Source organism: Arachis hypogaea, chromosome 18, assembly GCF_003086295.3.
Source record: "Arachis hypogaea cultivar Tifrunner chromosome 18, arahy.Tifrunner.gnm2.J5K5, whole genome shotgun sequence".
NCBI classification, from domain to species: Eukaryota; Viridiplantae; Streptophyta; class Magnoliopsida; order Fabales; family Fabaceae; genus Arachis; species Arachis hypogaea.
The window spans coordinates 27,597,653-27,669,741 of NC_092053.1; the positions used below are offsets into that span (position 1 = coordinate 27,597,653).

Consider the following 72,089-nt stretch of genomic DNA (forward strand, 5'->3'; position numbering starts at 1 on the left):
AATAAATTTAATATATTTCATCAATATATATTATATATTTAAATATATTGATTTAAACATATTTCAATTTTTAAAAAATCTATACGTATATTAAAATTTTAAATATTTAAAAATATTTTAAAAAATATTTATACATATTTAATATTTTTACAATAATATATTATATAAAATATATTTTACATATTTAAGCAATATATATTTAGTACTATTTTTTTTACAAACTCAAAATATATATCTGAATAATACCCTAATCTAACTAATACTAAGTAACTAACTAATACTTAGTTCAACACTTTTATCATTAATAATTAAATAATTAACACAAATTAATTTAAAAATAATAACCTAAATTATTTTTTTGAGTACCAATATTAAAAAAATTAATTAAGTAAAAAGTTATCATTAAAAAATATATTTACTTGTTAAATGAAAATGTTGATGTTGATAAAGATGAAAATGAAAATAATAATACTGATGAAGATGGAGACCGCTTGATGGAGATGTTTGATTTTCAAATTTCAAAACAAAGTAAAGGCAGTTGAGAATGTTATGAAAAAAAGAAAATATGAATTGAAAGTGGAACACGAATTCGATACGCGGGATATATTTGTATACCAAAACGCCAAAAAGTGATTTGGCGGACCGATAACCCAAATTGGTTAAAATAAAATATTTTAGTTTAATGAATTTTTTTGTTATAATTTTTTAAGAAACGGATGTTTTTACAATTTTTTTTATCTTTTTTTTATTTTATTCACTTTAATTGCGGTTTCTAATTCCATCATTAACTCAGAATCTTCTCGGTCTCCATGTCTTCTGACTCCTCCCACCCTCGCTTTTCATATTGAACTTCCAAAAACTAATACCAAATCTCTCTCACCACCACCACTACCATATTATCCTTCTTCCTCTTATAACTATCACGGCCACCTCTCTCCTCTTTCTCGTTTTCTTCTTTATTCTCTTCCTTCACCGTCGCAAGCACACCACATCTTCCATTATCTCCACCGCCGGCGACGACAACAAACCTCTCCACCATCTCTCCTACTCACTCTTTCGTTGCGCCACCAACTCCTTCTCCTTTCCACTTGGCCATGGCGACTTTGGCACTCTGGCACTCTCCCTCCTCCTCCGACTCTAGCAAGAACTCCTATTGCAATGACCCTGCAATGACGCGTGTATACTCGATGGTGGAGATTATGAAATTGATCTCTGCCATGAGACCTCTGACATGACGACAATGGTTTTGACTCATCAATGATGCTAACAAAATAAAAAATTTTAAAGTGCACAAATTAAATTAAAATTTAATTTTTTTAAGTTTAAAACACATTACCATTCATACAAATACAATTATAGTTTTTCATAAATGAATTATTGAGTAACTTAATGGGATTAATTTTGGGTATCACTTTTGACTTCTATAGTAACTGAAATGATTTAAAATTAAAAATTAAAGAAAAAAATTCTAAACGACCTATGATAATTACTTCGAAAGATAACGAGACCCTTAATAAAAAAAATACCCAATCCGACTCCTGAACTTTACTTTTATGGGACTGATTAGCCCATGTGTCAATGTTCTTTTTTTTTTCTGGCACAGGGGCTAATCAGTCCCATAAAAGTTAAGCTCAGGGGCCGAGTTGGATTTTTTTTTTGTTAAGGGGTAATTGTTAGGGGTCGGGTTGGGTATTCACTCAAAATTAAAAATTAAAATTAAAATTTGTATTGCATACTATCTTTAAAATGATACCGGTATCATATTAAAATATATGTGGGCACAAATATCAGAATATTGTAAACACATCTGAATATTCTAAAATTAGTCTCTTATTTTATATTAGTTTATGTACAAAGATATGTTTTATATATCCAAATATTATTCTTATCTTATATATACAAATATCACTTTTTTTGTCTTTTTTTTATTAGATTTTGTAAAAAAACAAAACAATTTTTAGAAAATATTAAAAAATTTTAATTGATAAAATTAAAAAATTATATGGATATTTATGAAAATTTTTAAATATTAGTTTGACTATAACAAAATATATTTATTTTATTTTAAAAAAATAAATACTAATTATGAGAATTTAGGGTTTAAGATTTGGAGTTTGAGAGATAGAAATTGGAGGTTTAGGATTTGAGGATTAGGGGTTTGGAGTTTGGGAGCTTGTAATTTGGGATTTGGGATTTAGGATTTTGAGTTTAGAGTTTGGGTTTGGAGTTTAGGGTTTTAGAATTGGACATTTTAGGGTTTAGGGTTAAATTTTTTTTATCATATTAACAAAATAGAAATTTTAAAGTGCATAAATTAAATTAAAATTTAATTTTTTAATTTTAAAACACATTATCATTTACACAAACATAATATCTTTTTATAAATGAATTGCTCTTAATTTTATAATCAAATTTACTATAATTTACCCTATAAAATTACTTTGAAAAATTACTAATTTCATATAACGTCTTACTATAATTAATAAAATTATTCTCTATATCATTTAACTATAGTTAATAAAATTAATGTAACAAAATTACTAATTTTCAATATATATATATATATATATATAATCAAATTACTCTAAAAATTACTAACTTAGAATTTAGAGTTTAGGGTTTATGAGGTTTTTGTTTGTGTAATATGAGACTTCTTTTTCTTTATGTTATCTTCTTGCATTTTTTTTTTTTTTTGTGTATTCTCTATACTTTTTATGTACTATCTATCTATACTCATTTTTATAGTATCTTACTATAATTAATATTTTTTCATGACATATTACTATAATTAATAAAATTAATTTAAGATAACTATTAATTTCTCATATCATATTAATATAATTAATAAAATTAATTTAAGATAACTATTAATTTCTCATATCATATTAATATAATTAATTAAATTACTAATTTCTCAGATTATATTACTATACTTAATAAAATTACTAAAACATACCTAATTTTTTAAATTATATTACTATAATCTATAAAATTACTCTAAAAAACTACTAATTTTACCTGATATCTTAATATAATTAATAAAATTATTCTCGATATCATTTAATTATAATTAATAAAATTAATGTAACAAAATTACTAATTTTCAATATATATTATTATAATTAATTAAGTTACTCAAAATATTACTAATTTTTTAGAACATCTTACTTAAAAGAAGATATGTTTTAATAAAATTAATAAAATTATTGAAAAAAACTAAATTTTTAAATCATATTACTGAAATCTATAAAATTATTCTAAAAAATTATTAATTTCACATAGCATCTTACTATAATTAATAAAATTATTCTTCATATCATTTAAGTATAGTTAATAAAATTAAATATAAAAAAATTATTAATTTTAATATATATATATATATATATATATATATATATATAATTAATCAAATTATTCTAAAAATTACTAATTTAGAATTTAGGATTTGGAATTTATGAGGTCTTTTTTTATATAATATGAGACTTCTTCTTCTTTAATGTTATCTTCTTGATTTTTTTTTTTTTTTTTGTATTCTCTATCATCTCTATGTACTCTCTATCTTTACTAATTTTTATAGTATATTACTATAATTAATATTCTATATAATTAATACTTTTCCATGGCATATTACTATAGTTAATAAAATTAATTTAACATAATTATTAATTTCATATCATATTACTATAATTTATAAAATTACTAAAAAATAACTAATTTCCTAAATTATATTACTATAATCTATAAAATTCTTCTAAAAAATTACTAATTTCACATGATATCTTACTATAATTAATAAATTTATTCTCGATATCATTTAACTATAATTAATAAAATTAATGTAACAAAATCACTAATTTTTAATATATATTACTATAATTAATTAAGTTACTCAAAATATTACTAACTTTTTAGAACATCTTCCTTTAAAAAAAGATTGAACTGAATTATTTAACTCATAGTAATTAGTTTAAAATATAGAATTAATTTAAAATGTAAAATTTATTTATTGTTTATTTTTCTTTTCATAAAATGTTCCATTCTTCTCAAAACTCTAAAAATTAATGACTAGTAAATAAATCTAACCAACCTTATTTTTCACTTTTTGTTTAACAAAAAATTTTAAATGGTAATAATCCAACACAACTATTCATTAGAATTCCAAGCGATTAATTGATTTCAATTTTGCAAATGAATTAAAAGGAAAATCTTGTTGTGAAACTCGCGCTCTCCTTGCTGCAAGGTTGTTGTGGAATCCAAAGCTTCACTGTCACAAAGTTTTCACAGGAGGAGGGAGGATGCCGGAGAAGACGGTGCCAAAGCCGTCATGGCCGAGTGGAGAGGAGAAAGAGTTGGTGGCGCGGCAAAAGAGTGAATAGCAGAGGAAGATTTGGAGTCATCGCCGGCGATGGAGATAGTAGAAGGCACGGTGCGCTTGCGGAGAGGAAGAGGAGGAAGCTAAGAGAACGACGAAGAGGAGGAAGGCATATGCTCTATCGTACACGGGACAAAATCTTCCTCTTAATCTCATCCCTACCACACCTAATCCTCTTCGTCAGGGTATCTGCTCCATGATTGCTGTTAAAGTGTTGCTGCACACCTGAAGTATTGTCATCTGCCAACGCCGGTTGCGGGTTGGGGATGCCGTCATCGGAGATGAAGGACTGTGCTGATGAGGAGGGGTCGTGCACATTGGCAGCGAGGATATTAGCCAAGAAGCCTGCCCACACGCTAGGCCGGTGAAGTATCATACTCTCCCACTCTGGGTTGATACACTGATTCCGGCGTTCAACAATTCTCTTCCTGCATCTATGTTGTTTATGCAAAATAATACAACAAAAAATATCTTACCCAACAAAATTTTATCAATTTTGAATCAATTTAAATATATGATTTTTTTAATTTTTTGATATAATACTACAAAATATTTTAAATTTAACAATAATAACCATCATAAAACTAATATTTATAAAGTTACCCCACTGACACAAAAGCAAAATAAAGTATTAACTAGCCAATTATATGAAATTAAATTTAGAAAAATTTCTACGTTAGATTAAAGAGTATATATAATCCAATGACTCCTCATTAATAGGCGCACCGATCAGCTAAAGTTAAGCATTATGCACATTGATAAGCCAAACACACACGGCACCTAGAATCCGTACCCTTAAAGGTGAGAGAAAAAGAGAGAAGTGATTCAATACATCCGGCATTAAATCACGGACCCTGCCATGGGATGTGTGTCGTGCAAGCACGTAATAAGCAGGGGGTGTATTGTCAATGTAATACACAAGGGGACGGGTTGCATGTCTATCAGAACAGTGTTCCTAATTTTTTGTTAAATTTTGTTTGGAGCCATTTTAATGGAAAACTCATACTTCTCTCTAATTATTAAATTAAAAAATGACATGTTATTTACTATGCTAAAAAGTTTGGTTATGGGGTTTAGGGTGATGTATTGGCTGGGAATGGGTGAACCTAGTATATTTACGCATGGATGGGTAGAAGGGCAACATGCAGGGGGCGTGGAGCATGCAACACGCGAGGGGCGTGGAGCCCACGTGGCAGTGCCAATACACAACACGCCGGGAGCGTGCTGACACGTGGCAGTTCACGATTGGATGAGGCAGCTGCACGTGGTGGGCGTGCTGACACGTGGCATCACGTGATTGGATGAGGCTGCAGCACGTGGGGGCATGTTGAATGCTGCCCTCTATATAAGGCAGATCTCGGTACCATTTTCATTCAAAATAAGTGTGTGCCTTGAGTGTTCTTTGAGTGTGTTAGGGTATAATAGAGGGTACCGCAAACTTGGTGGTGTATCGCAACAGTGAGATAGTACGGAATACTCATGAAGGAGTGAGGTTTGTGTGCCAGAATCCATTTTCCTTTGTGGTTCCGTGCACTATGACGTTAATAAAGTTTCAGAACGGTCTCTGTCAAAGCATGGAGAACGGTATGTCGATGCGAGTGAGCAGAATTCTGTACTGGAATTCAGTTGTAGTTTTTGGTGGCCTAATACAGTTTGATACCATGCCGATCACTGATGAAGCGAGTATGCAGAATATGTTTCAAATTCACTGACAGACTCAGATGCGACAGCCACAGATTGAGCTGTACGTTGAGTTTAAATTCGTAGAGGCAGCAGGGATTCAAAATGATTTAGATATAGAAGATGATAGAGCTGCAGTGTTCGAATGAATGAATAGTGACAGCGAAGAGGACTTCGAAGCAACTTATGAAGCCGGCGACGAAGACGAGGATGGTGATATGGGAGTTGAGGCAGCAGCGGACAATGTAGTGGTTCATCCCTTGAGCAGTCAACCGATGTGTGTTCCACCTTTTATGCGTGAGTTGGATCTTGACACCATGCATGCCTCGGAATTTCCGGAATATGCAAACATAGGTACGTGTTGACTAAATAATAAGTTTTTGCTAATTTATGCTTTGGATTGATAAATGAACGCTGATTTAGGCTTTCTGTAGGTGTTGCTGATCCTGAGGACAGAGAGTTCTGGATTGGAATGGAATACAGTTCTAGAAAAGTCGGTCATCGCAGCAATTAGAAGTTACACTATCTCTAGAGGAGTTGACTATGATGTGTATGAGTCTGAGCCACAGACGTTCTATGCAAAATACAAGATGTATGAGCGTGGGTGCGACTGGCTTATCCGAGCCAGCTTGATACGGAAAAAAGGTTGCTGGGAGATACGCAGATACAACGGTAGGCACACGTGCACAATAGGAACGATTTCACAAGATCATTCCAAGTTGGACTCAGATACAGTTGCTGAGGCGATAAGACCACTGGTCGAGACTGACCCGTCCATCAAGGTGAAATCTATAATAGCGGAAGTCCAGTCGAGGTTTAACTATACCATCAGTTACCGAAAGGCTTGGTTGGCAAAGCAGAAGTCCATAGCCAAGGTTTTCAGTGGTTGGGAGGATTCTTACCAAGCCTTGCCATGGTGGCTCTCGATCATGGTTCAGAAGAAGCCTGGTTCAGTTGTCCAAATAGAAACACGACCACTGTACAACGGGAATGAGGAGGCGCACGGTATAAAAATACTTCATCGTGTTTTTGGAGTTTCAATCCATGCATTAGGGCATTCAGACATTGCAAGCCCCTAGTTCAGGTTGACGGCATATACATGTACGAAAAATATAAAGGTACACCTGCCTCTGCCGGAGCGGCCGACCCACCTGCATCTGCTGGAGCGAATGGACCAGGGTTGTACTCGTCAACAACTGTGTATGCTCGCTGGATAAAACCACTATCACACGACGCACTCCCTAACGTGTGGTCGCTCATAGGACTGCGCATACCATGGCCCATATCTACTGATGCCCTATGTGGATCAGCCGACTATGTCGGTGAAGACATAACACTAAAATCTGACCAACCACCCAAACCAGTGTTGGTCCAATGATGTAGTTGCTGATCCCCCTGATCGCCAGCGGAAAAGTCAAACCAATCATGACCAGCGGGAATGGTAAGTATGGACTGATGGAGCTGGCCGGACTGACCCTGGTGACCGTGCTGCGAGTGCTGCGAGTGGTGGCTGTGCTAAGAGTGCCTGAAGTGGTGGCTGCTCTGAGAGTGGTGACTACCCTGAGAGTGCTGAGAATGGTGACTATCCTAAGTGTGATGGCTACCATGACTATGGTCCGGTGGCTGTGGTATATAATAAGGAAACGGCTCAAACACTGCATGCTGAGGTGGACCCTGAGGTGCAGGTGGCTATGGATGCTGAGGAACGTACTCAGACAATCTCAGTATATGTTCGTACGAGGCCACGTACCAATCCCGGTACTCCACCGTGGGTAAAAAGTCCCAGGACAAAAGGGGGTGCTGATCCCGCAACCGACTGTTTTGCCTGTTGGCCCACTTCCCTATCCATGCCCTATGCAAAACTGTCCAGTCATGAAGCTACACTCCGCGAAGAACGACGCAATGCTGGTCGAGCGGGATGTCCCTTGCTTCTCGCGGGTGAGGTTGTGCATACCCAAACTAACGCATCACTCGGTCTACAGGATGCCATTCGATACATTCAAATGACAACAAAGGAGCAACAAAGTCACACACCTCAAGATGTCTATGCAACTCGTCAGGAATGATCAATCCGTCGTACGGTCGCCACTCAAACTGCCACGTATTATTGGTATATTAGAACCCTAACATTAATTGTTGGAAATACGAATCACAAGAACCATAACTATTTACCTCCTACATGTAGTCTATATCATGCCTGAATATCTCTACAGTCTTCGATAACCACACTGTGGTCCGTTCCAAATGACTCCACCTGAAACATGATTAATTGAAAAAATTTAAATAAGTCATCATAAATCAAACATGCACGTGAATATAACACATGACTAAAATATGACTTATTACCTCATGGCAACTGGTATCTCAGCCGGTGAAAGGATCTGTCTCGGTACAGGAGCAATAAACGGCATTCGCTCCCATGTCCAAACAAAAAACAGATTCAGAGGGCCATCCATCTCCTTTGTATCATATCGTGATGCACGGCATCGTGCTCTGTAAAGATGTGCGAGACATGCTGAACCCCAACTATATGTATGGATCCGCTCAAAATCGCGAAGCAACGGTAGATACTTCGCATGGGCGTATGCAGTCGACTTATCCATGAATAGTGTCGACCCTAATAAACAGAAGATCTGACATCTGACGTATCTCCTAATGGACTCCTCAGTGTCCAACGGCTCTGCGTCTCTGATACGTCGAACCCAACCCAGCTTTATATAGGATTTTCGAGGAACGACTGACTACTGGTTCACGACTGAATATTGTGATGCTCTGACTCTGCAAGAAGTCGCCACTACTATCATTCCATCCACTCACAGGCTCTCCATCGATGGATAGGTCAAATATATGAGCGACATCTTCCAATGTCACTGTAACCTCACTGGCCAGCAATACAAAGGTATGAGTTTTCGGCCTCCACTTCTCAACCAGAGCAGCTAATAAGGGGTGAAATTCTCTTATCACTCCAATCCTAAAGGCGTGGTAGAATCCCGTAGTGCGTAAATAGTTCTCGACCATCGGGTTTCACATCTGGGGCGGATCCAATTTACGCACCAACAAATTCCTGTTTGGCTGCATAAACAAAGATAAATCTGTTAGATTAATTAAATAATAATTCTTACAAATAATAAATATTCACATATTTATTTTAATATCTTATTTATTAAAATATTTAACAAATATTGGCATATTTATTTATGTTCAACGAAATATATATTATTACTCATTTAACATTTATTTATTTTCAACGAAAATAGATTTATTTATCTAATATTTATTCATTTCTTTAAATATTTATTTATTATTCTTAATATTTTAAATATACGTGTGTTCGCATAGTTATTTTTAAAAAACCAAAATACTTATTTATTTATTTATTCATTAGTATACTCATCACAAAAAATATAAAATATAGATTATACTATTTTATATCATAAAATTAATCCTATTATAAGAAAAAAAAAGTTATATACTTACGTTTATATTTAAAATAATAACATATAATATTATTTAAAATTTTATTCCAAAATAATTCATAAAATACAAAAAAATAATAATCCTATTATATATGTATATCATACTAACAATGACAAAATTTAAAAAATTTAAATACATAAAAAAATAAAATTTATCAACTTACATAAATTAAGTGATTCAAATAATTGATAATATATTCTTTTAATACTGTATAAATTACGTACCATTTTTAACTCACTACAAATTAATAATATTTTTTTTTCAATAATTTTTTTTGTCAATATTTTTTTTCCTAAATATGAACCCTCACTAGTAACTACTGCTACAAATACACTCTTCTTCTTTTAATGTATTATCAACACACTCTTTCTTTTGTAACACACTCTCTATACTCGTTTTCTTCCTCTCTCAGTCCTTCAGCACACTCATTGTGCTTCAATAGAAGGGAAGAGATGAAATTTATAGTGGGGTAGAGGTCTCTTGCTGGTTATCGGGGTGGGGAGCTGCTTCCTGCATGCAGACAGCTCTGCACCCTTTTCCCCCTCCCCCCTTCCCGTGATACTGCAGCAGCATTGAAATCCAGCGACCGCTTTACGAGTTTCACAGTACCACACCTCTCGTGTGATGGCAGGAGTCTGTCACCATTGTCTGGTCGCCACTTCACCACGCTCCCGGCGTGTTGAGGCAGAGCTGCTGACTGCCTCTGACATCACGTCTCCGGCGTGTTGATCCCGTCCACATCTCAACAAAACACCTCATGCACTAATATTCACCCAATACACCATCATGACTTCCATAAAAAAAATAATTTCTGTTTTTATTACCAAATTCTGTTAAATTAAATCTTTTTTCTATCATTTTTATTGGTTGGATTTTTTTAAATAAATAAAAAAAATTATATTTACCACTTTATAGTAAAATACAAATATTTACTATGTTATATAGTATTTTTTCATTTTGCAGGTACTTAATTTCTCCGTCAATACATGCAAAATAGAAAAAAAAGTGCTAGTAAAATGTTAATAATTTATTTTTTGTTGGTCTAATTTCATTAGACAAAAATAATAAATTTGGTTAATTTTAAAGTATTTTTTGGGATAAAATATACAGAAAAAACATTTACATATAAATTAAAATAGTATATAAAATACAATGAACAATCATTAAAAAAACAAGAAAAAAAAAGAAAGAAAAAAGCAAAAGGAGGAATTCACATATTGGTTTCTCTCTATATTTCTACACGCTTGTAATATGTATAGAAACAAATACCATTAAACTAATGTAACAATTACATAAATTATTATGTGATGGTCCTTTTTCTTTGACTATCTAATAAGAAGGAACATTAATTTTTAGTAATTATTCTATTGAAGATGTTAAAAATATTTTTTTTATGATAATTTTTATTTAAAAAATGTAACATTTTTATTTGATTATATTTTAAATAAAAGTAACACTTTTATAACATATAAAAATTAAATTCTATAATTTATTATCTAATAATTAAAATAAAATATCTTCACATAATAATTATAAATTTTTTGTTAAAATAAGACTTTAATTTTTTGGCTAATTCTTTTTTATAGATGCAGGAATAAATTTATACATTTAAATTTGTATTGAAGGAATATTTAATTGATAAGTGTCTGTTTAAAGGAACAATTTTTGTAGACTATTGAATGGCAGTCATACAAATATCAGTAGGAGTCGGAAAATGATGATGTGATTTTTGAAATTAAAAGAGATTGATTAAATTAATTAGAAGTGGTGCCATTAGCTATCAATTAAATACATTCATATTATATTGAACTGGATATTCTGTGGGCCAAAAAAATTAAAACAATATATGTAAAACCATTTTATAAATGAGGCCAGAGATTTTTTTGTAAAAAAATTCTCTTAAATGAAACGCGTACTAACATTACTAATTATTATTCTCAGCAATAATAATACTTAGTTACACTTATTACTAATAGTTATAATATTAATATTAATTATAAATATTAATAATAGTACAGATACCAAAATTCGTAACAACGGTGGTAATAATAATAATAATAATAATAATAATAATAATAATAATAATAATAATAATAATAATAATAATAATAATAATGTTATTTATATTATTAACGTTATAATTTAATACTTTTTTTATCCTAATAATTAACTCTAAAAAAATAAGTCATGGCAAATTTAGTGATTCAAATTTATAGACTAATTTAGAATTAAAATTTGTTTAACATTAAGTTCTTCTATTAGTTGTTTTTTAGAAAATGAATTGAGATTAAAAAAATATAAAACAGAAAAATTATGTCTAAATATTATATAAAAAAATTCTTATTATTCTATTAAGTTGTATTATCAATATTAATGTTGATAATAATTTTATAATTTTTGTTACTATTAATATTGTTTGTTCTAACGATGTCGGATGATATGTACGCCTCAAACGAATTTGAGCTTTCTCCTGATGTAATGACATATTTTATTATTACAAAAAAAAAAGATATATTTAACAATATCTTGTAACCATGATTCTCTTTTTTTTTGAACTAAAAACTCTATTAACCATTGAGAATAATTCACTATTGAATGGTGGTAGTAGGGGTGTTTATGGTCCGGTCCAGTTTTGGGTAAGAATCTTAAAAATAGATCTGGTCATTATTTCGGGTCGGGTCTGGATCATAATTTGAGTCACCCAAATTTGATCCGGTAGCCCAGTCATCATACACAATTAATATTTTGTGTTATTAGTAACGGATAATGACTATTCTTATGTGTAATTTAAGTATTGTAAACCTTAATATTTTGTGTTATTAGTCATTATAAGACTATAAGTTAATATTTTATATTTAAAATGCATAAGACTTTAGACTAATGCATAATAGTGTTATTTGTATCGATTTAAATATTTGGTGTTATTAGACAATATTAGTATTGATTGTGGTTATGCTTTAATTTTAGAGAATGGTTGGTTCTTGTTATATTTTTCTAAGTGAATTTTACCATGTCAAATAATGGTTGGAGTCTTGAAAATTTGGATATTTTCATATACTAGCTTACAAGAAGGTAATGTTAACGGCCTGGTTTTCACCCAATTTTTACTCAGTATAATCGTGATCCAAAAGTGTGTAGATTTCATCGAATACAGGATCAGATTTAAATCTAACAAATAGATTCGATATATATTTCGAATCAGGTATGGATCACATCAAATTTGGTTTCACCCAACCTATAACCACCCCTAAGTGGTAGTAGTGGATCAGCTTTTCTTTTTTGTTTTGGTCAAGGATCATCTTTTCATTCAACTTGGCTTTATGTTATAAAAAACAATTTCTGAACCCATTTAATCATTTGGTCCCAAAAATATACATCAATGAGAAGAAGCCCAACCAAAAAAAGAAAAACTAACCAACTTGCTAATTAATCTTCATCATCGTAATTAACAATCCTTACATGCTAATAGCACCTTACCACTTTACCGAAATTTCCACTGCACATTCTGCTTTTACTGCAGTTTTTGTCTCCTTCAAAAAACACTTGTCATTCATTGATGCTCCATAAGAATGTGGTGCAGTTTCTGCGTTGTGGTGCTCCATAAGAATGAAAATCATTTCCACCCTAAAAAAGAAACCACCCGAGGATAAGCCTAATAACATGTTGCTTTCCGATAAAAGTTTTAACAACCAAAATTACAGTCAAGACCTTAACAAATTAAAATATTCAAGTTGCAGAAATCAATAAATCAACCAAAGCTCATAAAAACTCCAAACCACAATAAGGATGCAACGGCTCATCCTCAGTGATAATCACACACCATCTCAATGACATATTACCTACACTTAATTAGAACGTCATCATGTGATAACTAACCAACCCTACAGCAAGCACTGGAACTAACTGCAACTTATCCAAAAATTGTCTCATTCCATTCACCCTTGTCACATTTAGGTGCTGCCAACATTAATTTACATATGTAGATAAATTCACCTGTCTACATAGTAAAATTCGCCTAACATTTAATATAAAGAATTCGAAAAAGATCACCATTTGAAGCCGTCATTCGTCATCATTTGAATCTATTTAGGCATCTTGTTTTGCAAGGAATTCAATCATATCATTTACTTTTCTTTTTATCAGATTACCGTTTAAAATTGTTAAAGTTTTATGTTAAAAATCATTATAATTATATTTCTCTGCAGAATCTAATACTATTTTCCAATTCTTAGCCGCATTTATTAGCTCTGCATAACATGATATTATGTGATTGTCTTTTAATATAATGGGTTATGCTATGGTGCTGAAACAAAATTTTTTTAGCATCTACTGAAATGAGGTAGTAACAAGAAAAGTTGGACACGTATTGGTATTGTTGTTGCAAGAGCAGACACAAACTATAGAGCAGCACAATGGTGGTAGGAGTTGTATTGAAAGTATTAAGCAGTTGTTAATAGTTTAATGAAGATAACTTTTTTATTGATTTTTGTTGACATTGGACATAGACATGCTGTTTTTATTTTGTAGTTGGACTAAGTTATTCGAAAAGTGAACCATTGATAAAAAATTATTTTGGGCAATAATAATAATAATAATAATAATAATAATAATAATAATAATAATAATAATAATAATAATAATATTTAGATATAATATGATATTTGGAACATGTAGTAGTTATTTGTAATTTTGTACATGAAAATCAAATAGGACCACGATAATGCTATCATAGTAATAATGAATTAAAATTATAAATCCCAGTAAATAAATAATAATAATAATAATAATAATAATAATAATAATAATAATAATAAAATTCTAAATCCTTCTATTATTTTATCCTTTTTTACAAATTCATTAAGCCTTAAAACACAATTTTTTAATTAAGAAATTATTTTTATTGTAAAAAATAAATCACATAATTTAAGCATATGTATAAAAGTGTAAAATAAAATAAATAAAATTAATAAAAAAATAATGAATAAATTGAGAAAAATATGTTCGAAAAATCATAAACCCTAGCTAGAGGTGTTTATGGATCGGATCGTATCCGCAGATTCGCGGTAAATATTCGCATCCGATCCAAAAAATGCGGATACAATCCGATCCGCACATTGATCGGATCGGATAGGGTCCGATCCGCACCCTTTACGGATCAGATCGCAGATATCTGCTCTACATCCGCATATCCGATCTGCGGATTCGCAGATCCGCACAATAATAATTAAAAATAAATAAATATATATATGTTTGGTATCATATTTACTTGTTTGTATGTTTTAGTTAGTAATTATTATTCATATATTGTATTATTTTATTTTTGTTATTTAGAAAAAGTTTGATTAAAAATATTTTAGGAATAAATAAGTTTAAAAATGTGAAAGAAATATTTTTTATTGAATTTTTTACATAAAAATATGATTAAAAAGAGAAGGTTCAATTATGTGGATATATCCGATATCCGATCTGATCCGTACATTTGCGGATCGGATCGGGCACTAAAAAACGCGGATATCATATCCGATCCGATCCGATGGGAATTATACAGATCGGATTGAATTTTTGGCCATATCCGATCCAATCCGATTCGTGTACACCCCTAACCCTAGCTACTAAATCATAAACCCTAAATTCTCAACAACAAACTCTAAACCATAACCCCCCAATCCAAAATCTCTAAATCCTAACTCAAATCTTATACCATAAATTCTAAACTACAAACCTAAATAAAAAACACTAAATAAATAACCTTTAACCATAAATTGCTAATTCATAAATCCTAAATCATAAATCACACTTTCTATTTTATCAATAATAAGCACTAATTTCTTAACTCTAAATCCTAAATAATATCATATATAGTAAAATATTAATAAAAATATTTTGTATTACTTTTTTAATTAAAAATACTAAAACTTTAATATTTATTATATACAATCCTTTAAATTAAAAAATTCTAAGAATTTAAAAAGAAAAATTATTTTTACTAGTATTTTGTGATTTGATGATTTTGATATTTTTTTAATTAAAAATTGAACATAATAAATACAAAATAATTAATAACTCATTCAAAGCTTAAAAGAATAGTAAATTTTTAAAAAAATAAAACTAAAAGAAGAATATATATATATATATATATATATATGATTTAAAAACAACATAATTCATATTAATAAAGTGATTGAAGGCTAAAATTATGCATATGTCCTGAATAAAAATTGGTTATATATTTATTTTATGTTAATGTGTGTCAAGCAATTCACATCATTTAATTTTCATGGCCAAAAAAAAAAAAAAGAATGCAATTTATGAAAATTATAGATGTACATCTATAAATAATTTTATGACAACTAAATGATAGAAGAAGATTTTGGGTTAACTTTAATAATATTATTTAATAAATCCTTTGAAACAAAATTATCCTCACATAAAAATTAGAAACTCGTTTTACAATATTAGATTTCACATTTTGAAATATTAGCTTTTAGTAGAAACTTTTTAATTTAAAGGATTATATACAATAAATGTTAAGGTTTTAGTATTTTTAATTAAAAAAGTGATACAAAATACCTTTATTAATATTTTACTATGTATGATATTATTTAGGGTTTAGAGTTAAGAAATTAGTGTTTATTGTTGATAGAATAGAAAGTGTGATTTATGATTTAGGATTTATGAGTTAACATTTATGGTTAAAGGTTATTTATTTAGTGTTTTTTATTTAAATTTGTAGTTTAGGGTTTATGGTATAAGATTTGAGTTAGGATTTGGAGATTTTGGATTGGGGGTTAATGTTTAGAGTTTGTTGTCAAGAATTTAAGGTTTAGGATTTAGTAACTAGGGTTTATAATTTTTCGAACACATTTTTTTTAATTTGTTTATTATTTTCTTATTAATTTTCTTTGTTTTATTTTACACTTTCATATATATGTTTAAATTATGTGATTTATTTTTTATAATAAAGATAATTTTTTAATTAGAAAATTGTGTTTTAAGGTTTAATAAATTTGTAAAAAAGAATAAAATAATAGAAGGATTTAAGATTTTATTATTATTATTATTATTATTATTATTATTATTATTATTATTATTATTATTATTATTATTATTTTACTGCGATTTATAATTTTAATTCATTATTACTATGATAGCATTATCGTGGTCCTATTTGATTTTCATGTACAAAACTACATATAACTACTACATGCTTCAAATGACAAATATCATGCCATATCCAATTATTATTATTATTATTATTATTATTATTATTATTATAGTCTAAAATAATTTTTTATCAATGGTTTACCTTTTAAATAATTTGGTCCAACTACAAAATAAAAATAGCATATCCATATCCAATGACAACAAAAACCAACAAAAAAATTATTTTCATTAAACTATTAACAACTACTTAATATTTTCAACGCAATTCCTTCCACCACTGTTACTCCACAGTTTGTGTCCTGCAACAACAATGCCAATACGTGTCCGACTCTGTTACCACCTCATTTCAGTAGCCTTAATATAAAGCTACTTTAATCTCAAATTTAATATATATATATATATATATATATATATATATATATGATAAACGAGTCTAACATGCATTGTGTGATACATTTGACAATTCATTCCACTTAATAATACTTGCTCACAAAACCATAGTCAGTTAGTTTAGTTGGTCTCACTCTCTAGATTCTAATAGTTCATTCACTAAACATAGTTGAAGATATCTTTGAGAACAAAAACAAAGAGCAATGAGATGAGGTATAAGAGGTATGCAGGGATTGATGTCCAAAGAGGGAAAGTGGTGCGGAAACTAGCAGCAATCCCCATGACAGCACAAACAATGGCCACAACAAGAACATCTGCTGAGAATTCCCAAGTTATGTCCCTCACATATATCAGAATAGATATCACCACAAATCCAAGAATGTTGTTCATGAACACTGCTCCATATATCTGCATCCATTCACCCAAATTTCTAATATAAGTATCTAGTACTTAAAAATATAGATTGATCTCTATTTACAATGCTTGGTTGTTTAATTAGCTCAATACTTGTTTTCAAATGAACTTCAGATACTGGTATGTTTATATCAGATGTTAAGAGCTATGATGATTCTGGAGTAGAAAACATGTCACAGAAAGTGAAGGATACTATGGTGACATGACTTAATAGGAAGATTGCTAACCTCATATATTGTTTGAGAAGTGTTGCTGCTCTTCTTGTGACTAGCTTCTTTGATTGCTGCAGTTGCTTCTCTGAAATTTGTGGCCAGAGGTACCAAGATAAATGAGATGGAAAAAGAAGAAAGTCCTGCTTCTTCAGAGAAGTTCTGGACACTTGCTATGAGTGGCTCTGCAAGAAGGGACAACATGGTAATTCCCAACACCACATATCCTATAGCCTCCAACCATGCAGATGCTCCTTTGCTTTGGTTTTGTTCCATCACCTTCTCAACATCTTCCCATGTCTAAACCACAAAATATTAGATTGTTATTAAGTTATGAATGTACCAAGTTTTCAATTTGTTTCTGGTTAAATTGAAGAGTTTAATTTTGATGTATAATAGTATAAAACATTTTACAAAGTCATCCAATTATATCTGTTCTTTTCAATGACCACTCAGGCGGTCAACGTTAAAGGTAGTTATTTTTGCTGACAAAGCATTACGTAATTGAATGTATATATAATACTATTTATACTAACAGTACATCAAAATTAAATTCTAAATTCAATGGTGGAATTTCGAAAGTGATAAATATTATAGAACAGAGGGACAAAAGTAAAAAAAAAAAATGGTGTTGTTTGAGCAAAAAGGAATAGGGAAAATACTTGATGAGTTCCATGAGATGAAGATTTTGAATTAGCAGCTTGGCTGGAATTTGAGTTTATCCATTTTGTGAAACCATCAACAAATTCTTTCTCACTGATTTCATTGTCTCTATTGACATCAAGATCTTGAACAAGTTTCGAGAGTGCCTCCTCCGCATCGACAGCCTTACTAAAATGGATATCCTTCACTATTCTTTCTAGCTCAGATCTTGAAACATGGTTATCTCCATTGACATCAACTTCCTCAAATAGCCTGTCGAAGTTGCATAACATTGGTTACTCAAAATCATGATGTAATAACCTCATTTAGTTAGATTCTGGAGATTGTAATATTTACTATCTATACTGTTCATGCAGCATATGTATGAAAGAATGTTATTGGCAGATAAAAATGAGGGAGAGAATAGTAATTGACCTTCTAATGGCGGCTTTATCAGCTGTGCCATCATCATTAAGGAGCCTGCCAACCACATCCTCACTCTGGACATGCTTCAAGACTTGAGATACAAGATGTCCCTTCAATTCTCTTTCTTTCCTCACATGTTCAATCCATGGCTTGATAAATGTCTGTTCAAGAAATTATCTCTCTTAAAAGCTTAACCGTTAGGTAAAAACGTATAAATGGTTATATATCTAGCAATAGCATGTCCTCTTCTTATGCATGAATTATGCATAGGTCTATTTTTATCATAAAAATTATGATACCATATCATGTGAGAGTAGGTTGTAGTATGATGAAGTTATCATTGATGTGTGGCATTATGTTACCTGATACACTTTGTTGAGTGATTCTTTTGGGAGGTATTGTCTATCCAAAGCATGTTTTGTTTGGTTAATGTATTCTGTCAAGCCACTAACAAATTCTTCCTTGGTTATAATTTGGTCACCATTTTTGTCAAAAATCTTCAACATGTCTGCTATCTGTTCCTCTTTGATGTTTGTGTCTGATAATTTGTTCTTGAGTAGTAACTCTTTTACTTCTGATGCTGATAAATCCTTGCCCTCATGTTGACTAATTTCTTGATATAGCCTGCACAATCAAAGTGTTAAAGTTTGTGTAGAACAACAATTTTGACACATGAAAAAATAAGTTATGAATTTAAAGTATTTTGAGTTTAATTTCTATGCACTGGTACATTTAATCAAGTTAAGTCCCAAGATAAAAACAATCTCGACACTTACTATCCTAAGAGGGTAGTGTACTGCATTGTATTTTTTGTGACAACAATTGGATGCGACAGTGTATAGAAATTAAATTCAAATAATTCTTTAAATTAATCTTTCTATTAAATCTAACTCACCCACTTATGGCATTAACATTAGGAGTGCCATCCTCAGCCAGAATCTTTTGCAGAGTTTGCTTTTCAACACGTTGCAATATTCTTAATATCAAATCATCATGTTTTATATACTCTAGTCTTGTTTTCTCTATCTGAGGTTTGAATACCTGCATACAATAAAGTTAAATAAATTTAGTTAAGATAAAGTGATGAGTCTTTAATAAGGTTCAACTAGAAATACTAATAGAAATTGTTGGATGAGAAATTAAACCTGGTAAATGAAGTATGAGATGAGGAAAATGAGAGCTACAATAAAAGCAATCATTAATGTCACATTGCGCAGTGTGGAAGAGTTTGGGAACAAATTGGTAATCTGCATTATAATCAGTGGTGTCACTGAGAAAACCATGTTTCTTGCCATCTTTCTTGTGTCCACATCCATGGTAATTCCATAACCTATAAATGAAAGTGAATAAGCAACACCTAAGTTTAACATTCAAAAAATAAAAAATAAAAACTAAAAAATAAAAAAGAGAAAACCTATAAATGAGTTAAGTTAATTGAATGCTAGTGAAGACACTATTACACTAAGCCTCATTCATTATCGATGGTAAAATGAGAAAAAAAAAATGGAAAGAATTGTACAAGCATGATAGATGTATACTAAAATCAACCAATAAAATCATTAAATTAATTATTACACTAGAATATATATTAGAATACAATTATACAAAATATATATTAAAAATGAATTAAATTATATATATATTTGTACATAAATATATAATAACTGATTTTAATATACAAATAGTATTTTTGAGAAATATTTGAAAAAGTTTTAAATATATACAAACAACTTTTTTTAAAATAAAAAATATAAAACATTTCGTATGAAAGTCTTCTATGTAAATATTTGACTATTTTAATGGACATATAAAAGTTATCTAACAATTTCAAATTATTGAAATAAAATAATATTTTTTTTAAGTACATATATCACATCGATTCACGTTTTATATGCTGGAAACATCAATTATCATCCAATAATATATGGGGTATGGGCTAATATTTCCACAAAAAATAATCATGGGAAAAAGGTATGGGCTAAAATGCTCAGTGGAAAGAACTAATAAGATTATGCATATATATATATATATATATACATGTAAGTGATTCTTTTATCCCTCCACATGATGAGTTTGTAGCATCAGAATCAGAGTCAAGTTTCAACTTTTGCTTGCCAATGATGACACAGGTTCCCCACACAACAGTGAGAAGCAAGATAGAAGAACCAGCCAATAAACCAACTCCAGTTGAAGCATACTCTTGTGCACTCTCCTTATCACTTGAAAGTCCAGTCACTTCCACAAAGAAGGAAAAAAAAAAAAGAAAAAGAAAAGATTAGCTAAGACTAATTAAGATAGAACATATAAATAAACTTATAAACATATAGTATGTGCTATATATGAGAATAACAAAATTAACTATTCCAATTGGTTGCTTAACCAACTATTATACAAGTATACAACAAATTCTTTAGTCAATTTTAAAATTTCTTTAAGAAAAAATAGAAGGAACCAAGGATCAAATAGTCAATATTAATCAATGTTAGCTAATTTTTTTTAAGATCTAAAATTAAGAATTTATGATTTCGGATCTAAAATTTAAGACACACTAAATAATTTTAAGAATATTAGTTGATATTGACCATAAAAAATGGCTTTCAAGCAACTAAAAAAAGATGTTATTGAGTAACTAAGAAGAAAAGATGGAGAAAATCATGAAACTAAAAGAGGTTTTGATGATTCTAGAGTAATGATGTTGCATACCAACTAGAATTAAAGACTCAGGAAGAGCACCAAGAATGTCAAAGGCACTAGCACCAAAGACACCAGGTCCAAGAATCTTGAAGATTTGTTCACCACCAGCAGCCAAGTATGATTCACCATGGAACAACAAGTACTCATACACCAATATCAGGAACAAGTGGCCAAAAATGTTGTTGGAACACGGCAAGAACCCATACATTTGTTTGCAATACTTTCCACCAGAAGAAGAAGAAGACTTATCAACAACAAAAACGTCTTGTCTTTCATTATTAAGGGGTAGGTAAGTGTTTTGAGGTTGAACAACATTATTATCAACTCCATCAGAGACTAATAACTCATCATAAGGACTAGTGTATGTGTGGAGAATGCGGCATTCAACATGATGAATTGCTACTACAACGAAAATAATAAGAACAAGAAGAGTGAAGCATGGTTTATTAGAAAGAATGCTCTTCATTTTTCAGGTGCTGTATGGAGTGGTGACAAACAAGAGAGAAAAGTATCCAAGCAAATTAAAGCCAAGACTTCATGTATATATTTCAATTCGAAAATTAGGAACCGCTGCTATATAAAGTATTATTAATTCAAAATATTTTTCTGAAAGTAACGTTTGCTTAATTTAGATCAGTAACAATTGCACAATAAAAGAAAAAGAAAAAGAAAATACAACCTGGTCCATAGACGCTCAATAATGCAAATGTAAATCTAACAAATTATTCATGACGGATAACCCACTTGAACTGCTCCAGCAATCAACTCATTATTGGAAGTTAGTATTCTACCTTACGTATGCAATAACTCATTGGCTAGTAACAAATTTTCAAATGGAATTTTGATCTACAACAAATTAGTCCTTAGCCTATCAAATTGAAAAGTATAGTAGAAAATCAAAATTCAAATTAACACAGATGGATGAGGGTCTCTGTCCTTTAACCATCTCTTCCGGAGGATGGGAAAAGAACTTGGTTGTTTGAGAGGATAGCCCACTTTCTACCTCTGCAGTACTCAGGGATTAGTCATTGGGTTTTTGGCCTGGTGCAAACCAAAAAAAAAAAATTTCATCACATATCTTTTAATGTAACATCAGATTAATTTGGAAAGTTTTCTATACACAGTTCATGGTGAAAATAATTAGGAGTTGATGAGGGATGTAAGATGTGAATATCATACATTTTAGGGGCTGATGCTAATTCTTCTTTTATATTGCGTTTATAAATTCTCTTTCTAAGACAGAAATATAAAACGAAAAGATAGAAAGAAAAAAAATTAATTTACACTTAAAAATATAAAATATTTTAGCCTTTTGAAATATAAAAAATAAAATTGAAATACAAGAATGCAAGGTTGTTATGAACATTTATAGCTAGTAAAGACAACAAAATTAGACACCAAAAAAAAAATATATTATAGCTAGTAGGTGAAAATAATAAGAACCTCTCCTACCTTATCCTCAGAGTAATTATGATCCAATGGAGTAAGGTCCTCTTGATGTCTCTATCCCCAAAGAAGTTATATTAAAGCAGTGTCTTATTATGTATCTCACTCCATAGATCATAGTCATATATTTGTCGTCCAGTTCTTGAAAACAAATAAAACAAACAAAATATGCAATGATGCATGAAAAATTAAGGGAAACAATAAAAATATATAAAATATTAAGCTATATGCTTAATTTAAAATTTCGTGTGAATCTCACAAACATGATATGAGTGGTGCTAATTTGTGCTAACAAAAAAGTATCTGAAAGGAATAGAGATGCACCAAATTACATCAACCAATGGAATTTGGAACTTAAGAAACAAGAAAAATACACTGTGGCCGGTGAACTTAATATCTATTTATGTATCCTATATATCTCTATTTACAAAAATATTATTTATACACTAAAATTAGCCATTAAAAAAAATTTATATCCTCATACGTATACAAATACAATACATATCATCTACCTAACAAACCATTCACGTGCCAAAACAAAATGTACTACCAAGTCATCTCTTTCACCGATAAAAAAAACCAGCTTACTTCATTGTATTTTCTGTGATTGTATCTCTGATAAAATCTCTCGTCACTTTTCTATCCAAATATAATTGAAAATAAAAACAAAAAGAATAACTTGAAATTGAATATAAAGATAATTACTCTATTTTCTATCTAATTTTTTGATGAAATAAGAAAGAGACTCCACAATCTAACTTGTCCACACCATAGTTTGAAAATTGAATCAAATGGACTCACTTAACTTTCTATCAAATTCCTCGATGTAACAAGAGAAGGAGTCACTCAATCTCACTTGTTTACACTATCGTTTTATCACGAAACCCAAAAAAAAAATACTTTGTCACTCCTCTAATCACTCTATATGACGACTACAATAGTTTATGAGGTATTTATAACCTCTTATTAAGTTAAAACAAAGAAAACTCTAAGCCCACAAACATAAAATACAATTTAGTAACTAAATAAACAAAATCAAAATATATCAAATTAAATTAAATATTCTAAACATATAAACTAGCAACTTCTAAATAATATTTAAACTCTTTGTATCACGAACATTTAAAGCACGTATCATTTCTTCTCTTATCTTCCCTTCTTTGATCAATCTATTCAATTCATTCTATTTCAGCTCTCATTATCCTATCAATGCATCAATTTCATTCTTTTTATTTTTTTTCGTTCTTTTTATTCTAGAATTTTAATTTTTTATTGTGTAGTTTGTGGTCAAAATTAAAAAAAGCATTATATATCTACTTATCTACTTATCTATCTACTTAATATACTAAAATTGAGTTTTCCCCTAACTAATGGAAGTGAGGTGTCGATTCCTCATAAATCCATTTTTCCGCCAAAATGAATACACTATTTTCTCTTCTAAATTTATTTTATAAAAATATCTTCATTATAATTATACTATAATTAGCATTTAAGTAATAATGCATAATTATACTAATTTAAGAAAAATATCTTTATTTTTAGAAAGTACTTTTTTCATGTATTGAAAGCACTATTCTCTCTTCTAAAAATATTTTTTAAAAAATATCTTTATTATAATTATATAAAATAATCTACTTAATATACTAAAATTGGATTTTCCTCCAACTAATGAAAGTAAGGTGTCAATTTCTCATGAATTTATTTTCTTTTCAAAATAAAAGTACTATTCTCTGTTCTAAATTTATTTTAAAAATATTTTTATTAGAATTATATTACCATTAGCATTTAATGAATAATGTATAATTATATAAAAAAATTAAACATAAATTTATAATTCTAATTGCCATAAATATGATACTAACGTTCATAATGGTAAATTGATATTGCAATAATTAATTTCTATAATTATTTTTATACAACTAATGACTATATATAGTGTTTCTTTGTGGTTAGTGAGTCTAAATCTAAGAGTCAAAGTATTCTTTTTTTTTAATCTGTTATTTTTTTTTGATTGGGCAATTGTTTCCAATGAGCTTTGTAGGTCAAGTTCAAGTCACATCCCCTCCACGTTTTCTATGTTTGTCCGAAAATATTCAAAGTGGAGCATATAATGAGATTGAATTTTCTCAATTTACGTTCAGTTTTGAAAAATTCGTGTCAACCTTGAAGATGCAATTCAAAGATTGGTACTATATTTAAATTTTCTTCTCTTAAACTTTTTGTATTAAAAATAATTTTATAACATATTGTGATTTTTTTCAGAAACTACTGGCCTTCTAGTGCATTAATGCAATGTCATTGAGGAGAATAAAAGTCAATTTAGTTTGGTAATTTTAACAAGAAGATAGTCTGAATTTATACGAATTCTAAGTGTTCGATCTTATGATGTTATTTTGGTTGGTTGCTATGAGAATGACTCTAATCTATATGTATCTAAGGATTAGAATAGATTAAATATTATTTAAATAATTTAATTCTAATATTGGTATTTGATTAAATTAGTTTTAGAGAAATTTAAATTGTTGTCTCAATTTATATTATGACTATTCTTTTTGGATATGTTATTTTTAAACTTTTTAATATGAAATTTTTTTCTTTTTTTATTTTTAAGTTTGTTTTTTTTTTTGGATATATGTATCACATTTTTTTTGTATTTCAGATTAGTAATATAATTATTAAGAGAAATATAATTCATCAATAGATTAGAATGATTAAAATTTAATTATATTGTGTGGACACAAAATTGATTAATTAAGATTAAGGCGTGAAAAAGAAAAAAGAGTCACAAGTGATTTTGCTTTCTTGCTAATATATAAAAATACGTGAAAGAAAAAAAAATTAAAATATCACCATTTAAAAAAAATTGTTAATCATGCATATGAAAAGAGATTGAAAAATATGCATGGATATAAAAAATAAAAAATTATTATTCGATTGTAGAATGAAAAATAATCATATATATATATATATATATATATATATATATATAATCATAACAAAAAATAATTAATATATGTGACTTAAATTTTTATATGTACAATTAATATATATATATAAACAAATATTTAGAATTATTTAACAAAATTAATATTTATGTATAGATAAATAAAAAAATTATTATAATTTATGAAAATTACACATACGATGATATTAATAATAAAGAACAAAAAAATTATCGAATGATTGTAGGCTCAAAACAAAAATAATCATGATCAGAAAATAATTAATATATATGATTTAAATATATTTATATACAATATATATATATATATATATATATATATATATATAAACTAAATAAACAAGTATTTAGAATTATTTAACAAAATAAATATATTCTAAAAATTTTTATTATTAACTAAACAATTGATATATATACATATAAATAAATATGAAAATTAGTATGATTTATAAATATTATTACACGTATGATGGTATTAATGGAATAATAAAATCATTGAATGATTGTAGGCTAAAAGAAATATTTATAATCGAAAAATTAAAAAATAATTAATATATGTGACTTAATATATATGTTACTTAAATAAGAAAATATTTAAAATTATTTAAACAAAATAAATAAATATATCCTACGAATAAAAAAATTATTGACTAATCGATCAATATATACTGGTATATAAATAAAAAAATCATTAAATAAAAAAGAAATGGTATATTTTTTATTTTGGAAACAAAACGTAAATAATTATAATATAATAATTTGTTTAATTATTAATATTTATAATTATTATTTTAAATCATAAATTTAGAAAAAAGAGTAGATTAACACAAACGTTTAATAGCTATATTAGAGTTGATACCAAGGTTCTGAAAACCGGACCGGACCGGCCGGTCCGACCGGTTTAACCGCGAACCGGTGCCTTTGACGGTTTGGTTCAATATCAAAAACCGCCAGAATTAAAACCGCTTTCAAACCGCTGAACCGGCCGAGAACCGGTCGGTCAGACCGAACCGGGACCCGGCCGGTTTTGAAAAACGGCGCCGTTTTTTCGTTCTGATAGAAAATGAAATGGCCAAGTCTCCTTAGCATCTACCCCTCGAGCCATTCTTCAATCTTTCTCCCCAAAACACAACCCTAGATCCCCCACCGCCACAGGGCTCAGCCCCGCCGTTTGTTGCTCTCAAGCACCACCGTGTTTTTGTCCGATCGTCCGCGCTTCTCCCTCATTCGGAAATCGGTGCGTCTTCCTCGAGCTCGCCGTCATTCGCTGCCTTGCTGGTCTTCGTCTGCTCAAACCGTAGCCTCCATCACTCTCCTCTTCAAGCTGTGTCACCGCCGCCGTGGAATCTGGTCCAACCGTTGTCCCTACTGTTTCAGCGTCGTCACAGCTCGTCTCTGCCGTCGCGTCGCATATGCTCCACTCTCCTCTGCCGTCGTGTCGCACTGCGAAGGGGAAAGAAAGGGTGGAGGTCGTGGGAGGAGGCGCGCGAAGGGTGAAGCCTTTGCTGCTTCCGCCGTGTTTGAGCTCGAAGACGGCCGCCAGTGTTGCTGCCTCTGTCGTGCCTTCCCATCATGTTACCACTGATTTCATCTGCCCTCATCCTTATTCTACTTCAAAATCATGCTAAATTTGTGAGTATCCGTCCTTTTTGAATATGCTTATAAATAATAAGATTAGACATTGATTTTTCTGAATTCTGATTATGGTTTTGTTCAAATTTACTGATGGCTTTGTTTGTAGTTGCTGGTTTTGCTGGGGGAAGGTTTAGTGTTTTGGAATATTTTATAATGTGCTAATGTTTGTAATTGCTGGCTTTGTTTGTAATTGCTGGGTGAAGGTTTAGTGTTTTGTGATTATTGGTTAATGTTTTGGTTTAGTGTTCTATCTTTTCCAGATTTCCCTTCTCCCTGTATTTCTGCATGTTGCTGAATTGGTAATCAATAAATTTGCCTTTTTGCTGTAAATCAGGACTTTACTAGGATTTGTTAAATTTGTTGCTTGTTGCTGAATTTGTTGCTTCCCAGTCACAGAATCAGAACAGAATGCTCAGTCAGTGCTTGACTGATTGGCTTTGCTCACTGATTGTATTTGATGATAAATTTTAAATTTGCACTGCCTATGTTACTGATTCACTGTTCTTTCAATGCTTTTTGTTGTTGTTAATCATTGTGATGAGCTTTGTTAAAATTTGCACTGCCTATATTACTGAGTGTTCCTTCAGTGCTTTTTGTTATTGTTACTCATTGTGATGAACTTTGTAAAAATTTGCACTGCCTATGTTACTAATTCACAGATTCATCCCTCTCATCATTATCATTGGCATGAACTCCGAACCAAAACCCCAACTCTCTGGATAAAATTGTAACGAAAGCTGATTGGGACTTTTTCTTCTACTTAAGGTATGAATCAGAATGATGAGGCCAAGTTGTGAATACACAAGTGTCAACGGACTATAATATATAGAGTTTGTGACATTAGAAGGGTGTAATAATAACAATAATGGAGTCATGTTATTTGAATATTGAGGTTTAACATTTAAACTCTCAGCTTCTCAGCCCTGTTTGATTCTTCATCCCAGGCAATTGAATCAAATCAACCAGGCCTTCATTTTCTTTTTCTCTTAGTTGATTCTTAATTTTTCTAATATCTGTAGCTTTTTGAATCAAGTGGATCAGATTATGTAGTTTTCTTGATTTGGGATATTTTCGAAGACGCATTAGAAGAGCTATTTTATTATTATGTTTGCTATAATAATATTCAGATATTCTGTATGCTTGTGATTGTTTTGGTGTTTACATTTTCTTTCCAAGTCACTTGCTGTGGTTGTTCTTTGAGTTAAGGCTTTGTTTGTGTGTGTGAGAATATGTGATAATGTTGAATGAGTAACAATAAGTTTCCAAGTCACTTGCTGTGGTTGTTCTTTTGAGTTAAGGCTTTGTTATTGTTACATTTTCTTCACAAGGCTTGATAAGTTTCCAATTTGTTACTGAGCTTTGTTTGTTCTTTTATTCTAAAACGGTTTTTCCGGTTGAACCATTGGTTGGACCGGTTAGACCAATGAACCAGTGAACCAGTGATTAAAGCGGTTTGATGACCGGTCCGGTTTTCAAAACCTTGGTTGATACACATAACACTAGATTAAGAAAAAATGAACGCATAACATGTTACTTTTTTATTAATTAAATTACTACAATTCAAATGTATTTTAATAAAATAATTTAAAATTATAATTTCAATCTTATCACATGCATAGTACGAATTATTAAACAATTTATTATCATATACATGGCACGGATTATTAAACAATTTCTCATGTGTTTTTTTTTTCAAAATAAAAATACTATTTTTACTTATAATTATTATTTTTTTATCAATTCTTTCATTTAAATACTAATATTATTTATTAATTTTTTTATTTTTATTTCTCACATTTATTAAAAGATTCATTTTCAATATTTTAGGTATTAATTGTTGTTATTTAATTAACTTATTTTAGGTATTAATTATACCTCAATTATAGTATTAAGACTTTGAACATAATTTCAATTTAATTTTGGACAATATCAAATATATATATATATATATATATATATGATATTTTAGGTATTAATTATTGTTATTTATTAACTTATTTTAGGTATTTAATTATTAAAATATTAGATATTAATTATATCCCGTTTACTGTGTTAAGACTTTAGACATAATCCCAATTCAATTTTAGACAATGTCAAAAACAAATTAAATTAAATTAGAAGAGTAGTTTTTAATTTTACATAAAATAATATAATAAATATAGAGTATAAATAAATTTACTTGACAAATATAATTATTCATAGTGTGATATTTTATTACGATAACATATCTTTATGTATCGGCTCCCTATATAGCAATAATATATATATTTCTTTTTAGTTTATTATTTTTCTATCACATGACATATTTATTATTATATTTTAAATTTAGAGTTTTCTTGATCTAAGATTGTAAAGAACTGATGGTTCATTTAAGTAACTAAGCTGTATAAGATCATCCACACCCTCTAAAATGTCGGGATTAGCTGGTAGGAGTGCTAATTTGGACACTTTCATAACCTGCAGTAACAACCACAAACATGTTACCCTGAAAACTTTATTCCGAAATGACAAAAATGCTTAGAATTTTACATTTCCATTTGAAAGCGAAACGCATGCTTCCTCTTCTGAAGTTGACTGTATCTTTCCTAGTTCCCAGTTCCCATTTTGTTGCCTATACACCAAACTTGAAGTTTCTGTAGCAACAACCAAAATTAGAAACGGAAGTTTAATGTACAAACACATGCTACTAACAAATTACCAACTCTCAATCTATGCCAAAGGTATGTGCTAACAAATAACTTAAAAAGAGTTCATCAAAATACACACCTTTCTGATGAAATAAACAATATTATCATCCTCCAAATCCACTTCTCCTGTTGGAGAAGAAACCACAAAAGGTACAGCAGAAGTAGCAGTAGAAGCAACAGCAGAAACATAAGTAGAAACTTTAGAAGAAACAGGAGCAGATGCATCAGAAGGAGCAGGAGTAGCAGCAGCAGGAGTATTAGTTTCAACAGCAACAGCAAAGATTGAAACATACCATTTTATCAAGATGAACAGCAGCAAGCCACAAATCCAAAGTATTGAGTGCACATTCTCTCATGTACTTCTTGTTGTCACCAAGGGATTTCAATATATCATCCAGAATACCCTGAAACGAACAATAAAGCACAACTTGAGATGACAACACAAGATTATTAATAAGATAGAAAATACAAAAGCAGAAAACGATCCAACAAGAAATAATCAGAACAAATAATCAGAACCAACAAGAAATCATCATAACCAAAAATCCTAAAAACAATCAAAACAGAAACAAATCCTCTAAAAAAAATCAGAAAAAATAAATAAAAAATCATAACAAAAAATTAAATAATTTAAAGCTTAGCAAAATGAGAAAAAGTCAAATAATTAGAAGTTTAGACAAATAAAGAAAATAGAAAATCAAGTTAAAACCCTAAACCAGGAATCGAATCTTTACCGCCGCCACCAGCGAAGCATCCGGTGCCGAGCTCGATGGAGATGCCACCGATCGTTTCCTTCTAGATCCTGCCGCCGAATCATGAATAAACACCATAGACGTCGGCACTAGCAGAATGAAGGTTGGCACTGACGAGTGGCACTAATGAGTTGCGCTGACGAGTGGTGCTGACGGTTGGCGCGACGCATGTGAGAGAGGGAGACGGTGGCGTGGGGCATGAGCGAGGAGGGAGGGGTGGACGTAGGTGCTGCGACGGGTTGGAGGGAGGGGTTGTGACGGGTTGAGAGAGGGAGACAGCGGCGTTGTTGGGAGAGGGAGTTATGGCTGTGTTAGGGTTGCAGAGATGTGAAGGGTGAGTGACGGTGAGCTAGGGTTAAATGATTTTTGAAACAAAGTGTAGTGTATGTTGTTAATGTTATCACTTCTAGTCTAGGTTTATAAGTTAACACTTAGAAAAAAAAGTGAAGTGTGTAAAAATGGTGGAAACTAAATTTTGGGAGGAGGGAACTCTATGGGTACGTTTTTTAGGGTGCGCAAATAAACACAGGATATGGGCACACTTTAAAAAGGTGACCATTGGAAGATTATTTAGTCACGCTTTTCAAGCGTACCGGTTTCTCTCTATGGCCATGCTTTTCAAGCGTGACAAAAAAAGCGTGGCCAAATCACAAATTATTGGCCACCCTCATAAAAGCGTGCCGATTTTTCTCTATGGCCATGCTTTTCAAGCGTAGAAAAAAAGCGTGGCCAAATCATATTTCAGTGGCCATCAACGAATCCCTGTGAGTAGAGAACCAAAAAATGGCTGACCTATTATGTCAAAAACAAAACAGCCAAAGTAAAGGAAGGAACACAAAAATACTGAGAACAAAGATGATCAAGATGAGCACACATCGAAAGCCAAGCCTATAATGTCAACTTTCTACGAAGGCGACAGTGAAAAGGACCAATCATTTTTCAAAAGATATCATGGACTTCTAGATGCCCAAAAATTTCACCCTACCGACGACAGTAAAACCTTACTAAGGAATAGGTGATCCCAACATACGTGTCACCAAGTTTTACACGATTATGTTTTCTGAATGGTGCATCCGATCCAATACTCTTCGAATATTTCCTACCTTTTTAGATGGTGTTACCTTTATTTGGTTTTCTAATTTGCCTGTAGGTTCTGTATCAAGTTTTGACGAGTTGACTGACCTCTTCGTCAACAACTTCGCTGCACTAAAAATCTATGTGCACGATTCGGATTATCTCAGTACTATAAAACAAGGACAACACGAAAGCCTCAAAGACTATATAACAAGGTTCTCCAAAGCAACCATGGAGATACCCAACCTCAACCTGGAAGTCCACTTGCAGACCTTGAAAAGTGGACTCTGCCCTGGAATATTCCAAATGACCATAGTCGTGACAAAATCAAAGACGCTAGCTGAGTTCCGAGAAAAGGCGACAAGCTAGATTGACATTGAGGAGCTCCGATAAATCCGGAAAGTAGAGCGGCCTAACCCTAACAGAGATGAGGAAAAGTGGAACAAGTACCAAATAATAAGACCGATAAAAAGTCCTTCAAACTAACACCAAAATTTGATGCGTACATCCCTCTCAACACCAAAGGGAGGACACCATCAAAGACATTCTACACTCAAAGCTGATCAAACCACCAAACAAAGCAAGTACATATCAGGACCAACGATATATAGACAAGTCTAAGTATTTCACTTTTCATAAAAAATATGGATACATCATGGATGACTGTGTTATAGCAAAAGACCTACTTGAAAAGTTAGCCCGGCAGGGCCTGTTAGACAAATTTGTCAACAGCCGAGGACAACAACGAAATACGGAAGACCTCGGCCACCATTCCAAACCAACCGACAATCACAGAGATAAAGGGAAGAAGGTAAAGGATAACCCTAATCCACCTCACAGAATTATTAACTGCATTTCTGGTGGTTTCGCAGGTGGCGGATGTAGCAATTCAGGCAGGAAAAGGACCTATAGGACCATAATGTCAGTCACCGATTCTGAACCAATCTACACCACACATATATCTGGATGACCCTGTAGTTATATCATTGTAAGTCGGCAAGCCATTGGTAAAAAAAGTTCTCATGGACCCAGGCAACAGCATCGATGTGCTGTTTTACTCCACATACCAAAAAATGAACCTAAATGACAAAGCTCTCCAACCATCTACAGGGGTACTAGTAGGTTTCTTAGGTGAGCGCATTCCAATCCGAGGTTACATATGTTTACAAATAACATTAGGCAATTTTCCTGATTGCAAAACTCTAGATATTCAATACTTGGTTGTGGATTGCAAAAGCCCATATAACATCATTCTTGGCAGACATTCTTTAAATGCTTTCCATGCTATTGTTTTTACTTTACATTTGTGTGTTAAATTTTTTTCACAGGACAATAAAATTATCACCACCCATGCCAATCAAAAGGAGGCCAGACAGTGCTATAACGCAAGTCTTAAAGCAAATATTTCAAAACAAACCAACCAACAATATGTACAAGCAGTCTACAACTCAGAAGACCTACCTGCCTTGGTAGACCTGGATCCTCGGACTAACTATCAAGACCGACCTATGCCTACAGACACCCTAACAAAAATAAAATTAACAACAGATGAAGACAAGCACACTTATGTTGGAGATGCCTTACAAGGTCAAGAAAGAGAAAACCTTATTACAGTACTACAGCAAAACATCGACCTATTTGCCTGGATGCCAGGAAACATGCCAGGCATCAACCCAAATGTCATCTATCATAGACTCACCATCAACCCAGCAATCCGACCTATAGCTTAGAAGAAACGCCACCTCAATACAAACAAGAGGGAAGCTTCCTTAGAAGAACCCTAAAAACTATCTACTGTTGGATTCATAAAGGAGCTCAGATTCACAAGCTGGTTAGCTAACATGGTTAAGAAGCACAATGGTAAGTAGAGGATGTGCGTAAACTACACCGATCTCAACAAGGCATGTCCAAAAGACACATATCCTCTCCCTTGTATTGATAAATTAGTTGATAGCTCATCTGGTTTTCAATTTTTAAGTTTTATAGATGCTTATTCTGGCTATAACTAAATACTTATGTATTCGATCGACCAGGATAAGACCGCTTTTATTACTGACCATGGTAACTTTTGTTATAAAGTTATACCGTTCAGACTCAAAAATTCAGGTGCAACCTATCAAAGGCTAATGGAAAAAAATTTTTCCAACCAAATCAGACAAAATATAGAAGTATATGTAGACGATATGGTAGCAAATACCACGTCCAATGGCAATCACATCAACAATCTAAAGAAAATTTTCCAATAACTCTAATTATATAACATGAAACTAAACTCGGAAAAGTGTGCTTTTGGAGTTCACGGAGGAAAGTTTCTCGGTTTCATGCTAACCTGTCGAGTTATAAAAGCCAATTCGGAAAAATGCCAGGCTATATTGGAAATGAGGAGCCCCAAGTCAGTCAAAGACTTCCAACAACTTACTGGCCGTTTAGTAGCACTATCGCATTTCTTACCTCGGATCGCAGACCATTCACCCTATTTCTTTAAAACATTAACAAAGCAAAAGGAGTTCATATGGTCTGAAGAATTTGAACAGGCATTCACCGAACTTAAGGCTATATTATCTTCACCACTAATACTCCAAAAACCAAAGAATGGTAAATCTCTCTATCTATATTTATCTGTTACTAATCATGCTATTAGTTCTGTCATGATAACAGAAAAAGGTAAGCAGCAACACCCAGTATACTTTGAAGGTTGTAGTAGGCTTAGAGAAGGGGGCTTGAATCTATGCTTTTCTTTTAAGTTACTGAAATGACCCTTTAAAGCAAACTTTGAATTCTGATTCTATTTGAACTCAGTAGCAGAAATTTGTGAGACAATTTATTTTTGTCTCATGAATATCAGAAAACAGAACATTGCAGAGAAGAGAGAAGCTAACACCAGCATGTATCCTAGTTTGGTTGCCTTGTGCTATGCAACCTACATCCAATCTCATCCACAACATTGGAGGAATTTCCACTATAGTTAAAAGTATTACATACACCAATTCCACAGGATTGACACAATCCTTTCACACTCAAGTTCTAACCTAACTTGACATTGGTTATGCTAATACCTAACTCTTCACTCTTAGTGATAACCCAACTAAGAAAGGGATACCTCACAGGTACAAGATACAAGACATAGACATACCTAAAGAAATCTAAAAACAACTCTAGGCTTTTCTCTCTAGTGTATCACTCAGCCTCTTTCCACTCATGGCTTTTACTTGAGCTCTCTCAATATGCCTTTTCACTCAAGAAATTACAGAAAGATAAACATTGAAAAACACATTACAATCTGTAAAATATGAAGGATATTGACTTCATCAACAGCCTCTTTGCTATGTGATAAACCAGGTTTGATAGCCTCTGATTCAGTCCTTCATACTGGCGGAATGCTCCTTTAACTAGGAAACACTGTCCAGTTAGATGAACTTCTTCAAAGAGCTCTTTACAGAACAAAACCTCAATACCCTGGTTATCTCTCCTTGGCTTCTGAATGAACAGCAAACCTCTTTTATCTCCTTGCATGTTGCTGGTTTCTTCTTCTTAGGTCAACTCCTTGAGCACTGTGCTTCACCAACCCACAAACTCACTTTTTCTCATTAATCCTCATAGTAGAAACTTTGCTTCTAACTTCCCTTGGTTGACCGAAAGCCTCAAGACAGCAAACACAAAAGGATCTTTCAATGGTAAACCAGATCTCAGCCCTTGAAAACCAACTTGGTCCCCAAGATACATTTGAGACCGTGGATTTACAGCAGAGAAGAACAAACAACATCTTTTTCATGTATCTCAGAATGGATAGGCAGAATGTTGAAGATGAAGAGAGGAAGATCTGATGCATGCAAAAGAAAATGGGTTACCTTTAATCTTTTCTTAAGCTTGATTTGGTTTGATCTTGCTGATTTGACATCTGCCTTTCAAGCTTAATCTCTCTCTCTTTCTTGCTTCTTTGGTGATCAGTTTAGGGAAGAAGCTCTCTCTCTCACTTTTTCTGATTTCTGACCAAGGCACAAAAGTGAACGTTGCTTTTGGTAAAGCAAATGAGAGGGGTTTGCTTGCTGAAATCAAATCAGGCTTGGATCGGGTTATGATTTGCTTGGCCCGTTTTGATTTCTCAGCTTTGTTTCCTTTTGGGCTTCGTTTATGTTATTAACCCATCAGCCTTGTTTCATTTTCCATTCTATTTGGGCTGCTAAATTGAATTTTGGCCTGTAATATTTAATAAATAATTAGCAACATACAATTATTAATAATCAACACTAATTATTTATTTTATCTAAAAATAATGTCATCATTAATTAATTTAGTTAATTTCTTAACTCAACAATCTCCCCCTTGATGACAAACATAATTAAGCAATAACCAAAAAGAATTGTATTTTAGTAAAGTTAGAAAATTTCCCTTTGATTGATGTTTCTTGCTTTAGTGTTGCTCCCCCTTTCTTTTTCAAGAGTAGCTCCCCCTAGATTTATGCTCTCCTCTTTGTTCCTGTTTTACATTGTACTTATAGAGAACACAATAAATAGCTACGCACATTTATCTTGACTAAAGGAGTTTAAGCAAACAACACCACCAAATCAGCCCAACTCAGAACGTATCATGTCAACCAAAGATTAATCAAGGGCAAACCAACAACATATAAAAGCATGTTCCAATAGGCATGCCACTACATTTCCTGCAGCGGCTCAGTTGCAAATCAAAATTTGTATGTTCAAAACTATCAGCCGCATCAATCAAAAATTCACAATTAAGATCACAAAATTCAATACAGTAACAATTCAGCACTTTAAATCCTATTACTCCCCCTTTTTGTCATCAAGGGCGGATAATAAGCAAGATTAACAAAAATATCACTTTAAATCCTGCAGGAAAAATTTAGAGCACAGTTCAAAGTACGAACTAAATTAACAAAAGTGCAGAAGTACTCAGAGTTATTATAGTAATCCAAGACAACAAAAAAGTAGTTCAAGAGAAATAAAAGAAGCAGTTTTTATGAGACAAAACAAGAGCAGACAGAAGCAGCTTCATGAAACAATCCTAGGCATCCAAACTATTTCCCTCCGAATCAGCTTCCTCTTCAACATCAGTGGCAGGATCTTTATCTTGGTTAAGATTGTCAATGAACTTCATAAACATAGCCACTCTATCCCTTGATTGTTGGAGGAAATTCTCATGTTTGCTGGCTAGCTTTCTTTGCTCCTTGCTCATGGCAATCATGTGATTAGATTGGGAGACAAACTCCTGAACAACATCCTTGACCACATTCAGCAGAGCAGATTTTTGGCCAGTAGAGATGGAAGTACCCTCTGTGGAAGGAGGAGGAGATTCATCAGGAATGAACTCTTCATCATCATCATCTAGAACCCTCTCAGATCGAGTAGGTCTTTTTTGCTGTTTCACTGCACCACCTCCCTTTAGATATGAATGTCTATTTTCATAATCCTCATTGGTTAATTCAACACCAAAATGCTCAAATATGCAAGTTAGAAACATGCCATAAGGAAGTGCTTTGTCTTTTTCACTCCTAACAGAGTCAAACATGTATCTAACCATCAAATATGCTAATAAAATTTCTGTTTTGGTGAGAAGGGCATATAAAACAAGAGTGTCAGTGTAGGAATCCCTTTGATATGAACCACTTTGAGGAAGTATGATGTGGTTGACGATTCTGTGCAACAGAGCATGTTCATATCCTAGGGCTTTGTGAGTAGGTGTAATGCCATCAATCAAGGAGACATGTTCACAAATATTAGCCAAAGCATCATTGTAAGAAACACCAACTCCTTCATCCCACTTAACTAAAACATAAGCACAAGGCCCAACATCAGTATACTTCAATGAATCACTGATAGTTTCATTGTTCACAACTATGTCTCGACCCTTTACATATGAGTGAATAGTGCCTTCGTGATATGTCATGTTGGCATAAAACTCTTTGACCAAAAGATGATTCCAGTCCAGAAATTCTAAATTTTCAACAAAAGGAAAGCCTTTCTTTTTCAAAGTTGGTAAATCAGCAAGAAAAGAGGGGCATAGGATACGGTACCTAATAACGCCTTCATAAAAGTCATTGTTTATAGCAGACCTAAATCTAAAAGGATTATAGTTGGAGTGTGATGTCATGAAGTGGGATTTATGAGAAAAATGATCAATGTCAGGTTCTCTAACAGATTTAAGAGGAGCTCGAGTTTTACCTCACTGAGAACGTAATGGAACAGACCTCGACTTGGGTTGATGGGGCTCAGAGGTAGGTTCAGGCGCTGCTGGTCTTTTCCCTTTTGAAGAACTCGGCTTTGATGATCCAGGCCTTGAAGGAGGTTCCTTTTGAGGAGGAGTTGGCTTGGCTGAAGATGGAACCCTAGATGGGTTTTTAGTGCATGCCATAGGATCAGTCCGAGGAGGTGAGGTAGGAGGAGAAGGAGAGGGAGTGAAGGTTTGGTCTTGGGAGCGAGTTGAAGGTTTTGTGGGAAGCTTGTAAACTTTTTCATGAGGAGGCCTTTTAGCAATGGTTTTCTTCCTTATTTGGTTAGTTTCAGGCTTTTGAGGGAAGAGAAGCAGTAAAGATGATGGAGGAAACCGAGGAGTTGTGGAGAAGTTAATAGAGGGAAGAGAGGGAGTGTTGGTAACCGTACCCAAAAGAAGTTTTTCACAAACCATGCAACTACATCACCTTTTGATATGACTTGAAAAGACATGACCTCATAAAAGAAAGATTTTATTTGATTTTAAAATAAAACAGGAAATTAATTTTAAATTTTTAAAACTCTTTTTGAAAAAAATTGAATCAACTTGAAAGCCTTTTTGGACAAGAAACCGAAACACACAAGCTAACAAAAAACAAATATTAAAAAATGTAACATTCATATTGGCCCAGAGGTGGTTTGAATTAAGGAAACATGTAGGACCACCCATGATCTGATTTTTTGAAGTTGGCCCAGATCAACTTTCATTTGCAACAAGCCCAGAACACGCTGATTGAAGGGAACATTCTTCACATGTCCAGAATTGTCTCATACATGTTTATGAGATAAAATGCTCCAGCAAACACATTAGCAATTTTCAAACAGTGAATCATAACTAAAAATACCTAGACTAGTCCTAAGCATGCAGAATCTGTCCTCAGGCAGTGGTTTAGTGAAAATGTCTGTCAATTGCTCTTCTGATTTAACAAATTGAATGCTAATATCTCCTTTTTGAACATGTTCTCTTATTGAATGAAATTTAACTTCAATGTGTTTAGTCCTAGAGTGCAAAACTGGATTTTTAGAAATATTAATGGCACTCATATTATCACACAACATGAGAATATTTTCAGCATTTAACTTGTAACCAGTAAGCTGTGTTTTTAACCACATAAGTTGAGAACAACATGAGGAAGCAGCTATATACTCAGCATCTGCTGTGGACAAAGCCACTGTTGGCTGCTTCTTACTTGACCAAACATTCAAGGACTTTCCAAGGAAGCAACATAAGCCTGAAGTGCATCTCCTATCAACTCTATCACCGGCAAAATCTGCATCACAATAACCAACTGCAGAGAAATCATCAATCTTAGGATACCAAAGACCAAAATTGGATGTGCCATGAACATATCTAATGATCCTCTTAACTGCAGAAAGATGTGACTCTTTTGGTTTAGATTGGAACCTTGAACACAATCCAACATTTTGTACAATATCGGGTCTAGAGGAAGTTAAGTACATAAGAGAACCAATTATTCCTCTATACCTAGTCTCATCCACATCTTTCTCAATTTCTCCCTTGTCTAATTTTGAATTAGGGTGCATGGGAGTTCCCATAGGTTTGGCATTTTTCATACCAAACTAATTCCTTGGCATACTTTTCTTGATGAATGAAAATACCTTTTTCAGTTTGTTTAATTTGTAGCCCAAGGAAAAAATTAAGTTCACCCATCATACTCATGTCAAATTCACTTGTCATGAGTTTTGCAACTTCAGAACAAAGGGATTCATTGGCTGATCCAAAAATAATGTCATCAACATATATTTGGACAAGAATGAAGGAATCATTAGAATTCTTGATAAATAGAGTTGTGTCTATGGTGCCTCTTTGAAAATCATTTTTTAAAAGAAAAGAGCTAAGTCTCTCATACCAAGCTCTAGGAGCTTGTCTTAAACCATAGAGAGCTTTCGATAATTTGAAAACATGATTAGAATGCTCTTTATTTTCAAAACCAGGTGGATGCTCCACATACACTTCTCTATCTATCACACCATTCAAAAATGCACATTTCACATCCATTTGATATAGTTTAAAACCACAAAATGCAGCATAAGCTAAGAGAAGTCTTATGGCTTCCATTCGGACAACAGGGGCAAAGGATTCATCAAAGTCTATTCCTTCTTCTTGGTCATATCCTTGTGCCACTAGCCTTGCTTTGTTTCTTGCAATGCTACCATCCTCTCCCAGCTTGTTCCGAAAAATTCACTTGGTTCTGGTCACTTTCTTTCCATTTGGTCTAGGAACCAATGTCCAAACTTAGTTCTTCTCAAACTCTTGGAGCTCATCTTCTATTGCCTTTACCCAAGAAAGGTCACTAAGGGCTTCCTTAATATTTTGAGGCTCCATTTGAGAAAGAAGGGCAATGTTTGTTCGTTCATTTTCTTTTCTTGTTGAAGACCGAGTTCTAACTCCATGAGAGACGTCCCCAATGATAAATTCCTCAGGATAATTCTTCAAGAATCTCCATTCACGAGGTTTGGTGGACTTGGAGGCAGATTCAGATACCAAAGGATTCTGGGTGCTGCTTGCTTCAGGATTTCCTTCAGATTCATGAGACAAAATGGAATTGTCTCTTGAATTTTCAGCAACAACAATTTCTGGTTCAGCTTGAACAGAATTTTCATTTTCTTGATTTTGCACAGTTTGAACGTCCTTTTGAGCTTGATTTCCTGCATCACAATCTTCCAAAATATTTTGCACCAAGTTAGTATCACAAAATGTAACATGTATGGACTCCTCAATAATCCTAGCATCTTGATGATAAACTCTATATGCTTTACTAGTTGTGGAATATCCTACAAACAAATACTCATATGCCTTTGGATCAAATTTACCCAAACTGTCCTTGTTATTTAAAACAAAACATTTTCATCCAAAGATGTGCAAGTAGTCTAAGTTTGGTGGGTAACCTTTCCAAAGTTCATAAGGGGTTTTTTTCAAAAAATTTCCTTATGATTGTTCTATTCAAAATGTGGCAAGCTGTGTTAACCGCTTCAGCCCAAAGGAATTTTGGAACATTACTCTCACAAAGCATAGCTCTTGTCATTTCTTGTATGCTTCTATTTCTTCTTTCCACAACACCATTTTGTTGGAGTGTTCTTGGACAAGAGAAGTTGTGAGATATTCCAAATTCCTCACAAAAGGATTCAAATAAATTGTTTTCAAATTCAGTTCCATGGTCACTTCTTATAAAAGAAATCTTTAAATCCTTTTCATTTTGAATTTTCTTGCAAAAAGGTTCAAATGTCGAAAAGGCTTCATTTTTGTGTGCAAGAAATAAAACCCAACCAAACCTAGTATAGTCATTCACAATCACTAAACCATAATGTTTACCACCTAGGCTTTGAGTTCTTGTTGGACCAAATAAATCAATGTGTAGCAACTCAAGTGGTCTTTTAGTAGAGATGTCTTTCTTTGGTTTAAAAGAACTTTTTGTTTGTTTTCCCATTTGGCAAGCATCACAAGTGATGTCTTTGTCAAACTTTATCAAAGGAAGACCTCTTACTAATTCTTTCTTTACAAGTTTGTTTATTTGAAACATACTTGCATGGCCCAATCTCTTGTGCCATAACCACTTTTCAGATTCTTTAGAATGAAAACAAGCTATATTTTGATCCTTTAGTTCATCAAGAGTAAGTCCATACACATTATTAAAATGCTTGGCAACAAAAAACACTTCATTTGTCTTTTCATTTATAACACATCATTCAAGCCTTTTGAAAGTCACTAAATATCCTAAGTCACACAGCTGACTTATACTCAAAAGATTGTGCTTTAAACCACATACCAAAAATACATCATCAATGAAAGTAGATTGTTCATTACCTACTTTTCCAACAGCAATTATTTTACCTTTACCATCATCTCTAAAGGTCATAAAACCTTCATCATACTTGTTTAGTTTGATGAAGTAAGTTGACCTTCCAGTCATGTGCCTTGAGCATCCACTATCTAAGTACCACATATCCTTTTTGTTCTTGGATGCTAGGAAAATCTGCATGAAAAGCTTCAAATAACCTTAGGTATCCAAATTAATTTGGATCCTTTGAAGTTAATCCATCTTGGTTGCCCAAGTACATTGAAATCACAAACAACATTATAAATTTTGTTTCCCACAACTCTCTTTTCAATGAAACATTGTGCATAAGAGTGACCAAATTTCTTGCAATTTACACAATGATTTTCTGATGTGTATTACCGAAATTGAGGTGAGTTATTTTGCTGGAAATGATTAAAGGGCTGAAATTTTCTGGTTTTTAGAAGAGGTGCATTTCTTTTGACAAATTGATTTCTATTAAAGTTGTTCCTCTTTGCAAGAACTTTTTCACCAGAATTTTTTTGAACTTTTGGGCTTTTCGAATATGAGGTTTTGTTGTAAAATGGTGGTTTCTTGAAAGCAACCTCATTTTTCGAAATGTACCCCAAACCTGGCCTGTTTGAACTAGGTTCGGTTCTTGGTGAAGGCTCAGTTTCATTTGTGTATACTTCATCAAATTTTTCTTCAAATGTTGGAACATATCCAATACCAGATTTGTTTAGTGTGGATTTTGTATTTGATGAAGATGGCACAAATTTCATAGAGAAATCATTGAAAACTGCACTTTCCTTGGCTATATAACATAAACTAGATTTTTCAAATAATGGTCTTTGGCTTGAGAGTAATCTGTCCAAGTTACTAGAACTTTGAGTAAATTTTGCTAAGTCACCATTAAGTCTTTTAATCATATCATTTAATCTTTCATTTTCAGCAATTAACTCATGAGAAGGATCCACAATGTGCTTTCCTTTTAATTTTTCAAGTTCAGATTTTAGAAATCTGTTTTCTTCAATGATGTCCAAAGCACATTCAGTTTCCTTCATTTTTTCTTTTAAAAAATTATCTTCAGCTCTTAACACATCTCTTTTAGATCTGTACTCATTGTACTTGTCTAGAAGTTTTGAGGTGTTTAAAGTAAGATCATCAATAATAGCATGTAAATCATCCATAGAAAAGTCAAAGTAATTTACCTCATCAAAATTATTGTTTCCAACCATGAAGCAGTCTTTATCTTCACCTTCAGAATCTTCTTTCTTATTGGAGTTGTTCTCAAGATCCTCCCAAGCTGCCATGAGTACTCTCTTCTTGTCTTTCTTTCCTTTGTCCTCTTTCTTGAGCTTTGGACAGTTTAGCTTGAAATGTCCAGCCTCCTTGCAATGATGACACGTTACCTTGCTCAAGTCCATCTTGTGTTCCTTTGAGCTTGAACCCTTGTATTTGTCCTTGTTCTTCATCATCCTTCTAAATCTCCTAGCAAAAAAACATAAGTTCATCATCTGAAATACCATTAGTAGACTCACTCTCTTTTGGTTCTATTTATGACTTGAGGGCTATTCCCTTTTTCTTTGAGTCTGGGTTTGTATGTGTGGTTTCATAGGCAAGGAGTTTTCCTCTCAACTCGTCATAGGTTATAAGGCTTAGGTTGTTGCTCTCGGTTAGGACAATGACAGTAGTTTTCCATTCTTTTGTGAGGCTTCTAAGGAGTTTTCTCACTAGGATTTGTTCTGAATAGTTTGTACCCATAGCATCAAGGTTGTTGATTATGATTGAGAATATCTCAAATGCTTTATCAATGCTTTCTCCATCCTTCATGTTGAACATCTTGTATTCTTTTTTGCAGTATATCAATCCTCGTTTCTTTGACCTGTTTTGTGCCTTCGTGTGTAACCTGGAGTTTTTTCCAGATTTCTTTGACTGTCTTACATATAGACACCTTTCGGTACTCTTCAAAGCTGATAGCACAGTGAAGAAGGCTGATGGCTTTAGCATTCAGCTCCATCTTCTTCTTGTCATCCTCATTCCATTCAGCTTCTTCTTTTGGAGTCACCACTCCATCAGCACTTGTTTTTGTTGGAATTTTGGGACCGCTCATAACAATCTTCCATATGTTGTAGTCAATGAATTGGATGAAGATCCTCATCCTCTATTTTCAGTAGGCATAGTTCTTCCCGTTGAAGAAAGGAGGCCTATTGTTTGACTGGCCTTCAGTGATGGTGTAGGCAACTGTGGTTGTGCCCAAGTTGTTCGCCATTGGATCTTTGCTCCAAGCGGTTAAGCTTGATTCTTGAGACCTTAGCTCCTGATACCAATTGAAGGTTGTAGTAGACTTAGAGAAAGGGGGCTGAATCTATGCCTTTCTTTTAAGTTACTGAAATGACCCTTTAAAGCAAACTTTGAATTCTGATTCTGTTTGAACTCAGCAGCAGAAATTTGTGAGACAATTTATTTTTCTCTCATGAATATCAGAAAACAGAACATTACAGAGAAGAGAGAAGCTAACACTAGCATGTATCCTAGTTCGGTTGCCTTGTGCTATGCAACCTATATCCAATCTCCTCCACAACAACGGAGCAATTTCCACTATAGTTAAAAGTATTACATACACCAATTCCACAGGATTTACACAATCCTTTCATACTCAAGTTCTAACCTAACTTGACATTGGTTATGCTAATACCTAACCCTTCACTCTTAGTGCTAACCCAACTAAGAAAGGGATACCTCACAGGTACAAGATACAAGACATAGACATACCTAAAGAAATCTGAAAATAACTCTAGAATTTTCTCTCTAGTGTATCACTCAGCCTCTTTCCACTCATGGCTTTTACTTGAGCTCTCTCAATATGTCTTTTCACTCAAAAAATTACAGAAAGATAAACATTGAAAAGCACATTACAATCCGTAAAACATGAAGGAGATTGACTTCATCAACAGCTTCTTTGCTATGTGATAAACCAGATTTGATAGACTCTGATTCAGTCCTTCATACTGGCAGATTGCTCCTTTAACTAGAAAACATTGTCCAGTTAGATGAACTTCTTCAAAGAGCTCTTTACAGAACAAAACCTCAATACCCTGGTTATCTCTCCTTGGCTTCTGAATGAACAGCAAACCTCTTTTATCTCCTTGCATGTTGCTGGTTTCTTCTTCTTAGGTCAACTCCTTGAGCACTGTGCTTCACCAACCCACAAACTCACTTTTTCTCATTAATCCTCAGAGTAGAAACTTTGCTTCTGACTTCCCTTGGTTGATCGAAAGCCTCAAGACAGCAAACACAAAAGGATCTTTCAATGGTAAACCAGATCTCAGTCCTTGAAAACCAACTTGGTCCCCAAGATACGTTTGAGATCATGGATTTACAGCAGAGAAGAATAGACAATATCTTTCCCATGTATCTCATAATGGATAGGTAGAACGTTAAAGATGAAGAGAGGAAGATCTGATGCAAGTAAAAGAAAATGGGTTACCTTTAATCTTTTCTTAAGCTTGATTTGGTTTGATCTTGCAGATTTGACATCTGCCTTTCAAGCTTTATCTCTCTCTTTCTTGCTTCTTTGGTGATTAACTTAGGGAAGAAGCTCTCTCTCTCACTTTTTCTGATTTCTAACCAAGGCACAAAAGTGAACATTGCTTTTGGTAAAGCAAATGAGAGGGGTTTGCTTGCTGAAATCAAATCAGGCTTGGATCGGGTTATGATTTGCTTGGCCCGTTTTGATTTCTCAACTTTGTTTCCTTTTGGGCTTCGTTTATGTTATTAACCCATCACCCTTGTTTCATTTTCTATTCTATTTGGGCTGCTAAATTGAATTTTTGCCTGCAACATTTAATAAATAATTAGCAACATACAATTATTAATAATCAACACTAATTATTTATTTTGCCCAAAAATAATATTTGTCATCATTAATTAATTTAGTTAATTTCTTAACTCAACATACTTTGTCAGCAAATCTCTACAAAATGCTGAATTAAGGTACTCAAAAATTGAGAAGCTGGCTAATAGACCACTATTTTATGGTGTATCTTGTGTTCAATTGAGTGGTTTCATCAAGTCTTTACCCACTTATTCATATGATTTGCATGATTTTACAACTCCTTCCTAGTTTTGTTCTATGGTTGAGAACTTTCTTCCTAAAGCCTTAATTTGTGTATTTTAATTCTCCTTTATACCATTCGATGCCGTGATCCGTGTGTTAAGTGTTTCAGGCTTTATAGGGCCGGAATGGCTTAGAGGATGGAGAGGAAGCTTGCAAAAATGGAAGGAGCACAAGAAACAAATGAGACAACCAGCGAGTATCGACGCGCATGCATGGCTCACGCGTGCGCGTGATCTGGAGATTTTACAAGCGACGCGTGCACGTACCTGACGCGTACGCATGGATTGGAGTTCTGCAAGACGACGCGTGCGCGTGCCTGACGCGTACGCGTGACAAGGAAATTCGCCAAATGACGTGCACGCGTGACCTACGCGTATGCGTGACATGCGCGATCTGCAGAAATAACAGAAAATACTGGGGGTAATTTCGGACCGAGTTTTGACCCAGTTTCTGGCCCAGAAACACAGACTAGAGCCAGGAAACGTGCAGAGACTCAAGACACATTCTCATTAGCATAGTTTTAGATTTTTAGATCTGAATCTAGAGAGAAAAATTACTCTTCCTCTAGGTTTTCTTTACATTCATAGTTTTATAGTCTTATGCTTTCGCTTTTGGATATGAAGAGTCATTACCTCCGTTGAAGATACTATTCTAGTTTGTTTTCTTATTCCCTTATTATTCCATATTCTTAATTCTTGTTTAGAGTTACAATTGGATTGTTTTTAGAATTTATTAATGCAAGCAGTATTTTTCCATTTAAATTTTATTATTTGTTTAATTACTTCCAATTAATTTAATTGTTATGTCTCTTTTCTATTTCCTACTCCCAACAACGAAGATGGTATCCATGTTGATGGAGTAGACTCCCAACTTGACATGGGGGTTGATTAAAAAGAGACACTTGAGTTGGAATACTCAAGTGATTAGTTAAATTGGAAGTTGTTGGCTAATTCTCTATTTACTAACGCTAGACCTTCCCAAGGGAGAGGACTAGGATTTGTGAATAAGAGTTAGCTCAATCACTTGACTTTTCTTTATTTAGTAAGGGTTAACTAAGTGAAAACAACAACCTCTTTATACTACACATGAGAAAATTTCAACAAGGATAGAACTTTCAATTAATCATTCCCCAGTCAAGGCTTTTTATTTTGAATAATATAAATCTCTTTTAATTTTCATTACAATAAATTACAATTATTTATTTTTCTGTCATTCAACTCTCAAAATTTCTCGGAAAACTCCTGATTAATAAATTAGTACCCTTTTTGTCAACTCGTTCGGAGACGACCTGGGACTCATACTCCCAGTATTTTTATTTTAATTTTGTGACAACCTTTCTAAATTGATGAGCGGATTTTTGTTGGTTAAGAACTATACTCGCAACACTGTTCTTATATTATAAATTTTTGGCCCTAGCTCTTGTTACCACAGCAAGACGTCTCAGAAACTATTTTCAAAGCTACACTATCATAGTCCGGACAAAATACCCTCTAAGACAAATTCTAACACGACTTGAGCTTGATAGAAGATTAATTAAATAGTCTATAAAGCTCTTGGAATATGACATCCAATACCAAGCACAAGGAGTTATCAAGTCATAAGAACTAGCTGACTTCATAGCAGAACTCACACTCGATGAGCCTTCCTCATGTGAGGAGGTATGGACGTTATACGTCTAGGGAGCTTCAAACATGCAAGGTATGTAATATTACTTGAAAATGGCAAAGGACTGGCCATAGAGCAATCTCTACAATTCACTTTTTACGCCAGCAACAACCAAGCAGAATATGAAGCACTTATAGCTGGTCTCAGGTTAGCTAATACCCTTGGAATAACACACCTCAATATCAAATATGATTCCTTATTGGTCGTACAATAAGTAACAAGTAACTTTCAGGTAAAAGATACACTATTAGAAAAGTATAATTCTATTGTGCACAATCTTATATCTTGCTTTTCAAAATTTGAAATACTCCATATACCCCAAAAACAAAATTGCCGAGCTGATATTCTATCAAAATTGACAACTATCAGAAGTTTAACCCATCAGCCGAGCCTATCACAACTAACACTGGATGAGCCCAGTGTTACATTAACAAATGTTTGAGCATTTTACAGAAAAAGACTGGTGAAGACTATTTATACAATATTTACAAATAGGAATAGTATCAGAGAATATCCAAGACAAAAGGCATTTCAAAAAGAGATCTAATTTCTTTACAATGGTGGGGCCAAATTATGCAAACGAGGTTTCACAAGACCACTATTAAAATGTCTCAATAGAGACGATGCCAACCTCACCATGGACAAAGTCCATGAAGGTGTTTGCAGCACACACATAGGAGGAAGAAGCTTGGCCTCCAAAATACTAAGAGCAGGGTACTATTGGCCTACACTACAAAAAGATTGCATGAACAAGGTCAAACATTGTGATCATTGCCAGCGCCACGCACCTATCATCCACAACCCAGCTGAGCAATTACACACATCGGAGGTAAGCTGGCCTTTTAGTAAGTGGGGGATGGATATCCTCAGCTCTTTTCTCATAAGCACCAGGTCAGGTTAAATTCTTAATTGTTGCTATAGATTATTTCACTAAATGGATAAAGGCTATACCTTTGGCAAAAATCAATTCCGAAAAATAATATCTTTTGTTTGGAAGAACAACATATGGAGATTTGGTATACGTCATTCCATTATCACTGATAACGATAGACAATTTATAGATAAAAAATTCACAATTTTTTTACAAAACTTTAGAATCATTCATCAAAAGTTCATCTGTAGAACACCCACAAACTAATAGTCTAGCTAAGGCCACTAATAAAGTCATATTGCAGGCACTTCGAAAAAAATTGGACGACTCTAAAGGACAATGGATCGAGCTCATTCCAGAAATTCTGTGGAGTTATAACACAACAGAACACTCATCAACTAAAGAGACTCCTTTTCGATTAGTATATGATTGTGACACTATGATACCAGTCAAAGTATCACATCAATCCAACCGAATGCAAAGCATCACCAACGACGCAAATGCCGAGCTAAGAACAACCGAGCTCGACCTAATAGAAGAAATTCGAGAAAAATCACTAATCCAACAACACGATACTCAACTTCCTATAGCTTGAAAGTACAATAAAAGAATCAAGCCGAGGTCATTCCATGAAGGAGACCTCGTCCTCAGAAAAACAGAAGAAGCCCGAAAACCACCAAGACATGGGAAACTCATGCTAATTGGGAAGGCCCTTTCCGAGTATCCGAAGTCGTCGGACGAGGAGCATACAAGCTACAAATCTTAGTAGGCAATGAAGTTTTACTATAGCTAATCCTATAAGTTAGGACAAGGTAATATACTATTTTCCTACTACCAGATTTTTTTTCCTAAGTTGGGTTTTGCTGGAGAGGTTTTAATGAGACACACTGATGAACTGAAGATTGATGGTTTAGAATTCACAATAAATTCTCCTTGTAAGTATAGTTTCTAACCAAGCAATCATCCTTTCATACAAAAGTTTTGGTTGTCACAAGTAACAAAACCCAATAAATTTATAACCGAAGTATTTAAACCTCGGGTAGTCTTCTCAAGGAGTTGCAGGGCAGTATGATTTATTATTGGTTATGGAAAATTATTTATTTTTGGGTTTTTGGAAATAAGGAACAAGTAATTTAAATGACGAGAAAAATAAATTAATAATAATAAAATCTCTTGGCAAGGTATAAGAAATTGAAGTCATATCCTAATTATCCTTATCAGGTGTGAAGAGAATTGGATTCAGCTCCCACTTTTAATTAACCCTTGCTAAACAAAAGAAAGTCAAGTAGACAAATTAATTTGATCCTCAGGTCCTAGTTAACTCCTATAGAGAGACTAGAGTTATTGGAGTACAAATTAACCAGCAAAGAATTCCAATTCCAATCAACAGCTGAGTTTGATAACTCAAGTGTTATAAATTACTCAACCAAAGCCAAAAGGGAAAAATAAATCTAAGTTAAATTAAAATCATTCATAAATAGAATAAGACAATTATTAGTCTGAAATACCTCAAATTATATTAAATAGAACATTCAAATCTTAACATGGAAGAGTTCATAATCCAATTTGGGAATATAAGTAATTAACAAATAAAATCATTAGAATATCTAAAAGTAGAAGAGAATTATAAAGTAAAAGGAATATTGAACCTGACGTTGAAGTAATTAACCATAAAGTAAAAGAAATCCTAAAATTGAGAGAAATCCTAATCCTAATCCTAAGAGAGAGGAGAGAACTTCTCTCTCTAAAAACTACATCTAAAACCTAAAATTGTGAAAAATGAATGTTTTCTGCGTCTATCCCTTTGATTCCTCCATTCTCTGGCTTATATTCTGTGTTTCTGGTTTGGATTTGGGCCGAAAAAGGATCCAGAAATCGCTGGCGGCGTTTTCTGCAGATTCTTGTACGTGGCGTCTGTCACGCGTTCGCGTCATCTGGGAGTTTTTCTTATCACGCGTACACGTCGGTCACGCGCATGCGTCAATTGTGTTCTGCTCAAGGCGCGCGTCCCGGTCATCCACGCGTTCGCGTCGCTGCATTTTCGCGCTAGGCACACGTTCGCGTCGTCCATGCGTTCGTGTCGCTGCCTTTTCTTCAAAACTCAATTTTTGTGCTTTCCTTCCATTTTTGTATATTTCCTTTTATCCTTTGAGTCATTCCTGTCCTGTGAGATCTGAAAATACTTAACACACGAATCGCGGCATCGAATGGTAATAAAAGGATAATTAAGATTAATATTTTTAAAGCATAGAAAACATATTTTTCACATATATCATAAAATAAGGAAGGGAAAGTAAAACCATGCAATTTACATGAATAAGTGGGTGAAGGATTGATAGAAACACTCAATTTGAGCACAATTTATATCATAAAATATGGGTTTATCAACCTCCCCACACTTAAACAATAGCATGTCCTCATGCTAAATCCAAGAGAAAGAGTGATGTTAGAATGGTGGAATCTCATGCAATGCAATCTATTCTAAATGCAAACTACCTACAGGAATCATGCAATTTTAATTATCACCCACCTATATATATAGAGCTTACATGTGGTTAATCTAATTCATATTTTCAAGGAATTATATATGTATAGCCAAACCTAAATATTTGTTAAAGCACTGTCACAATTGAGTTGGGTAAAAACAATTTTTAAACTTGTAAGACAATTAACTAATTAAATAGAGATATATGGTGATGAGCTATTGAACCCTCACTGGATTTGTGTTTACTCTCTAGTCACTCAGTGTTTGGGGTTAATCACTCTATTCTTTTCTATTCTTGCTTTCTAAAACTTTGTTCTTCATCTAACCAATCAACAAATATTGAATATAGATATACAAAGATCATGAGGTCTTTCAAAGGTTGTAATGGAGCCAAGGTAAAGGTAGGGGTATATTTATAAGGTTAAGTGAGCTATAAGTTGAATCCTTAATTAGTCTAAGATCTCACCTAACATATACATATTCTATATAATTTATGACCTCCTTGGGGTTCCCAATTTTTTTTTCTTTCTTAATACATACTCATGTACCAATTTCATTTTTGATTCTTATCTCATGTGCATTGATTTCTTTACTAAACTTACCATTGGGGTAATTTTGTCCCCTTATTTACTTATTTAGCTAAAAAAAAAATTTTTTTAGTCTTTTTGAAATATAAACAGAACATATATCAATGTACATGGTATTTTTATTTATTTTGATTTTATATGAGTATGCTCCCAAAACCCTTATTATCTTATTGAGTTAATCCTTTTCCTATCAACTCGTGTTCCCATGTTTCCCTATACTTAGTGGATACACAATCTCTATCTTAAGCTAACCAAGGATTTAACTTGGGGTATTTAATTTATTTTTCTGCTTAAGGCTAGTAATGTGGTTATAGAACAAGAGGGGATTAAAAGCTCAAGGGGCTAACAAGGGTGATGTAAAAGGGTAAGCTTATTTGGGATAAGTGAGAAAAATTTAAATGATGGCATCAATCATCTCTTGGTATGTATCTATATTCTATATTGGACATATAGATTAAAACAAAGTAAAGATTACCAGAATAAAAAAGAAGGGCAAACACACAAACAAAATAATTATGGTTAAATAATGTAACCATACAGATAGGCTCAAAAACTTACAGGTTGTGTGTTCTCTAGCTCAAAAACCATATATCAGTTATGTATGTCATGCAAGTAGAAATCAAGGGTTTCTATTATTCTCAATGTGAATCTTAGGGTGGCCCTTAAAATCTTAGTGTTCTTCCTTGAAAATGTTGTGTAAATTAACTAATCATTTATTGCTATATATATACAGTGTGTGGATTGTTGTGATTCCATTACACTAAAGTCTTTAGTTTACTCTTTTTATTTTCAATTAATCCAAGTTATCGTATGCCAAAAGGGTAAACTAAACTAATTAATCTATATGTTCTATATCACAACTTAATAACTAAAATTGCAACTAGACTAAACTAAATATCTAAGATAAGTATATAAACTAAAGTGCAAAATGCAGAAATACTGTAAAAATACAAAAAAATGTGCAAGTACTGAAAGACAAGATAAGATAAAAATAAAAATAAAGATAAAAATACAGAAAAATAAGCAAAATAGGATAAAAAGTGTCTGAAGAGTGGTTCACCAAAATAGTATGCCAGAGATGGCGACCTCCCCATACTTAAATGATAGCATCGTCCTTGATGCTCACTGAAGCGGGGTGCGAGAAGTGTCATCTCCGGAAGGAGGGGCTGCTGGTGGCTCTGTGGTAGGCTGAGGATCTGCAGTCTGAATAAGTGTAGGAGGAGCTGCCTGCTGAAGCGGAGGCTCTGTCTGTATAGGAATCTCCAGATCTGCGGCCTGGATCTGGTGGGGCTCCTCATGGTGGTGTGCAGCCTGCTCAGGTTCTCCCTGCTCTGCCTGGGCGTGTGCCTCCTCCTCATGATCATTCGCCTCCGCATCAGATGGCTCAAAAGCGGTGTCAGGCTCAGAGGGGATGTCGCTGCCGGATCGGATCATCAACTTGAGGTGCTCATAGTGTCGCTTGCTGCGACGCTCCATATGATCAAGGCGTGCGAAGAGGCGGTGCACCAGATGATAAATGGGCTCAGGAGCAGGTGGAGGTGCAGTGGATGGGGCTAGTGCAGCAGTGGATGCAGAAGGGGCATCTGAAGATGTGGCTACCTCACCTGAGGCAGTGAGAAAAGGTGGTCTGTACCCTAAGGCCAGAAATTTCCTGCTGTGAGGAATGATCTTCTTGCAGTCTGCAGCAGTTGGCTTCTCATCAGCCAGCTCCCAAGGCACGTCAGCTCGGCGGCCTAGCTGGGTGATCAGATAAGGGAAAGGGAGAGTGCCTCTGACATGGACCCTGGCCATATAATTCCTGATGAAATGTGAAAGATACAGGTCCTTACCCTCCATCACACACCAGATGAGGGTGATCATAGCAGCGGGCACCTCTGTCTCATGAGTGCTCGACATCACATAATCACTCAGGATCTGCTGCCAAAGCCGAGCCTCATCATTCAAGTAAATCAGCTTGATTCCCTTAGGCATCACTGTGTTCTTTTCCATGACCCATGGGGCAATAGGATCAAGGGCTATTCTCTGCTTGACTGCATCCCAGTTGAATCTCATATATCTCATATCCTCCTCAGCCTTTTGGTAATCGTCAGGCTGATCTGGCTTAGGCTGAAGCCGGAGGATGTCCTCAAAAAGCTTCCTCAGTGACCAAAATCTGTTTCCCTCTGAGGTTCACTGCATCCAGGGAGGTCTTGAAATAGTTACCATAGAATTCTCTGACCCAGGAAGCATTGACCTCTGTCAAGTTCCTTTCCATGAAGAACCAGCCTCTTTGTTTTATCTGTTCGGAGGTGTAATGGGTAAGTTCTTCTGAAATTTTAAGAGATCTCTCTAGGTAGAAGTTTCTGGCATTGGCAAACACTGGATACTTGAGCTCACAGTATCTGTTTGCAAATTTGATTAGATCTGTGGCAGTGAGGAGCTGGTCGGCCTTTTCCTGCGGGGTAAAGTTCTTTTCCCGCCAGGAATCGTCGTGGAGGAAATCCAAGATAGAGGTAGAAGATTCTTCTCTTTTTCGTTTGCCTGTAGTAGCCTTGCCTTTTCCTTTCCTTTGGGTGTCAGACATCCTGAAAAGCAGAAGTAGCAGGATATAATTGAAGAATCAAAGCAGGAAAACAAGTAGGCAAGTAGGAATTTGTCAATGTAAGTATAAAGGCAAAAAGAGTAATAGAAGCAGAATATGAGGTAAATATATGTACATTTTAGATTGAATTCGAGTTAAAAAACTGAGATGAAAAATCACAATCCAAAATATAATAGAAGTTGAATTCAAGTTAACTAGGAAAAATAGTAATCATGCCTTAGGTTAGAAAGGTAAATTAGTTAGGTAAAAACCAAAAGAAGTAAGAAAGCTAAACTGGTTAGTAGTTAAAAAGGAAGTTAAGGTGAGTGGCATGAGAATTGTTGTCCTAGTTACCAAGAAATTCACAAAGATGAGGAACAATCAACTCATATTCAAGCAAGGAGTGCAATTTATTAATGATAATTCTGATAAATAAAGTAAGTTTAAAAGGAGAATAAAATCATCACTAAGCAATTTAGTACTCAGGGAACAAAAGGGAAGTAGAATGCTAGCTCGTGCATTCATGAATTTGTTTGGTTGTAGCTAAGTAATGCAAAATAGTGAGTTTTCAAACCAATACATGAATGGAGTAGATTAAACCATAAATTTTTAGAAAATTGGGCAGCATTCCGGCTAAAATTGGATGTTCTCGGGTAGTAAAACAGTAGAAAAATTCAGTTCATATGAAAGTAAATGGCTAATAAGATTAACAAATAGCAAAAACATTAAAGAACAGTTTAGCAGCAATATGAAATATGAAGAACAACATATGAACAGCACAGCAATACAGTAAATCCAAAATTGCAAATCGGATAAAAATGGTTAGCAAGAACGGTGCAATTATCAGGCCTAAATCCACTAACCACATTCTAGCTACCTAACCACCTAAAATCCACTACAATCATACATCTCTAACTATCCTATTTCGAACAAAAACTGTAAAAATATGCAACTAATTGACTAATCGGAAAACGAAATCGGTATTCGGCAGAATCTGGTGTATGTACGAACAGTATTTGGACAAAGAGAGATGGGGGGAATGTGGTGGTGGTGATGCTGATGCGGCGGTGAGAGGAGGGCGGCGCGGCGGCGTTTTGCGGTGGTGGCAGGGATGGTTGGTGGTGCTGGGATAGGGTTGGGTGAGGTAGGGGGAAAGAAGAAGGGGGCGAGGATTGTGAGGGCTGGTGGATGGTTGTCTGGGGGTCAAGGGGTGGTGCGGTGGTGGTGGTTCTGGGCGGGGGTGGTGGCAGTGGGGTCGTGGAGGGGGAAGGAGAGGGAAGAGGGAAGAAGGGGAGAAGGGGGTGGCGCAGCGAGGGTGAGTCGGCGGTCTGGGCTAGGCTGTGGTGGTTCGAGGTGGCGATGGTGGTGGTGTGGTAGTTGGAGAGTAGGAGATGGGAGAGTTGCAAAGAGGGAGGGTTGGGGACGAATGGGTGACGCGGAATGGTAGGATTTCGCGTGGATGGGGGTTGGTATTTTTGAATCCACGCGAACGCGTGGGGCACGCGATCGCGTGATTTGGGCAAAAGGGGTGTTGACGCGAACGCGTCATTGACGCGATCGATGAATTGGGTAAAAGGTAAGGGACGCGGACGCGTGAAGCACGCGAACGCGTCGCTGAAAATTGTGCTAAACGCACAGTTCCAGCGTCGTTTTGGTGCAACTCTCTGTTTCTAATGGGGTCCACAAAATCCACGCGACGCGGACGCGTTGCTCACGCTTTCGTGTGGGATGTGCGTAGTGCAAGTGACGCGTTCGCGTCAGGGACGCGAACGCGTGGGCCGATTTGTGCTAAACGCACACCAGCCCAACTTTCTGGGCGTTGGATCTTTACGCCAATTTCCATTTGACGCCCACGCATGGCCTGCGCGCTCGCGTGGGTTGACTATTTTTTATGCAATTATGCAGTATGTAATATGCAATGCTAATGCAGACGCTATAAATAATTCCAGGTTCAATGAAAATACAATAAAATAAAAGCAAACAAAACGAAGTAAAATTGAAAAAGGAACGATCGTACCATAGTGGGTTGTCTCCCACCTAGCACTTTTAGTTAAAGTCCTTAAGTTGGACATTTGATGAGCTTCCTGCTATGGTGGCTTGTGCTTGAATTCATCCAAAAATCTCCACCACTGTTTGGAATGCCAACAGCCTCCGAGGTCCCAAACTAGGCATGTAAAGCCCTTGAGTAAATTCAAACAGGTTCTCAGGTTCCCGGGGTGTTGAATGTTAGAATAGATTCCAGGATCCCAAACCTTGCTCTATATCCGCCTTTGTCTTAATTTATATTTTTCCAGCCGGGCGGTTTGGAAGTTGCATTCTCACCAAGATGGCCAAACCTTCTCCGATACCCATTCAATTTAACTCGAAACCAATCCTTACACTTCAGATTGAAGCGTGGAACCTTATTGAATCTTGCATACCAGCCTTGAGCATGAATTATTTCCTTTTTACTCTTAAAGCCGCAAAGAGCTCTAAGCTGACCATCTGTTTCAAGTAAACCATATTCAAGTGGAAAAGTAAAGATAAAAACTAGGGATTTTACCCACTTGAAGTTTGTATTGGGCGGTAATGGCCTTGGAATAGGTGTTTCCAGTGGTTTTGCAAGCTCAACTCCCTTGTGTTCTTCTGTGAATTCTTCCACTTTCTTGCAAATTTCTTCAGTTGTGACCATGTCTTGATCGAATTCCTCGATATCTTCCTCATCACTTAAGTCATAAATTGGAGGTTGTGAAAAATCTACTTCTGCATCATCTTCGTATTCACTTGGGGAAGATTCTTCTATCTCAAAGAATTCACTTGCGGATGCAAGTTCATTACTAGGAGAATTGGACTCGTAGTCATTATTATCATGGAAACTTGCTTGTTGAGTTATTCCGTCCAGTTCTTCATAAGATTCTTGCCTTGGAGGTTGCGCACTATCCTCCTTAGCATCGATTGTAAATTTCTTAACGGGGTTCTCCACAATTCTGCATTCTCATGGAGGTTCAGCGTCTCCTAAGTCTTCAACCAATTCTTCTTATTTTATAATTTCAGCTTCCTCCACTTGTTCTGGTACAAAATCATGCTCTGTACTGTCCAGTGGGGTTTCTAATATCTCCTTCATGCTGCGTTCTTTATTAGTTTGTCCACATGAAGTCATGGGGGTTTCTTGAGTGTCCGAACGTTGGGAAGGTAGTCTATTTATCGCTTGATTTAATTGGTGAAGTATTGCATGAAATCTTTCAAATGTTTTCTTGAGTTGCTCCCTTGATTCTTGGAGTGATGGATATGGACATGGTGCATAGGGAAGTGGTGGTTCTTGGGAGTAATTAGGTTGGAATTGGGGTGGATACAGGTTAGGGTTATATAGAGGTGAATGGTGGTAGTTGGCTTGTGAGTGTGGTGGTTCAAAGCTGTGTTGAGAAGGTGGTTCATAGGCGTATGATGGGGCTTGTGGGTAATTACAAGGGGGTCCATCATAACTATTGTTCTGACATGCATTGTTGAATGGTCGTCGTCCATGATAGTTTGGAAGGTATTGTTGCCTAAAGGGTTGATCAGATCCTCGTGGCTCCATCCATCTCTGATTGTTTTGACCTTGATGCATGTTCCTGTTATAGCTTCCATTTCTTTCAACATTATTAGAACTAAAATCAAAGCGATAGGGGTGAGAATTCATAGTAAATAATAAAAATTAAAACGAAAATAAAAAGAAATAAACAAGTAAAAGAAAATATTTACAATAACTAATAATAAGGCACACAGTTGCAACTCCCCGGCAACGGCGCCATTTTGATGAACTGAAGATTGATGGTTTAGAATTCACAATAAATTCTCGTTGCAAGTATAGTTTCTAACCAAGCAATCATCCTTTCATACAAAAGTTTTGGTTGTCACAAGTAACAAAACCCAATAAATTTATAATCGAAGTATTTAAACCTCGGGTCGTCTTCTCAAGGAGTTGCAAGGCAGTATGATTTATTATTGGTTATGGAAAATTGTTTATTTTTGGGTTTTTGGAAATAAGGAACAAGTAATTTAAATGACGAGAAAAATAAATTAATAATAATAAAATTCCTTGGCAAGGTATAAGAAATTGAAGTCCTATCCTAATTATCATTATCAGGTGTGAAGAGAATTGGATTCAGCTCCCACTTTTAATTAACCCTTGCTAAACAAAGGAAAGTCAAGTAGACAAATTAATTTGGTCCTCGGGTCCTAGTCAACTCCTATGGAGAGACTAGAGTTATTGGAGTAAAAATTAACCAGCAAAGAATTCCAATTTCAATCAACAGCTGAGTTTGATAACTCAAGTGTTATAAATTACTCAACCAAAGCCAAAAGGGGAAAATAAATCTAAGTTGAATTGAAATCATTCATAAATAGAATAAGACAATTATTAGTCTGAAATAGCTCAAATTATATTCAATAGAACATTCAAATCTTAACATGGAAGAGTTCATAATCCAATTTGGGAACATAAGTAATTAACAAAAAAAGTATTAGAATATCTAAAAGTAGAAGAGAATTATAAAGTAAAAGGAATATTGAACCTGACGTTGAAGTAATTAACCATAAAGTAAAAGAAATCCTAAAATTGAGAGAAATCTTAATCCTAATCCTAAGAGAGAGGAGAGAACCTCCCTCTCTAAAAACTACATCTCAAACCTAAAATTGTGAAAAATGGATGTTGTCTGCGTCTATCCCTTTGATTCCTCCATTCTCTGGCTTATATTCTGTGTTTCTGGTTTGGATTTGGGCCGAAAAAGGGTCCAGAAATCGCTGGGGGCATTTTCTACAGATTCTTGTACGTGACGTCTGTCACGCGTTCGCGTGGGTCACGCGTTCGCATCATCTGGGAGTTTTCCTTATCATGCGTACGCGTCGGTCACGCGCACGCGTCAATTGCGTTCTGCTCAAGGCGCGCGTGCGCGTCATCCACGCGTTCGCGTCGCTGCATTTTTGCGCTAGGCACGTGTTCGCGTCGTCCATACGTTCGCGTCGCTGCCTTTTCTTCAAAACTCCATTTTTGTGCTTTCCTTCCATTTTTGTATGTTTCCTTTTATCCTTTGAGTCATTGCTGCCCTATGAGATCTGAAAATACTTAACACATGAATCGCAGCATCGAATGGTAATAAAAGGATAATTAAGATTAATATTTTTAAAGCATAGAAAACATGTTTTTCACATATATCATAAAATAAGGAAGGGAAAGTAAAACCATGCAATTTACATGAATAAGTGGGTGAAGGATTGATAGAAACACTCAATTTGAGCACAATTTATATCATAAAATATGGGTTTATCACACACCCTCCATACTTACCAACTCTGTAAACCCTCAAACCAATAAAACACTTATTATTTATACTAACTATTATCTTTACATAAGTGAGCTATTCATTAACACTATTCTAGCTATTGAATTACAATCAAAAGCACTATTCGCCATTCTAACAAAGGACTATCCTCATTTTCTCCTAAATTCAAAGCATATCATACTAAAAACAAACCCACAATTGATCTTCAGAATCAACCAAGCAAAGTAACACAACTAAAGTAGCACAATCTTCCCTACAAATATCAAATTAAACAAATATAGAACATTACCAAAATACTAACATTGTTTAAACAAAAACACCAAGTTAAGCTGAGAAATACTCAAGCCATCAGTTCACGAATACTATCATCATCCAGATACAAAATTCTCAAAATTCAAAATAAGTCTATTCAAATAAATAAAATAAGACCACCATCATGAATCCACATTCTCGTCTCCACCCTCCTGCTCTTGATCATCATCCACGAGCTCACCATTCAACACCACTTTGCAAGGATCCATAATAGCAAAGTCAACAGACGGAGCAATGAACTTGGCCTAATTAGACGCTCTATCAAATCCCACAGCAAACATCTCGAACCCATATTTCTCCTTCTCAGTCTCCAGACCTTTTTCCTCAACTGACAACTCCATAAAAATGCAAGTATACATATAAAAATATTCATTCCCTTCCCTTCTATGGCAAATACGATTGGACAACCCACAAGGTAAAAACTCTACTCTCAGACCTTGACCCTCCCTTACCCAACCCGAAACCTCCCCAAGCTGTAGAATACTTTCTTCATTCTGAAACAATGATGCATACTCCTTCACAGCAGGAGCCACCCACGCATATGAATTATTTTCGTCTACAACCACATCAACCTCTACAATCTCTAATTCTTCTTTCTTATCATATTTTTCCACCTTCCCCTTCTTTTTTTCTTTTGCCTTTTTCTTCACTATCTCTTTTATTTTCTCTTTTCCCATATCTTTCCCCATTGAAAGCAAAATCAAAAACTATAAACTACTGACAAAATAGCAAACAAGCACAAAGGAAAAAGCGTAAATAAAGTCACACACCTTTTTTCACTCATCTCCAGGAACTTTAATAACCTCCAAAAAATTTGAATACAAAACATACACAATACAAAAATTCTCATTTTTATCATCACAAATAAAGAAATCAATGACTCCCAAAGAAGTCTCTTCACCTTCACTCCAATCAGGACCGTTCATTGTGAACCACAACACTTAACCGGTTATTATGACATTGGTAACAGTAACCGTATTCATTATCCACGTCCCATCAGTTTCTCTATCTACAGCTTTATTTTTCAATTTTCAATTTTTTTATTTGCTCATTTATTTTATCATTCCAAATTTAAGTTTCCAAGTAAACAAATCAAAACATATATATACGATGTAACCAAGTTGAGCTTGGGGGCTACCACTAACTCGATTCCGAGCTATAAGTCGAAAAGCTCAACCTGCCTACACTTAAAGAATATCGCAGGTCAAGTTTGGAGTTATGATCTGTTACCTAAAACCAGTCACACCTATAACTCGGAACCTAGAAGATATAATATAAGCACATGCTATACTAAAGGGACGTGATTCCCTCTCCTAACGGATCAATTCAAATAAGATCATTACCACAAAATAAGGAAAACAATTTCCAAAACGGTTTCGCAAATATGAGTAGCTACCCATAGTGAATTCACTCTATAAATACAAAACTTTTAATACTTATACGAGCTATATTTTGGAACGACTATCTACATAGGAACACCTTCAAATTGGCAGGTCAACGATTAATCATCCATTTAAGGGTTTGTCGCTGACCAATGAGTTACAACTTGCACAAGGCGGGGTTTGAACTTTTGACACTTATTGAAACAATTTAGTAAGCTAATCACTAGAACAACTCAATTTGATTAGTAAATAATGTCTTCTTTTGGTAATTAGTAAATAATGTCCTTTTTTTTTGTTTTCTACGATATCTCTCAACCCGACAAGTCAATGACTAATCTGTCACGGTACTGAGCTCCATTAAGAGTTTGCCGCTGGCCAATGAGTTGCTACATGCACAAGATGGGATTCGAACTCCCGACACTTGTTTAAGTGGACTAATGAGCTAACCACTAGATCAACCCAATTTTTTTTTTTTTTTTGGTGACTCAACCCAAATGTCTTTATTAACAACAACTAAGTCTCAGCGTTTTTGTCGAGGAACTAATCAGATCCAGATCCTACACAGCACACACACATTAGATATTGCACTGTGTTGTTTTTGTTTTTAGACCTTGTAGTTATGACTTACGAGGTTTTTTATTTTTATTTTTATTTTTTTTTGTCATTGACTTACGAGGTTAGAAACATATTTTCTTCTGGCCTTATGGGGTGTTGGAATGGAGTAACGTTATCCATGATAGATTAGGGCCCATAAGTTATAAATGAATATGTCCCTATTAAGATTGCTCTTCCCGACCCAAAAAAAAGTGATTGCTCATGAATTTTTTTAGGATTTAATTAACAAATATTTCGATTACCAAAAAAAAAAAAGAACAACTATTTTACAAACACTTATTAAGTTATTAAGATGTGAAATATCAAAAAAATTGTTATAAGTTAAAAACTTTAAATTTTCAAAATAATTATTATATCAATATATTAAAAAACTATTAAAAGTTTTTAACGTATATATTTTTAATACTTATTCTAACAAAACTGTTAACAAAATGAATTATTGACCTAAAAGTTATCTCTAATGATAAAAATTATCTCCAGGTACATTGAGACAGATTTCCTGATGTTTGGATTCGAAAATTTTGAATTTTCTTTTGTTGGGACGAAGCTAATTTTTCGTATATATAAATCAATAATAAAAAAATAATAACCATGCAACAATTATATAATATATGTTAATAGGTATTTATAAATTAGTTTATACATTATACTTTTATTTTATTAAATATATGTAAAAATAATAAAAGTAAAATTAATCGAGATGATAGGTAGTTTGCATTTAATTATAGAAATAGTAAAAAAATTACGAATTATATATGATGAAAAATATTTTTAACAAAATTATGCACCAACCTTTTCTATTTTTTGTTATATATAATAAATATAACAATTATACTAGGTCTATACTCAAATCAATCACTAATATAAAATATACATTATTAAAATATAAAATACATACTAAAAATAAATTAAACTATATATATATTTATACATAAATATATGGTGACTGATTTTAATGTACAAAAGTATTAAAGAATAGTAGATAGTAGATAATGTGTATTTCTCGGCTAAATTTTTTATTTTGGATTAGAATTGTGTACAATTCAATTGTATTGTCTATTTAAGTGTTTTTTTGGTATGGGGTGTTAGTTCTCTATATTCTTTTAAATTAAATTGGAGTATTCCATTAACTTTTGGTTGTAAAAAAGAATTAGAAAAATGTAATATGATGGTTTGGTTACTTTGCATGGGAGTTTTTAAAATTTTTTAATATTAAATTAGAAGCTTTGTTTTCTTTGTTCTGATTATATTTTATATTTTAACAAAAGTATTATTTACACAATAAAATCAATTATTAAAATTAATCACTATGTATTTATATTTGAATATATGTATTGTTTAATTTATTTTTAATGCATATTTTATATTTTAATAATATATATTTTATACTAGTGACTGATTTTAATGACTAATTTTAATATACACCTAATATAATCAATATTTTAAAATTTACAAATTGTATGGTTCAATTTTTGTACTCTAAATCAAATAGTACCATATTTAAAATTATAGTACGACTAGGTATCCTTTAAAAGTAATCCTTTAATCAGCCTTTTATTACAATAATTTAAAAAAAAAATTAAAACAAATACATCTAAATAGATTTAGTGTCTTTTTAAAATTAAATACACACCAAAAATACAAACTAAATAAACTGAAATTTAAAATTTAAAATTTTTGTTTCAATTTTAGCATTTTTAATTATTAATAGATTATTATTTAAATATATATTCAAAAATTAAATTTAGTAAAATTAAAAATTTTAATTTTAAAATTCAAAAAATAAATCTTAAAGGTTTTAATTATTAAAACTCACATCTAAAGTCCCTAAAAGAGATCATATTTTAAACTAATATATTAGATATACTTTTATTGAATAAGATCTAAAAAATTTAGCTTAATTATTCATTTTAATAATTTTGAAAACGTTAATAAAAAATAAGAAATATTAGATATGTTTTTATCGAATAAAATATAAAAAAAATTAGTTTTATTTTTACGTTTAAATTTAAATTTTAGATTTAGGATTTTAGATGTGTTACAATTGAAAACAAAACCGAATTTTTACAAACATACATTTTAATACTTTTAAAAGCATTAATATTCAAATAAGTAACGAAAAAATCTAACTATTAAAAAAAGATAAATATTAGATGAGTTTTTATGGAATAAGATATAAAAAATTAATTTTATTTTTAACGTTTAAATATAAATTTTAGATTTATAATTTTGGATGTGTTTTAAAAATATTTTCTGTATAACTTAATAATTTTAGATGTGTTACAAACTTACAATTAAAAAAATTAATTTTTACGAACATACATTTTAATAATTTTAAAAGCGTTAATATTTAAATAAGTAATGAAAAAATCCAACTAATAATAAAAAAAATTGTTGAAAACTATAAACCTTTATCAAATTTTTATTTGTTATAATTTTTTCTTTCGAATACCTGCAATTGCTTTTATTTATCTTTAATTCCGTCTAATTATTTTATGTTGGTGGGTATCTCTAATCATTCTAAAGATAAAAATTAAAAAAAAATAAAAGAAAGAAAGAAAAAAGAAAGTAAAAAAGAAGAAAAGAATATTGATGCATAGACTGATAATTCATTTATTGTTTAATTCAAATGTTGATATAATTTTATTAAAATTTTATTTGACAATGATGATGAATGAGTTTTTGAGTTAGCATGTAAGTCATTTGAAATAGGAACAAAATAGCACGACTCATCTAATAATAATAATAATAAAATGTTAAATATAAAGTAGTAAATTTACATGTACTCTTCTATGAAATTTTTTTGAAGATCCTGAGAGAGAAGAAAAAAAGAACGTATACGAGATAGAGGGAGAAACGTGCAAATAAATAAAAAATTGATAAAATAATTACTTTATGAAATAGGTAGAAAGTTAAAAAAATTTTAATATTTGAAATTTAAATTAACTTTAATTACCAATATATTTAGCTACAAACTAAGAATGTGTTTTAACTAAAATTTAATTAAATAATATTATTTGAATTTAAAGACTAAGTGAAGGCTGAATTTTAAAAGACACATAGCATTGTTCTTAAAATTAATATCCTAGCAGTTTATAATTTGAAAAATACGGTTTCGATCCCAACCCAATATCAAAAATAATTTGCTTCTTCAAAAAAGGGACTAATGTATGTTAATAAGAAAAGTTGAACACTGAATGAGGCTGCTTCCCTCTGCCATTCACAAATCACAAATACATTCTGTTTTGTGTTGTTGTTTCTTTTTTGAGCTACTTTTCCTATTTCGCACTCTTCCCTGTTACCCACTCAATTGAATTATTTATCAGTTACATTTCTCCTACATTTTACCTTTGGTAATTTGGATGCACATTAGGTGTTTGATATTTGAGTTGCCTACAAGCTAAGGAATAAGTGCATTATCTATAATTCTATGTTTCTTTGATCTTCTTAGCTTATTTTGTTTGTTTGTTTATGTCTACATGTGTTCTGTAAAAATCTTGATTCTCTGAGAAGCTCTTTTGTGATTAAGTGTTTGAGACTATATTTTATATTATTCTGAATTGCATGTTCAATTCTTCTCTTTTGGCTATTTATTTATGATTCTAATTTCCTTAAAGTATGTGTTTACATTTTATATTCCTCTAGTTATGTTGTGTATATAGTGATATTTGATTTCTTTCATCCCATACTTCATCTTGCTTTAGGTGATACTTGTATTTTTTTTTAATATTGTCTCTAGCATAAAGTTAGGTAGCGTTTGTTAGAGAGACAGAGACTGAAAGACTGAGATTGAGAGACAGAGATTAAGAGACAGAGACCAAAATAAATTTCAGTATTCTGTTTGGTGCAAAGTGAGAGACATAAATTGAAACAAGAATAAAACTCTAATTTAATTTGTACAAAGGATAAATTTGGAATTAATTAATTGAAATGAGGGTATTTTAGGTATAAAATGTTATTAAAATTTCAATCTCTGTCACTAAAAATTTCAGTCCTCTGTATCCCTACTTTTTAGAGGTACTGAAATACTGAAATTTTAGGGACAGAGACAGAAATTTTAATACCAATTTCTAAGCCAACAAACATAATACTGTGTTTCAGTCTCTCAGTCTCTGTCCCAGTATCTCAAAACAAACTCTACCAATGTCTTTTAGTTAACTAAGTTCATCTAATATAATAAAAATTAATTATGGCTAATACTATTTCAAATCTTGATTGGACTTGATTCCTAGAAAAATTAGGATGTGTAGCATTATTATTGTGAATAATGGCCTTCATAATTATACCATCTTATTTTGTTTTAGTACTTGGTTTCCCATGTGCTTATGCTGAGCATATTGCAAATTTTTTACATAGGTAATATCAAGTTTACATAAAAAAAAAAAAAAAAAAAAAAGAAAAGTGAGTTTGTATTAAGCCACAGTAAATATAAAACTTTGTCTAGTAATGCATAAATCCAAGAATACTGTGAATTATAGGGTAAAAAACCATTATAAGCCAATGCCATCTAAAATTTATGTATATAAGTTAAATCGAAAATGGTTTCAGTAATGCGCCAGAACGTATATTAATATAAATCGAACCAACGTGGTTCGAACTGCATTTGTTAGTAATTCGAACCAGTGCAGTTCGAATTACATGTTGACTGTTGTTAATAAATCGAACCAAGATGGTTCGAACTTCAAGTGCATATAATTCGAACCAGAGTGGTTCGAATTATAGAGAGAGAAAGCTAACAAAATAATTCGAACCAGGATGGTTCGAATTAAACCAACCATAATTCGAGAAAAAATTAATAATTTATTAAAAAAAGTATTAAAAAATTTATTAAAAAAATTTATTAAAAAAATTAATAATTTAAAAATTAAAAAAAAAATATTTTTATTTCATACGTTAAAAAAAAGCTAATAAAATATTTAATTACGAGACTTCTTTAAAATATTAATGAGTTATCAATTCGAATTCCATACAATAATTTTCTGTCCATTTTTAATCGTTCATGAATATTTTTTAATAAATTTTTTTAATAAATTTTTTTAATAAATTTTTTTAAATTATACTACAAAAAATATTTTATCCTATGCAAAATAATTTTAAAAAAATGGCTTAAAAAATGTTAGGAGTACTATAAAAATTTGTAATGTTATAATAACTTAGGTAAATACATGCATGTACTCAAATTTTAAATAAAATACTCTACATAGTCAATAATAATTTAGAAATGAAAGAAAATATTTTATTCCATACAAAATAATTAAAAAATATATTTTATTCTATACAAAATAATTTTAAAAAATGGCTTAAAAGATGTTATGAGTACTATAAAAGTTTGTAATATTCTAGTGATTTAGGTAAATACATGATAAAAATATTTTTTCTTTAATTTCTAAATTATTAGTGACTATGTGGAGTATTTCTTTAATATCTTAAGTCATTAGGACATTACAAATTTTTATAGTACTTCTAACATCTTTTAAGCCATTTTTTAAATTATTTTGCATAGAATAAAATATTTTTTTGTGGTAAAATATAAATAAATTTATTAAAAAATATTCATGAGCTATCAAGAATGGACAGAAGAGTATTGTATAGAATTCGAATTGCTCACCATATAATTTGAATCAGAGTAATTCGAACTTCCCTAGTAATTCGAATCATGTAATATCTCACCATATAATTTAAATAATTTTATTAAAAAATTATCATGAATATTTTTTAATTAATTTATTTAAATTATACCATAAAAAATATTTTATTCTATGCAAAATAATTTAAAAAATGGCTTAAAAGATGTTAGAAGTACTATAAAAATTTGTAATGTCCTAATGACTTAGGACATTAAAGAAATACTCCACATAGTCACTGATAATTTAGAAATTAGAGAAAAAATATTTTTATCCTGTATTTACCTAAATCACTATAATATTACAAACTTTTATAGTACTCATAACATCTTTTAAGCCATTTTTTAAAATTATTTTGTATAGAATAAAATATATTTTTTAATTATTTTGTATGGAATAAAATATTTTCTTTCATTTCTAAATTATTATTGACTATGTAGAGTATTTTATTTAAAATTTGAGTACATGCATGTATTTACCTAAGTTATTATAACATTACAAATTTTTATAGTACTCCTAACATTTTTTAAGCCATTTTTATAAAATTATTTTGCATAGGATAAAATATTTTTTGTAGTATAATTTAAAAAAATTTATTAAAAAATATTCATGAACTATTAAAAATGGACAGAAAATTATTGTATGGAATTCGAATTGATAGCTCATTAATATTTTAAAGAAGTCTCGTAATTAAATATTTTGTTAGCTTTTTTTTAACGTATGAAATAAAAATTTTTTTTTTAAATTTTTAAATTATTAATTTTTTTAATAAATTTTTTAATACTTTTTTTTAATAAATTATTAATTTTTTCTCGAATTATGGTTGGTTTAATTCGAACCATCCTGGTTCGGATTACTTTGTCAGCTTTCTCTCTCTATAATTCGAACCACTCTGGTTCGAATTATATGCACTTGAAATTCGAACCATCTTGGTTCGATTTATTAACAATAGTCAACATGTAATTCAAATTGCACTGGTTCGAATTACTAACAAATGCAGTTCAAACCATGTTGGTTCGATTTATATTAATATACGTTCTGGCGCATTACTGAAACCATTTTCGATTTGGCTTATATACGTAAATTTTAGATGGCATTGGCTTATAATGGTTTTTTGCCCTGAATTATATATAACAAAAGGAGGAAACTTTTTTTTCCTTCCTAAGTTGGAAGTGATGATTCATGGCCTTATATTTGAAATATTCACGGAAGACTATATATCAATGTGCTTCCAAGCCTCGTTGTTTCTGTTTTAAAACTTGAGGAGGGACAAGAAGTTAGATGAACCGTCTAGAAGTCCTTTTGACTTGTAAAATGTTTTTATTTACAGGGTTTGAATGTGTTCACCATTTCTTGCTGCATCACACATGACATGAGTGAAGTTCCTAAAATTCTCATTCAAGCAAAATTGCCATTAAATTTTTGTTGCTCTTGGTTTTAACTTTTAACAAAAAATAACAAGAATATATTTTATTTGTCATTTTACTTAAAACCCCAACAATCCAGCCAATTTATGTTGTTTTCTTTTTTGAAGTATATACTCTCTCTTCCTCTCAAAATAACCAGAAATAATAATATTATTTCTATTTTTGTAATGTTATTTTTTATTAGATTTTTTATATTGTATATTTATATAAATTTATAGAAAAAATGACATTATCAAAATAGAAATAATATTATACTTTTATTATAACTATAATTTTATTTTAATAATATATAAATGATTCCTGTGAGTACAAATTAAGCTCGTATATACACTGATTTTATAAATGTACCCAAAAAAAAAAGTCAGTAACTACTAACTACACAGTTTTGTGAACCAAAGTAAGTAGGAATCTTGATGAAACTAAAATGTGAACGAAGGGATTTGGTATGTCATACTTTTTTTTTTGTTTCTTGGATCTGATAATAAACTCGTATGTCATTCCCATGCTTTGTTGGTGATTTGACCATTTGACCCACTACTACATGTCTTTGTTTTTCAATGATTGAACAAAACTTGCCACCACCGACCAAAAAAAAAAAAAAAAAAAAAACAAGACTTGCCACAAAATGATGCTAAATCTCATTTCAAGTTTTTAGGTTTTTTTTTTTGCTGCAAAATTTCACCTTTTTGTTTGACTATTTTTTTTCATTCTAAACATAAAAATCTAATCTACTCTTACTGAAAACTAAAAATTCTAATTTTTGTGTTAATTTTTTTATTAGATCATTAATTAAAAAAAATTATTTCCTATTACCAATGATATTCTTTCTTATTTATATCATAAATTTATATTATTTTTTTATAATATTTTTTTAATATTCTCTTATGCATATTATTATTATTTTTATATAGTTCTTATATTTTTTATCTATATGAATTTTTTACCACTCTTGTTATTTTTTTTTGTATAGAATTTTTTTTGCTTTATATTAAATTTCTATTAATCTATATGAATTTTTTACCACTTTTGTTATTTTTTTTGTATAGGATTTTTTTTGCTTTATATTAAAATTCTATTAATCTCGTTAGAAAGATTAAATTAAATAAAAAGTTAAAATAAAAGTAAAACTAAAAAAGTATCCAAAATACTAAAAGAAGTCTTAGAATTTATTTAAATAAATTAATAAGATAATATAAAATAATTATTTAGATCGTATCTTTTGAGTAATTTTTTATTTTAAAGTGATTTTGAGTAGGGGTATTTAGGCCAATAAGTCTTAGCACTGTAGTTTATAAAATTATTTTAAAGATAATTGTTCACAGATTGCAACCAGTTATGCACAAGGTTATTAGTGACTCACAAAGTGTTTTTATAAAAAGAAGACTCATTAGTGACAATATTTTGATAGCCCACGAATTTATGCACTCTCTGAAGAATAAAAGATATGGAAATTATGAATTTGCTTTGAAACTTGATATGAGCAAGGCGTATGACCGAGTTGAATGGAATTTTGTCTGGACCATGATGGAGAAACTGGGTTTTTGTAAAAAGTGGGTGGATTGGATTAAGGAATTGGTGACTACGGTTTCCTACTCTGTTACTGTGGATGGTGCACCTCATGGTTATTTTAGACCATGTAGAGGATTGCGACAAGGCGATCCTCTTTCCCCCTATCTCTTTTTATTCTGTGTAGAGGGTCTATCCTATCTGCTCCATAGAGGAGAACAGAGCCTAGAATTTTCTGGGTTGAGACTAAATCGCAGATGTCCTAAAGTCAGCCACTTATTTTTTGCAGATGATTCAATTTTGTTCAGTAAGGCTACGGTCAAGGACTGCCAGAGTTTACTCAGGGTCTTAAGTAACTATGAAGAGATTAGTGGACAAACAGTTAACTTTGACAAATCTTCAATCTTTTTTAGCAGAAACACGCCCACCCAAACCCGAGATATGTTGTCTGAATTACTACACGTTCCATACATGGGTAACCAGAATAGATACTTGGGCTTGCCGGCTATAGTGCAGAGGTAAAAAAAATCCACCTTTAATTACATCAAGGATAAAGTGCTACAGAAACTGCAACATTGGAAACGGACTCTACTATCATCGAGTGGAAGGGAGGTCCTTATTAAGGCGGTGGCTACAGCAATGCCTATTTACACTCTCAGTTGCTTTAAACTCCCAGAGACACTAATAGAAGACGTACAAAGAGCCATATTGCAGTTTTGGTGGGGCAAAAAAAGATCGGAAAGGAGGATGCAATGGATTGGGTGGAGAATTACTTGTAGGTCCAAGAGCCAAAGGGGTCTTAATTTCAAAGATCTTAAAGCTTTCAACCTTGCAATGCTAGCCAAACAAGGATGGCGACTACTTACAAAAACAAATTTTCTAATCTTTAGAGTGTACCGAAGTAAATATTTCAAAGACTCCAATTTTCTCCGCGTAGAAGTTGGAATCAACCCTTCCTGGGGATGGAGGAGCATAGTAGAGGGCAGAAAAGTTCTGGAAAAAGGTATCCTATGGAGGGTAGGCACCGGTTCAGATATCAGAATAAGAGAAGATTCATGGGTTCGTGATTATCTGGCTATTACTCTTAATACAGAGACTAATTCAGAACACAATCCTACATGGGTTTCAGACCTACTTTTACCAACCAAATCATGGAATCAGATATTAATACAAGAACTATTCAGACCAGATATTGCAGAGGCAATCATAAACACTGAAATCCAACAAGGTGATGATGAGGTTACCTGGCTAAAGGAGAAAAATGGATGCTATTCAGTAGCGTCTGGGTACTAGCTAGCATTCCAATTCTTCCACCCCCCACTAGAGTTTCTGCCAGAACAGTGTCAAAATAAGCAATTATGGTCTGATATTTGGAGCATCAAATGCCAACCCAAGATAAAAAAATTTTCTTTATACACAAGGCCTACCTATTCAACAAAGGCTAAGTGAAAAACTTCCATCAGTGAGTCCATTATGTCAGCGATGCAACAGGTTTCCTGAAACGGTTGCACATTGCCTCTGGATGTGCACCGACGCTATTGAGGCCTGGAGAATCACTAATCTACCTGTTCTAGCTTTAATTGA

At 32.6% G+C, this 72,089-nt stretch overlaps 4 protein-coding genes and 1 long non-coding RNA gene across 9 annotated transcripts; 3 read left to right on the forward strand and 2 right to left on the reverse strand.

Annotated features, from left to right (window-relative positions):
• Positions 1–17,136: 17,136 nt before the first annotated feature.
• Positions 17,137–23,130, reverse strand: LOC112771843 (sodium/calcium exchanger NCL1). Of its 2 annotated transcripts, XM_072226059.1 has the most exons (10): positions 22,648–22,817; positions 21,478–22,509; positions 20,812–21,009; positions 19,920–20,104; positions 19,670–19,815; positions 19,137–19,398; positions 18,784–18,935; positions 18,369–18,621; positions 17,725–18,006; positions 17,137–17,491 (listed from the first exon to the last, which is right to left on the reverse strand). In XM_072226059.1, the coding sequence occupies exons 2-10, from the start codon at positions 21,932–21,934 to the stop codon at positions 17,243–17,245; spliced, it is 2,184 nt and encodes a 727-aa protein (XP_072082160.1). In that variant the 5' UTR covers positions 21,935–22,509; positions 22,648–22,817; the 3' UTR covers positions 17,137–17,242. The 2 variants fall into 2 exon arrangements, with proteins under 2 accessions (XP_072082160.1, XP_025672448.1); XM_025816663.3 differs by having other exon boundaries at positions 21,478–23,130.
• Positions 23,131–26,960: 3,830 nt separating this feature from the next.
• Positions 26,961–28,648, forward strand: LOC140181563 (uncharacterized). Its single transcript, XR_011876354.1, has 2 exons — positions 26,961–27,508; positions 28,171–28,648. It is a non-coding gene; the product is annotated as an uncharacterized lncRNA (long non-coding RNA).
• Positions 28,649–29,659: 1,011 nt separating this feature from the next.
• On the reverse strand, positions 29,660–31,467 carry LOC112772996 (uncharacterized). 4 transcript variants are annotated; one of them, XR_011876355.1, is made up of 5 exons: positions 30,933–31,467; positions 30,492–30,602; positions 30,278–30,396; positions 30,041–30,144; positions 29,660–29,968 (listed from the first exon to the last, which is right to left on the reverse strand). XR_011876355.1 is itself a non-coding variant. In XM_025818033.3 (4 exons), the coding sequence occupies exons 1-4, from the start codon at positions 31,026–31,028 to the stop codon at positions 30,123–30,125; spliced, it is 348 nt and encodes a 115-aa protein (XP_025673818.1). In that variant the 5' UTR covers positions 31,029–31,467; the 3' UTR covers positions 29,876–30,122. The 4 variants fall into 4 exon arrangements, 2 of the variants coding, with proteins under 2 accessions (XP_025673818.1, XP_072081612.1); XR_011876356.1 differs by having other exon boundaries at positions 30,278–30,324; positions 30,933–31,391; XM_025818033.3 differs by having other exon boundaries at positions 29,876–30,144.
• Positions 31,468–31,843: 376 nt separating this feature from the next.
• On the forward strand, positions 31,844–32,393 carry LOC140181332 (uncharacterized). Its single transcript, XM_072224871.1, has 2 exons — positions 31,844–31,943; positions 32,101–32,393. Exons 1-2 carry the CDS (start codon positions 31,844–31,846, stop codon positions 32,391–32,393), a joined length of 393 nt encoding a protein of 130 aa, XP_072080972.1.
• Positions 32,394–71,144: 38,751 nt separating this feature from the next.
• LOC112769829 (uncharacterized mitochondrial protein AtMg00310-like) lies at positions 71,145–71,798 on the forward strand. Its single transcript, XM_025814293.1, has one exon. The coding sequence runs from the start codon at positions 71,145–71,147 to the stop codon at positions 71,796–71,798; it is 654 nt and encodes a 217-aa protein (XP_025670078.1).
• Positions 71,799–72,089: the final 291 nt, after the last annotated feature.

Coding starts and splice junctions, on each gene's coding strand:
- LOC112771843 (XM_025816663.3), bottom strand. CDS start 21,934: ATGAAGAGCATTCTTTCTAATAAACCATGCTTCACTCTTCTTGTTCTT. Junction 19,399..19,669: donor AATGTTAATGCCATAAGTGG/GTGAGTTAGATT, acceptor TTGATTGTGCAG/GCTATATCAAGAAATTAGTC. Junction 17,492..17,724: donor CTTCTCAAACAATATATGAG/GTTAGCAATCTT, acceptor GAATGGATGCAG/ATATATGGAGCAGTGTTCAT.
- LOC112772996 (XM_025818033.3), bottom strand. CDS start 31,028: ATGGTGTTTATTCATGATTCGGCGGCAGGATCTAGAAGGAAACGATCG. Junction 30,397..30,491: donor CTGTTCATCTTGATAAAATG/GTATGTTTCAAT, acceptor TTTCTTCTAAAG/TTTCTACTTATGTTTCTGCT. Junction 30,145..30,277: donor TTGTTTATTTCATCAGAAAG/GTGTGTATTTTG, acceptor TTGTTGCTACAG/AAACTTCAAGTTTGGTGTAT.
- LOC140181332 (XM_072224871.1), top strand. CDS start 31,844: ATGTCAACTTTCTACGAAGGCGACAGTGAAAAGGACCAATCATTTTTC. Junction 31,944..32,100: donor ATTTCACCCTACCGACGACA/GTAAAACCTTAC, acceptor ATTTGCCTGTAG/GTTCTGTATCAAGTTTTGAC.
- LOC112769829 (XM_025814293.1), top strand. CDS start 71,145: ATGCCTATTTACACTCTCAGTTGCTTTAAACTCCCAGAGACACTAATA.